Source organism: Hypanus sabinus, chromosome 3, assembly GCF_030144855.1.
Source record: "Hypanus sabinus isolate sHypSab1 chromosome 3, sHypSab1.hap1, whole genome shotgun sequence".
In the NCBI taxonomy this organism is placed as follows: Eukaryota; Metazoa; Chordata; class Chondrichthyes; order Myliobatiformes; family Dasyatidae; genus Hypanus; species Hypanus sabinus.
Genome location: NC_082708.1, coordinates 98752731 through 98824819, shown reverse-complemented (window position 1 = coordinate 98824819; position 72089 = coordinate 98752731). Strand labels below are relative to the sequence as shown.

The following is a 72089-nucleotide window of genomic DNA, read 5'->3' as shown; positions in this document are numbered from 1 at the left end:
CTTAAGGTAAGCTCCAAGTTACACCCAGATTTTGGACTCTCAAGTCTTCCTGTGAATTAGTTTAATGTTTTAAAGTGACAAAACATAATACCTATCGATGCAGGTGTTTTCAAACAGGCCAGCTTGAAGAAATGTCTGAACAACTACCACCAGCACTGATGCTGTCTTCACCGCGACTCCTCCATTACCCTATCTTACTGCCACCTTGACAGGGATAGGCTTCCTCTTGTCCACACCCATCACCTCATGAGCTTTTGTATCCAATACATAATTCTCTGCTACTGCCGCCATCTTCAACAGGATACTACCACCAATCGTATCTTTACCTCGACCCTACTCTCCGCTTTCCACTGGGATTGCTCCCTCCATGATTCTTCTGTTCATTCGTCTCTCCCTCCTGGCACATATCCCTGCAAGCAACCGAAATGCCCATTCTCCTCATCCCTTACCCAACCCTTCCACCTCACCTGCAACTCTGATGGGGGGTCATCTGTTGTACCCAGTGCTCCCAGTGCGGTCTCTTTATTTTGGTGAGAGCCGACATAAATTGGGAGACCGCTTTGCCATCTCCTCCGCTCCATCCACCAAAACTGGAATTTCTGCATGGCCAACCATTTTAATTCCTAATCCCATTCCAGTTCCAACATGCCACAATGAGACCACACTCGGGATGGAGAGGCCGCATGTTGTGTTTAATCTTGGGAGCATCAAACCTGATGGGATGAACATTGAATTCTCCTTCTGGAAATTTTCCCCACTCTATCCCTTCCCTCTTCTTGTATTTCCCACTCTGATCTCCTTTCTCTTCTCCCCCCCCCCCCCCGCCTATCACTTCTCTGTGGTGCCTTTCAGTCTTCCCTTCTTCCATGGTGTACTCTTCTCTCCTAACAGATTCCTTCTTCTCCAGCCTTTTACCTTTTTCATCCACCTGGCTTCACCTTCGGTATCACATTTTAACTAGTCCTTCCTCTCCTCCCCCCTCTCCACCTTTTTGGTTTGGCTTCTTCCCCCTTCCTTCCCAGTCTTGAAGAAGGGCTTCATCCCAAACGTCAACTGTTTATCCCTTTCCTTCGGGGTTGCCTGATTTGCTAAGTTCCTCCAGCATTTTGTGAGTGTTACCACCAGCATATTGCCTGTTGAACCAGAGGAGCCAACATACTTGGCCACTGTTATACCACCATCAAGAGTGCTTACTGTGTCATCCCACACTCACACTTTGGAAAATTGATCACCTGGCTGTACCTTTACTCCCAGGGTGTAGTCAGAGTCTAAAGACCATTGTGGGGAGAGTCAAGAAGATATGGTCAAGGGAGGCAGAGGAGTACTTACAGGTCTTTTTTGAGTCCTTGGACTGGACAATATTCAGGGATTCATCTTCAAGTCTAAGTAAATACGCCACAGTTGTCACTGACTACATCAAGACCTGTGTGGATGAGTGTGTGCCTTTGCAACCATAACGGACATCCCAAACCAAAAGCCATGGATGAACCAGGAGCTTCATATTCTACTGAGGGCCAGATCTGTGGCATTCAAAATCCAGATACAACTTACAAAAGGCAATTCTGTTTTTGATGTTAGGGATGGAATCAGATGCATCTTGGCTCTAACAGGACTTGCAGACTATTACTTCCTACAAAGTGAAATCATGCTGCCTCACCTCCAGATGAGCTCAATGCATTGAAAGGGAGAGTAAAGCTACGTCTGTGCAAATCCCTGCAGCATCCGGTGACCATCTGATCTCTGTCTTGGAAGCCAATGTCAGAACATCTTTCAAGAGGGTGTACCTTTGCAAGGCATCAGGCCCTGAAGCCGTATCTGTTAGAGCTCTAAATTCCCAAGTTAACCAACTTGTGGGAGTGTTCACAGCCAGCTTCAATCTCTCACTGCTACAGTCAGAGGTTCCCACCTGCTTCAAAGGGGCAACAGTCACACTAGTTGCCAAGATGGGCCAGGTGAGCTGCCTCAATGACTATCACCCATTGGAACTCACATTTACTGTGATGAAGTGCACTGAGAGGTTGGTTATAGACAGTATTATCTCTTACCTAAGGGAGGATCTGGTCCCAATTTGCCTATCACCACAATAGGTCTACAGCAGATGAAATCTCGCTGCATCTCCACTTGGCCTTGGATCACCTGAACAATTGTAATATCTACATCAGGCTGCTGTTTATTGCCTATATTTCAGCATTCAACACAATCATATACCTCCCCCCATTCTAAACAATGAGCTCCCAAAACCTGGGCCTCTGTACCTCCTTCTGCAAATGGCTCCTTGACTTCTACACCAGGTTCCACAGTCTGTGTGGATCAGAAACAACATCTCCTTCTCACTGTCATCGCTCAGGGATGCATGCTTAGCCCACTCCTCTACACCCATAACTGTGTAGTTAGGCACAGCTCAAACACCAACAATAAATATTCAGAGCACACAGCTATTGTTGGTAGAATTTCAGATGGTGATGAGGAGGTGTACATAAATGAGATAGATCAGCTGGTGGTGTCACAGCAATTACCTTGCACCCAACATCAGTAAGACCAAGGAATTGATTGTGCACATAAAGAAGGGGAAGTCGAGGGAACACCCTCCAGTCCTCATCGAGAGATCAGCAGTGGAAAGGATGAGCAGTTTCAACTTCATGAGTGTCAACATCTCTGAGGATCTATCCTGGGCCCAACATAGCAAAGAAATTACGAAGAAGGCACGACAGTGGCTATATTTCATTAGGAGTTTGATTAGACTTGTTATGTCATGAAATGCAGTAGCAAGTTTCTGCAGAGGTGCTGTGGAGAGCATCACAGTTTGGTATGGATGGACCACTGCACAGGATCAGATAAAGTTGTAAGTTCAGCGAGTTCCATCATCCAGATTGTGCCCGCTTCTCATTGCTACCATCAGGGAGGAGGTACAGGGACATGTAGACACACACTCAACATTTCAGGAACAGCTTTTTTCCCACTGTCATTTCTGAAAGGTCAATGAACCCTTGAAAACACTACCTTTGTACTTTTCCCTCTGTTACTTCACACACTTCTTATTATAATTTATGATTTTTACAGATTTTTTATTGTAGGGTAATGCTGTAGCAAAACAACAAATTTCATGACATATGTCAATGATATTAAACCTGATTCTGATTCTGATTCTATTTTTTATCAACAAAATTACTTCCATTACAGAGAGTATAGCGGCAGATACTGGTAACCTCCATAGCCAGCCTCATATAGAACGGCGACCATGTCAAAATGTACAAGTTTTCTTGATCATCTTGACCTTGTCTCTACCACAAGTAAGGACTCTTTTAATTATATTTTCAATTCTGTTAGAAACATTATTAACACATCCCTTGAAACTGGAGTTTTTTCAGATGCATTCAAAATTGTAGCTGTCACATCCCTAGTTAAAAAGCCAGTGCTCTTAAAATAAATGGTAAGATTGCATTTGGCTTCCTCACCATCAATTCAACCTGCAAATTAACATTTTGAGACTCCTGCATGGGGACTCCCAAGTCCCTTTGCACCTTGGATTTTTGAATTTTCTCACCATTTAGAAAATAGTCTATGTTGTTATTTCTTCTAACAAAGTGCATGATCACTGTATTCCATCCACCACCTCTTTGTCCTTTATCCTAATCAGTCTAAGTGCTTCTGCAGCCTCTCTAGTGTTGAGCTTCCTCAACACTACCTGAATAGCTGGTTCCAATTCCGACTCTTGAAACCACCCTTTGGTCCCAGACACCAATCATGCTTCTGATCGGGGTGAAATTCCAATGAAGCCTGGGAAGGCACCCTCATTAATATGAGCTTAACCAGCACTAAGCCATCAGAGACAAACAAATCCGTTGTTCTCGTCCATTAACAAAGTCTGGTTTCTTTCATTTAAACAGCACATCATGCCCATCACACAGTCTCATAAATCAATTAAACATTTTAATGATCACTCCTTGTTACCTCATAATATCCATGAAACATAACATTCCTTCGGGGTGTTACACTATACTTTAATATTTACAGATAAGCGATAAACCAGAATTCCAAATGAATCCAGCCATCAATATCGCTTGACAGACATTCTTAGTAATAGAACGACAGATTGCATATGCTACAAGTTCAGAAAGAGATAGGTTGTTATCCCACCTGATAGATCTTCAATTATTTCTCTACACATTCCATACGCTACATTCAACCTCTTAAATATCTGATCAGGTTAGATGCACATAGAACTCGTTCTTTTGCTTAAAACATTTAATATAATGTCAAAGAATACAGAACACTATCCCTTGGGTAATTAAAACTAATATTATCACAATTATTAGAATATGAGAAATTATGTGCATCCACTCAATAAAGATAAAACTGAATACATTTGGTTAGTCCCAAAGCCAGAAAAGATAAACTTATTGATAAACTTAGGATCTTGGCCACCTTTGTAAGATCAGAAGTAACACACCTGGGTGTTATCCGTGATTTAGATTTGAATTTTTTATAAACGACTATTAAGAAAGTGACCAAGGCAGCATTTCTACACTTACGAAATATTGCAAAGGAACATTCGTATCTGTCATGTAATAATGCTGAAAAACTAATTCACACCTTTATATTGAATAGATTACTGCAATGCACTTTTTTACAGCCTTCCAAAGCAATCCATTGACAAACTTCAACTCATTAAAAATGCCACTGCTAGACTTCAAACTAAAACCAGGATGAGAAATCATATCACTCCCATCCTAACTACTCTTCTTCGGCTTCCTGTGTCTTCTGGAATTGATTTTAAAGTTCTCTCACTTGCTTTTAAAGTTCTCAGTAGTCTGGGACTGAAGTACATCACAGAATCAGTTTTGTTTTATGATCCTGCTCAAGCTGTCAAGTCATCTGCCAATCTCTTAAATTTAAACAATCTTTTGCAAAGATCAGATCAGCTTTATTGAAGTACATTCCTGTCTGTAGAGCTTAATACCTAAAACTCAGATGATACTTTTAAATGCCAGCTCAAAACCTATTTATTTAGCCTTGCTTTCAACTAATATCTTTTTGTCTTTTACTTTCATGTTTGCACTTTGACCCTTTATGAAACACTTTGAAATATATTATTTGTATGAAAAGTGCTCCTTAAAAAAGTTATAATTATTATTGTATTTGTATTTTTTTCTCGGCTCAAGCTGGTAAAATTTGAGGAGCAGGCATAGTCAAGCACATGCAATTCTCAATTTCTGGTAACTTTTGGACTATTCTCGTGGTGTTTAGTATTGTGGCTTTCTGGATGCTTACATAAATATTGCTGGTAGACCTAATTGTTTAATCCTATTGTGTATTAGGATGATACTAGCTGTAGATATTACTATCGGGACAATGTGTACTCTGTTCATGTTCCATTGTCTTTCAATTTCCTCTTTTATTTTAGCATATTTTTGGTGTTTTTCACTAATTGGTTTCCATATGTTATGTGTGTTTGGGATGACTAAATCTATTAAGTAAGTTGTTCTTGCATTTTTATCTTGTAATATTATATCCAGATGGTTATTATGAATTGTCCTAACTGTGATAATGGATTGGTCATAATATAATTTGTAGGGCTCTGGTTCTAAAGTTAGATCAGGTTTGTATTTATAGTGAGGTATTGTGTCTTTTATGAGTACCGTATGTAATTCAAAGCAATATTTTGGTGAGTGATGCTTGCCACTTGATTGTGCCTGGGTAACAAATCAGATTAAGTTAAACTGCTACAGGATCTTATAATGTGTTGGATTGTGTCTAGTTTCCCTTGGCATTTTCTGAAATTATCATCTTGAATTTGTTGATTCTTTATTATGTATTCTTGATCATTTTTGTGTAAACCATCTGATCCTATATTGCCTCAGGAAACCCCCTGTTTCTGGGAATAAGTCACCAACTCTGAGCCAGGTATTCGATGCTTCCTTGTTGATATCTAATTTGCAGAGATCATGGGGATGTCTTCCATGGAGGGTCATTCTCTTCCAATGGTTAACTTTTTCTTTCATAGCAAGGATTCCCAACCTTTTTATGCCATGGACGAATGCCATTAAGCAAGGGGTCCATGGACCCCAGGTTGGGAGCCTCTGTTCTATATTGAAAGTTTCTTTAGTTTTTCTGGATTGTGCTTTCACTAAGTTTAATAGTGTGTACTGCATGTCAGAATTGCACATGCTCACGTGGAATGCTAAATCTTGTTTTCCTTAATGAAAATATATCCTTAGAAGTTTTATCTGATGGTTGTATAATTTTTTAATGTATGTTTTTCCTCTTCCACCTTTTTCCTAGGTAGTATTAATCTAAGCACATTTGAGTAAATATAATGTTTTCTAAAAATTGTCATTTCAGTTCTTATTTGTCCTTGTAAATATTGCAGATAGGTTTTGGACCAAAATAATATGTTAATACAGATATATCAAAAGTGTTTACTGCCTTTGTTATATTTTTACTATTGAGCTCTGTTTGAAAGTTTTGCTTAAACCTTGAAGTAAATTGTGTTGGTAATTTTTCCTTTATTGCACTATGATCTATTTTCTTTCCTTGTTGATATCCCAGATACTTATACACTTCATATTCATCCATTGGCTGTATTGTATCCTGCTGTTCTGCTTTGTGTTCTATTAGTTCTATTGCACCTTTCTTTATGTTTAATGTTCTGCACTTATCCAGTCCAGAGTTCATGGTTATATCTTTTGAATACAGCTCTACTATTTGAATTACTTACTTCAGCTTTACTGATGAAGCAGCATATAATTACAAATCACCCATGTATAAAAGGTGTGTTAAGGTATAACTCATTTTGATGTTTCTGATTTGATACTCAGGTAAGTTAGAGAGTGGTTCGAAGCTAGACAGAACCATAGTGGACTTAGAGAGTTGTCTTGAAAAATGCCTCCGTTTATTTTGATAAAGGTGATTGTTCTCTTTTGGTTGTTAGTTGATAGTCTGATTATAGTATGCCAGTCCTCCATCAGATGTTGTAAGGATTTCACAAGTATTGGGTGCAGTTGATATATATATATTAAGAACTTCTATAAGCTATGAGTGTGGGACAGAGTCAAATGCCTCTCAGTAGTGAACATAGCAGCATGAAAGATTTGTGCCTTTCCGCCGGGTTTAATTTAGAATTATGGAATCTGTTTACATCCTTTCATACACTTACAGCACCTTTCTGCTCTTCTGTAAGTATATTGTGGTTATACAAGTGAGTGGTGATTAGTTGTGAGATGCTTGATGTTACAATATTATATATAGTTTGTAAACAAATAATTGGATGATATTTTGATGTATCATTTGTGACTTCTGCTTTAGGAGGTAAAATATATGTTTTACCTTCTATCAAAAATTCAGGAACTTTTTCATGATTTTTAAGAAAGTTGTTGATATGCTTAAATAGGTACACATGAAGGCCATTAAATCTTTATACCAATAATTATGAATATTATAGCTGCCAGTACTTTTCCAGTTGTGAGTATTTTTTATAACCTCTTTCAGTATATGCATTGTAACTTTAGGTACTGGTATTTCTTCAATTGTGTGAGTGTGTGATCTTTGTCCTCTCTTATCCAGCTTGCTTCTTGATTGTGCATCATACTGTTTGACCAGATATTAAACCAAAATTTCATTATCTCTGTTTTCATTGGTAATTATGTGCTAGGGTTGGTGTCATTTTGGTCCATTGAATTTAGTTACAATGTTTTGTATAGACCTTTTTCTTTGTTTCTGAACTGATAGTTTTGTTTTCTTTGGTGCATTTCATGTATCTATTTAGTCTGGCTTTGTACACACCAAGCTTTTGTTTTGGTGTATATAAATTTTACAGTGCTTTATTTAGGCTGGTCATATCTTGCCTGAGCCTTATATTTCCTTTGTATTTTCTCAGCTTTTCTCTTAACTTTCCTGCTTGAGTTATCCATTTTATACTCCATTAGTTGGGCTATTTCTGCTGTTAAGTTTTCAATGTTATTTTTTAATCTTCTGCAATTTTGTTGTTCTCATTTCATTACTCAGTTTTGAGTTTCAATTAATGAGAGCTTCTATTTTGGAGCTACTGCACTGCATTGTTGCTAATGCTGCACAGAATTTTATTGTGTGTAGTTCTTCAAATGTTTCAAGTTTTCCTAAATGTTGTGGAAATATAATATTGTTGAGAGTATTAACAATTTTTGCAAATTTTGATGACTTCTTTGGTATGTAGGGTTTTTTTGTTAGGTCAATGCCCATATATTCTGTTAGTGTGGTGTTAAATTTAGGGTAATTTTGTCTGAAAGCTCAGCTTCATCATTAGCATTCTGCAGAGGCTCTGAATCTGTATTGTTGCTGTTACTGTCCAGTTGTGAAGTAGTTGAAATAATTGTATTTTGATCAGTGCTTTGGTGGGTTCCATCTTCATGATTTTCTTGTGTTGTATTGTTGTGGTCTTCAGGTTTATTTCTCTCTAGCTCTTGTGCAACCCCGTGTTTTATTTGGTTTAACATCTCAATAGGGATTAAGTTATTTTTTACTATCACATGATTTTGATTTGTTGTGCATGAAAGGATAGTGTGCTATAAACTGTTGATGAAGTTTGTATCTGTATTCTGTCATGTCAGTCTCAAGTTCCATTGCTCGATAATATACATGCATTAAGAATATGTTTACTTCTAACAACGATCTTGTGCGTGTCCTTCTTCGCTTAACTGCTTGAACGGTCTCCGTTATAAGTGGACTACTCCTCTTAGAAACACTTGCAGTAGTCACAGCTTGTGATGTTGATGGGTTACTTTGAGTGCTGACTGCATCTTTTCAGGGTTCCAGGTGCCTGCCAATTCAGCAGTGCACCACTAGTGGTTTGCTTACTGTCATGCCCTTTGCTAGCTCCAGGTATGCCCTGGCAATCCCCAAATAGTGGCCATATCACTCTATTCCATAGACACCTCTCCATTTCTAAAGCAAAAGGATACTGCTTTTTATGCCTTCAGCCTGGTTTTACTTTCAGCTGTCCCTGACATGGAGAACAGACGCTGACCAGAACACCACCCAATCTGAGTACAGACATGTGTGGATTTGTTTTTGGACCCGGCGGGAGGGGGGGGTGGTGCTAGGGTGTGAGGGTTGGGCGTGGTTGATTTTACACTGATGGTTATCCTCTCCCCGCACCTTATATCCTGGCATCCCAGACCATCCTGCAGAGACCAACACTGAGCCTTGGCTCCTCGCCTGTCCTCTGAGTCTGTGCGGCTGAGTGGTTCACCGTCCGATGAGTTCTCCAAACGGAGGCCAGTGCTGTTGTCTCATCCTGTCCGTGTTGTGCTGCCGCTGGCCACCCCCTGGTTCTGGTTGCTCAAACATTCATTATTATTGTTGTTGTTATTATTATCATCATCATTAATGTTTATCCCAGCTCAAGCTAGTCAAACCTGAGGTCTGGCCACAACCAAGCACGCTCATTTCTTAATTGCCAGGAACTTTCAGACTATTCTAGTGATGATTTGTATTGTGGCATTCTGAAGATTTACATACAAGGAGTGATTGATAAGTTCATGGCCTAAGGTAGAAGGAGTCAATTTTAGAAAACCTAGCACAATTATTTTTCAACATTGTCCCCTCCTACATTTACACACTTAGTCCAGTGGTCGCAGAGCATACGGATCTTGGACCTCCAGAAAATGTCCACAGATGGGTGATTGATAAGTTTGTGGCCTAAGGTAGAAGGAGATGAGTTGTACAGCTCTCGTTACATGCACATGCAGTCCAACTCTCTGAGTGATTATGCAGAAAGTTTGAAAATAATTCACCTCCTTCTACCTTAGGCCATGAACTTATCAATCACCCCGATGAGTTGTTAACTGATGAGTTATTAGAATCAGAATCAGAATCAGGTTTATTATCACCGGCATATGTTGTGAAATTTGTTAACTTAGCAGCAGCAGTTCAATACAAAACATAATGTAGATGAAAATAAATAAATTACAGTATACATATAATAAATAGGTTAAAAATTGTATGAAAACAGAATAACATATATATTAAAAAAATGAGGTAGTGTTCATAGATTCAATATCCATTTAGGAATCAGATGGCAGAGGGGAAGAAGCTGTTCCTGAATTGCTGAGTGTGTGCCTTCAGGCATCTGTACCTCCTACCTGATGGTGACAGTGAGAAAAGGGTATGCTCTGGGTTCTGGAGGTCCTTAATAAAGGACGCTGCCTTTCTGAGACACTACTGCTTGAAAATGTCATGGGTACTTTGTAGGCTAGTACCCAGGGTGGAGCCAACTAAATTTATGACCCTTGTCAGCTTCTTTCAGTCCTGTGCAGTAGTGTTCCCCACCCCCCCCCCCAAACCCTTCTTACCAGACAGTGATGCAACCTGTCAGAATGCTCTCCATGGTATATCTATAGAAGTTTTTGAGTGTTTTTGTTGACATACCAAATCTTTTCAAACTCCTAATGAAGTATAGATGCTGTCTCACCTTCTTTATAGCTGCATTGAAATGTTGAGACCAGGTTAGGTCCTCAGAGATCTTGACATCCAGGAACTTGAAGTTGCTCACTCTCACCACTTCTGATCCCTCTATGAGGATTGGCATGTGTTCCTTCATCTTACTCTTCCTGAAGTCCACAATCAGCTCGTTTGTCTTACTGACGTTGAGTGCAAGGTTGTTGCTGCAACACCACTCCACTAGTTAACATATTTCTACATTTATCATCTTGAATTTGTTGAACTTTTATCATGTATGTTTGATCATTTTTATTGCTAATAACCTGGTCCTGTATTGTAACTAGGATCATTTCTGTTTTTGGGAAGAAGTCTCCAACTCTGAGGCTTTGTGGACGAAGCTTCCTTGTTGAATTCTGGCCTGCTCAGACCATGGGCATATCTTCCATGGAGGGTCACATTCCTCCATTTGCTAACTTTTTCTTCAATAGTGATAGTGTCTTCATTTTTCTGGGTTGTGGCTCATTTGAGTTTGGTGGTCTACACTTCTTATCAGAATTGCAAATGATCAGGTGGAGTGCTGAATCTGTTTTCATTGATGTACATCCTTATTAGTTTTATCTAACTGTTGTGTAGATTTTTAAAATCTGTTATTCCTCTTCCCCATTCTGTCCTAGGTAGTTTAATCTATGCACATTTGAGTGCCATTTCAGTTCCTATTTTTCTTTTTAAATTTTCCAGATATCAGACCAAGATATTATGCCAAAATAATATGTTAATACAGATATAACAAAAGTGTGTATTGTCTTTGTTATATTTTTACTATTGAGCTCTTAGGCTTTGAAGTAAATTCTATCAAAAGTTTTCCTTTATCGCACTATCATTTATTTTCTTTGCTTGTTGATATCCCAGATGCTTCTGTTTCATGTTCATCCATTGTATTGTATCCTGCTGTTCTGTTTTGTGTTCTATTAGTTCTATTGCACCTTTCTTTATTGTTTAATGTTCTGCATTTATCTAGTCCAAAGTTCAAGTTTATAACTTTTGAAAATAGTTCTACTATTTGAATTAATTATTTGAGTTTTTCTGATGAAGCATATAATTTCAAATCATTCATATATAGAAGTTGTGTTAAGGTATAACTCATTTAATTTTTCTGATTTGATACCCAAGTAAATTAGACAATGGGTTTAAAGCTAGACAGCGCCATCATGGACTTAGAAATTTGCCTTAGAAAATGCCTCGGTTTATTTTGATAATCGTGGTTATTCTTTTTTGGAATCTATTATCAGTTGTTCTTTACATCCTTTCATATCTTTACGCCATCCTTTCTGCATGTCTAAGTATATTGTGGTTATCTCAGTGAGTGGTGATCAGTTGAGAGATGCATGTTGTTACAATTTTATATATAGTTTGTAAACAAGTAATAGGATGTTATTTTGATGGATCTGCTTTAGGTAAAAGATATATTGTACCATCTGTCAAAAAGTCAGGCACTTTTACAGGATTTTAAAGAAAATTTTTAATATGCATTATTATTATTTTTATTCAAAATATTCCTCAGGTCAGCCTGCATCAGTGAGAAGATAAATTGAGTTACTCCTTCAATCTGAAGTCCCTTCTTCAAAATTCAAACCACTAAGCAGTCTGTTTCCAGATGAAAGAGTGAAGAGCATGCTGGCTGGACTGAGACTCCATGAGAGTTGTAGCCTGTAGTCACGCCACACTCACCAGGTCTCCACGGGATCTTCCCTTTCCTAATCAACCCAAGGTCCGATCGTTTTAAGCACTGTGCTGGAAGCAGAATTGAGGCAGTGGTGTCCTGGCCCCAAAGCGTACCAATTCAACTGAAGTCGATGTTTGGATAGAGACTTAAGCTGAATCAGAGAGGTCAGTTACAGGCCGAATTGAAGCATGGGTCCAGGCCCCAGAGTATTTAGGGGTGATTGAACCCAGTGTTTGAATGTTGATTTACGCACCGGGCCAGATTGAAAAGTTTACTTCGTTGGGACTCACGGCAAGGGATGCGCCGGTTCAGATCTCTGCTCTACAACTCAGGTCTACGCTGAACTCTCTTTGCAGATTGTAATTCAGAACTCTATTTGTTAGCATGATGTGTTTCTTTACCCCTCTGCACGTCGGGTGTTCAAAGATAATTTTTTATGGGTTCTTTCTTTTTTTTATATGGGGTTTTTGTAGGCACGATGTTTTTTTCCTTGCACATTGGGTGTTTGATGGTCTTTTTTATATATGAGTGCTTTTGGGTTTCTTTGTTTTGTGGCTGCCTGTTAGGAAACAAACGTCAAGGTTGTATAACATATACATATTTTGATAATAAATGTACTTTGCACTCTGGCACACATATTCTCTAGATATTAAACACAAGAGATTCTGCAAATGCTGGAAATCCAGAGCAAAACACTGGAGAAACTCAGCAGGTCAGGCAGCATCTATGGAAATGAAGAAACAGTTGATATTTCGGGCTGCGACCTTTTGTCAAGATTGGGAAAAGGAAGGGGGAAGATGCCAGAGTAAAAAGGCAGGGGTAGGGAAAGGCAGACAAGCTAGAAGATAAAGTCAGATGGCTGGGGAGGGATGATGAAATAAGAACATGGGAAGCAACGGGTAGGAAATAAAGGGCTGGAGAAGAAGGAATCTGATAGGACAGGGGAGTGGACCATTGGAGAAAAAGAGGAGGAGGGGAACCAGGAGGAGGTGATGGGCAGGCAAGAAGAGGTAAGAGGCCAGAATGGGGAATAGAAGAAGAGAGGAAGGGGAGAGAAAAAAAATAACTGAAGGAGAAATCGATGTTCATGCCATCAGGTTGGATGGAATATAAGGTGTTGCTTCTCCACCCTGAGTGTGGTTTCATTGTTACGGAAGAGGAAGCTATAGACAAACATGTTGGCATGCTGCCTTCATATGAACAATGCTCAGGTGCAGAGCATGAATCTTCAACAACATGCAAACCTCAAGTACATTCACAAACTCTAGTCCCTGGCCCCAGTCTAGTTAGCTCTGATGCACCAATAACTCAGGCTGCCTTCTCTGGGGTCATCTATCTCATCACTCACTTCCAACTCCGATCAATTCAATGCATCCAAATGTGGTATATTCATATGCTTGTCAATGAGTATATTAGCAAAGTGGCTCTAGAAATCTCATCCCTGTGACTGGAAAACCATTTCCAATGCCTTGAAGTTGAAAAATTTCCTATTGCAAGTTAGCTGTCATCACCTCATAACATATCTGAGACAAAATATCTGTAGCACTTGTGAGGCAATATTCAATATAGTTATAGATGTGTCAATAAGATAGCCAATCACCCTTTGTATGAAAATTTTATCTATCAGGTCCCCTTTAGACTTTTTCCCTCTCATCAGATTTAGCTTGTCCTACCCTGTGGAAAAGACTGTGACTTTATTTTACCTAAGATTTTATATACCTCTATAAAATCATCCCTTAGCTTCTGAAACTCTGAGGGGGAGAAAACAGTCTATTTAGTCTCTCCTGATCTCAAGTCTTCCAGTCCCAGTAACATGGTTTAAGGGCAGGATGGTGATGAAACACTATTACACTGCCTGCGAATCAGGTTCAATTCCCACCACCGTCCGTAAGGAGTTTGTACGTTCTCCCTGTCATTGTGTGGGATTCCTCTGGATGCTCTGGTTTCCTCTCACGTTCCAAAGACATACAGGCTAGAAGGTTAATTGGTCATGGTGTGATTGGGTGGCATGGGTTCATTGACCTGTTACCATGCTATATCTTTAAATTATTATTTTTAATTAGCATTCTTTTAATATTTTCTACATCTTTTCCAGCTTAATAACATCCTTTGTACAATTGAATCACCAGAACTACAACAATATGGCCTCACCAATGGCTTGTTGAGCTATAATAGAACATTCCAATTCTTGTATGCAGTGCCCTGTCAGATAAAGTCAAACATAGCAGACTCCTTCTGCATCATTCTGTCTACCAATGTTGCCACTTTCAGAGAACTGTCCATTTGAATCCCTCGGTCTCTCAGTTACCCAACATTCTTTAGAGTCCTGCCATTTAATGTGCAAGTCCTACCCCGCTTTATCTTATCGAAATGCCCAACAAGCAGGCTTTAGAAAAGATTGCTCCTGCACAGAACAGATAGCTGCCTTAAGAACAATCAAAGAACAGTCAATCAAATGGAATACATCTCTCTACATCAACTTCATCGACCATGAGAAAGTCTTCAATAACTTAGACAGAAACACCCTATGGAAACTTAGGAAACATTATGGAATACCACAGAATTTTATCAATATCATCAGGAATTCCTACAACATGTCATGCAAAGTCATACATGCAGGAAAACTGTCAGACAGCTTCAGTGTCAACACTGGGGCAAAGCAGGGATGTTTGACAGCTCCTTTCCTGGTCCTGTTGACAATAGTCTGGATTATGAAACAGACAACAAGTGAAAAATGAAATGGAATCCAATAGACTATGTGGCAGTAACTCGATGATCTGGAGTTAACACAAAGTACACTGCAGATGCTGTGGTCAAATCAACACGTACAAACAAGCTGGATGAACTCAGCAGGTCGGGCAGCATCCATTGAAATGAGCAGTCAACATTTCAGGCCAAGACCCTTCGTTAGGATCTGGAGTTTGCAGGTGACATGGGACTAGCTCTAACATATCGATGCAAGAGAAATCAGCACACTTAACCACCAGCTTCACCCTACCGGATCTAAGACCAAATGTAAATAAAACAAAGGTGATGAAGATAAACTGCACCAGCAATAGACCCATAGTGATGAGAGATAAATCTGGAAGAAGTGACTTCCTTTGTCTGTCGTGGAAGCATTGTGCGTATACATGGTGGAAAGTAGAGCATGTCAAAGCCAGGATTAACAATGCCAGAGTAGTTTTCAACATCCTGAATAAAGTGTAGACACCCAGAGTCATGTCATGAAAAAACAAAACTAGGGTCCTAACACAGTGCTCCTATCTGGCTCTGAAACTTGGAAAACAACAGAAAAGACACTACAGAAACCATAGACTTTCATCAACCAGTGCCTGTGAAAGAATCTAATCATCAAATGGGTTGACAAAATAACAACCAGACCCTGTGGGAAAACACCAACCAGGAATCTACAGAGACAAATACTCGAAATGGAAGTGGATTGGTGCCTTGAGAAAGCCAACCCAACATCACCACCATTAAAATTGAACCCAAAAGGAAAGAGCAAAAAGGGAAGTCCAAAGAACACATGTTGAAGAGACATGGAGGCCGAACTTAGATGATGGACACTCCTAGTCCACTCTCGTGAAGGTGGCTCAGAACAGAGCTCAATGGAGATGGGAGGTCATTGATGGCTGATGCTCCAAGAGGAGCCAAGGGCTCAAGAAGAAGACATGGATAATATATTCATATTGACAATCTACTCTTTGTCCAGTTGCTGGCCCGTCTGAAGGAGGTTGGATTGATAAAATGGATAATATTTGCAACAGGAGTTGGCATTTAGATTCGCCCATTGAGAGCTTGTCCTATAGTTGAAGTCACAGTGTTAGGAAGGCTGTGATATTGCCAACATAGAAATTTTCTTGCTTCAATCGTTCTTCACCATTTTTAGGATTATTGACTTATTCAGTTTCCTGGCAGTCATATTAAAGCCCCCGCCAATTACATCAGAAACTTACCATTGGGCCCACAGAAATTCCAAACCAAAGTAATTGTTCAGAATAAACATTTGCTATTAAAACATGTTATATGTTCCAACTATTCAATAATTTTGAACTGACAACAACAATTTAAGTCAAGAGAACAATTAATATATTTATTTATGATTGTTTTATATTATCAAGTTCCTTCTATTGTTTTATGTCTGTATTAGATGCCAGCTCCTTGTATGGAGATAGGCCTTCCCCGACTTTGCTCATGAAGCATATATTAGGGAATGCCTCGTTGCAGTTCCTGGACACTGACCAACTTCTTCTCATGAGAGTGCAGCTGACATTGGGAGTTTACTCATTCCATAATCTGAACACAACACCATGACTTTTACCATTTGTTTTTAATCGGACCTTTTATTTTCATTGCTTAAGGAAGTATGCACCTAATTAAATCATCAGATTCAATTACCTGACTGTGGTTCCTCATAAAACATTCTTTAGTACACACATTTATTATCTTCATGCATTTCATTAAGCTTATGCTGAATAATGTCCCTCCCTCTAGATTTCCCCAGATGCTCCTGCCAACCATGTGTCATTCCACCCACAGTGCTTCATTCCAAAGTTCCTCTTTTCACACAGAACAAAAATTAAAAATATCCTCAGAAGTGCTGCGGTCTCCACACATGCAGTCACAGATTTCTGTCTCAGTTCATGCCCAAGAAACGGAGAAAAATGTTGACAAAATTATTCTACATGTTCTGGGTAATGAATTGTGTTTGGTTTCATTTACTGCTGGTAAGTTGCACGTATTATTTTCTTTTCATCATTTCTTGTCTTTCTTGTTTGCTCAAATGTTCTAGTTTCTGGAAATAGATGGATTAACATGTTGTTCAGATTCTGGAACCAGTGTTCAAATCTGCACTATTAAGTCTCCCATGTCTCTGATGGTTTCTTCTCCTTCTCTTAGCTTCTTCTCTTAGCGTTTTATCTACTCCACCATTAATTGTTCTGCTACAATTATGGGTCCATCCAGCTGTGAATTAATCCATATTACACAGGATGAGAAAGCTCTTTAATAAACATTAACAATCTATGTGATGACCATCTGTTTCGCTTTAGGACGAAACAACACTTTTATAACATTCCCTTGGGAGACTAAATAGTTGAGGTTAAAGTCTGTGAAAAGAACAGAGTCTCTGTTCTTCATTTTATACATTACCAAATAAATACTGAACTGTACCAGTATATGTTTAGAAACTGTTTAATCCTCATACTAATTTATTTTTATTCATTAAAGGATGGTAGACATTGCAGGCAATTATTATCTATCATTAATTAAACTTTACTGAAGATGGTCACCATCTTTCCCAGAAGTCTAAATTCAGCTGGTGAGGCCGGAGGGGGCGCAGGGTTGGTTATTTCAGAGGACATTGGTGATCTGGCTGGGCCTTTTCATGGGCAACATTGCTGGAGCTAGATTTGATTTCCAACTTTTTTAAGCTGTGAATTTAGATTGTCAAACTTCCCTGATGAGATTTGGACAATTATCTTAAGATCTTTTCTCCTGGGTTCTAGTACAGTAACAAACACATTTAATTCTTCTCACTTAGTATTCAACTGAAGGAATACACTTTTATATGCAGAAATGTGTACTTATAATTAAGGGCTTCTAGTGATAAATTATCAATCATTGAATTGGTTGCCAATACAAATGGATATTTCCAGCTGCTGTGCTAGAAGGTACCTTTCCAAATTAATGGTTCAGTAGAAGGAAAAAAAATTACTTTGGAGCCACAAGGATTGGCTCTGGGTGAAAAATGGAATCATATTCCATGTTGCACAATTCTGCTTCAGAATGTTCTACTTTCATAATTACAGTTTTTACTCTTTCTACACAAAGGATAAAATTCCACAGGAGTTGTTTTTAATGAATAAACTTGGCACAATTATTTGAGTATCCCTGTGTTAAGCAGGCCTGTTATAGTTTCAGGTATTTATATTACACTGAATATATACATTGATTTTCCATCAGTAAAGGAGGCAAGGTATGTTACGTATACTGTGGCATTTTCCAGAGAACATTAATGTAGAGAATACTAGAGTGGTTAAGAAGTTCCTTGTTAGTTTGCACTTTTTTGATCAGAAACAGACTTTACTGTAACTACTTCCCTTTTGCCACAATAGGGGGAAATTGTTATTTCATTTTTTTTAAATACACAGATATGATTATGACTTCCATTAGAAAGACGAGATAGAACATTGCGTGTATAAAGCAGATGATCACATCTCTCAGTAACTCCACTGGCTGTATTTTGTTGTTAGCATGGCCACACTGTTAGCAGTGTTCATATTGCTATTTGAATCTAATACCCAATTCAAGTAACTACACAAACATAATTAAATACCTAAATCCAGATTATAGAAACAGTTTTTATAATAATCTCTCTATAAAAATAGAAATTTCTGGAAGGACTCAGGAAGTCAAGCAGGCATCAATGGGGGGAGAGATGAAATTTAAGTTCGGGACCCTTTAATTCACATAAAATATGCTTGCTACAGTTCCTGGTCAAGATTCTGAATCAGTAAATTAATGACTCTTCAACATTATTGGTTAAGGAGATGCTCAGTTCTAGCCCTCTTCATATAGATGCCAGAAACCCTTTAGAGGGTGGCATGAGCTTGGACAGGAAATTCCACTACCAAAGCCCACTGAAAGCCAACGGCCAAGAGCAAGTCTTACAAGAGGCTGCTTCTGCTTGTTTACCATTGGCCACAAAACTCAACTCAAGGGGTCTCTTTGAATCTATAGGTGAAGGGTCTCAACCCAAAACACAAACCATGCATTTCCATCCACAGATGCTGCCTGACCTACCGAGTTCATCCAGCAGTTTATCTTTCACATTTTGAATCTATAGTTGATTTTCAACAACCACTTAAACATAACAGCATCTTGTGAATAACATTGGCATGAAGAATGTCTTCCTCATTAGTCCTTTGTTAATGTTTGAATGCACAAAATGAATAATGTCTATTCTGGTCAGTACAAAGTCACACTCTCAAATACACACTCAGCACTCTCACTCTCCTACACACCAACTATTTCCCCAACCCCACACACACACACACACACACACACACACACACACACACAAAATTGTGTGTCTTTTTGACTGTATTTTGAAAGATGGTGAATTTCAGGGCTTTTTTTTTTTGCTTTCAGTGATTTGGACAACCAAATTGTTGATAGCCATGTTTGAAACTTTCACTAAAAGTTTAAATCATTAATATACATACATACATACATAGATGATATAATTGCAATTATCTTTTAATCTGAGAAGTAAACTATATTTCATCAGGTTTACTTGTTGCACTTCATATGAAAATTCAGAAAGTATTTTGACATAATGCAACATGGAAGTGTTTAAAGAGCAAATTCCATAAACACTTTTTAAAACTGAAATTAGTAAGTTGAACTGATGCAACCATGGCAACATCAGCAAAACTCTTTACCACTAACTAGGTCTATAACAAATCTGACTCAATGCCACGTCAAGGCAGTCCTTCAGACTTTGCCTGTGGGAATAGCCATCTGTTTCCAGGCAGACGAGAACTTGAGTAAACTTTCACAGGGTAGATTGTTAAAACTCTGCTAGATGGACCTATAATTTTCTTTCCCCTATCATCTTCTCCTCTCCTCTCCTGAAGTTCTGACTCCTATTGGAGAAGTTTCATAGGCATTTTATCCAAACACCCCTTTACTGCAGCTGTGCCTCACTTTAAGATTTGGCAGGCAAATTAACCTGGTGATCCTGTTAGTCTGTTACAGCAATCAGAATCAGTAAACCTTCTCCATTCTTTCCCCCCCACCCCCTATCTATCTGAGTCTGGACAGGCTAAGCAAATGCAAGTAATCCTATTCACCTACAAAGGACAATGCACGTGCAAACTCAGTCATCAGCACTGCCAGATAAACTGCTTTAGTGATTCAAGAGAAAGCTGTCATTGGACATACAACACAGAACATCAAGCCTAGAACAAGCCGTTCAGCCTACAATGCTTGTGCCAACTAAATGATCCAATTTGTCTGCACAAGTGCCTGTCTAAATGCCTCTTGACTGTTTCTGTCAGATCTGGTGCCCCCACCTCTCTGACAGCGTGATCTATGTATCTAGCAAGCTCGATAAGCAAAACACTTGCCTCGTAAACCTCCTTTAAACTTTCTCTGTCTCACCTTAAAGCTGTGTCTTATGTACTTGGCATCTCTACCCTGGGAAAAAGGCTCTGACCATCGATTGTACCTGTGCCTCCTATTATATTATACACTTCCATCAGGTCACCCCTCAGCCTCCAGTGTTCCAGGAAAACACTACGTTTATGAAATACTCTCCCCATGATCTACCTCACTGTGGCCCTTGCACCTTACTAGCCTTCCTGCACTCGACTTCCTTGTAACTAGAACACGATATTCTGCATTTGGTTTTCCTCTGACAATCTCAACGTGTTTATGCACAGAGTGATCAGTCTGGAAAGCACACGGAAAAGAAGATTTTCACTGTGTTTCGGTACATGTGACAAGAATAAACAAATACCAGTTTAGACAACACCTTAGTGAACCTCTTCCATACACTCTCCAAAGCCTCCATGTCCTTCCTATGATGTGGCAACCAGGACTGCTCACAATACTCCAAATGTGGCCTAACAGAAGCTTTCTACTCATTGTCCCAAAGTATGAAGGCAAGTATGTCAAATGCCTTCCATACCACCCTACCTACATGTACTGTCTCCTTTAGGGAGCTATGGACTTGCACCAACGTGCATCAATGCTTCTTAGAGTCCTGCCATTCAAAGCGTGCTTCCCTATCCAGTATATGGCCTTAAGAGGGATAGGTGTGGCAGAGACTGGAAAGTGATGAGTGGAACCAGACTGGAGAGGGGTGGGGGCAGGGTGTGGTAGACAAAAATCATGCAGGCAAAAGAGAAAACACATACGAGGTCTCCATCAACTATGGCAGAGGAGAAGCCTCATTTCAGGATGGAGGAAGACATTTCAGAGAGATCTTGGGGTCCGAGTCCATAGGACACTCAAAGCAGCTGCTGGTTGACTTTGTGGTTAAAAAGCATACAGTGTCTTGGCCTTCATCAATCATGGGATTGAGTTTAGGAGCCGAGAGGTAATGTTGCAGCTATATAGGATCCTGGTCAGACCCCCACTTGGAGTACTGTGCTCAGTTCTGGTTGCCTCACTACAGGAAGGATGTGGAAACCATAGAAAGGGTGCAGAGGAGATTTACAAGGATGTTGACTGGATTGGGGAGCATGCCTTATGAGTATAGGTTGAGTGAACTCAGCCTTTTCTCCTTGAAGTGACAGATGATGAGAGGTGACCTGATAGAGGTGTACAAAATGATGAGAGGCATTGATCATGTGGATAGTCAGAGGCTTTTTCCCAGGGCTGAAATGGCTAGCACAATAGGACACAGGTTTAAGATGCTGGGGAGTAGGTACAGAGGAGATGTCAGGGGTAAGTTTTTTACACAGAGAGTGGTGAATGAGTGGAATGAGCTTCCGGCAATGGTGGTGGAGGCAGATATGATAGGGTCTTTTAAGAGGCTCCTGGACTGGTACATAGAACTTAGAAAAATAGAGAGCTATGGGTAACCCTAGGTAATTTCTCAAGTAAGGACATGTTCAGCACAGCTTTGTGGGCTGAAGGGCCTGTATTGTGCTGTAGGTTTTCTATGTTTCTATTTCAGAAGTTATAGTGTAAAAGGCCTCACCTTGAAAACAAATGCAGCAGAGTTAATAAACTTGGGGAAATGGGGCAGCGCCCTTACAGGAGGCAGGGTGTGAGCAGGTGTAGTTGTGGCATTTACAGTACAGAAGATGTCAATGGCATGTCTGTCTCCTGTGATGGAGTCAGAGAGGTCCAGAAAAGGAAAAGAAGTGTCAGATATAGTCCATGTGAGCCTGAAGATAGGGTGAAGGTGACAAAATTGATGAGGTTCTACACAGGCGCAGATTTCAAGGGGGTTAGGAAGATGCCTGACTAATCGTATTCAGCTTCATTCACTAAAGGTAGATGACAATTTATGTTGACAGAGGGCACACGACCACAAGGATGATGCCAAATATGTACTTGGACCATCCAACTGTTGTACAGTGAGATGAATGGCAAGTCATGGTACGCTGATCTCTGTCTCTTAGCCTCCAATTCTCCAAGAGTCTTTTCTGTTACTTTTCCAGTGGAGCTACTTGTTACATTGAGAGAGGTATCAAGTCTGTGAACATGATTTGAAATGCTCTATCAATGATCTCTGGGTCAAGTGCTGCAAACATTACAGCACAGAAACAGGCCCTTTGGCCCTTGCCAAACCATTTAAACTGCCCAGTCCCAATGCCCTCCATACACCTCCCATCCATGTACCTATCCAAACTTCTCTTATCCAAAATCAGCCTCACATCCACCACTTGCGAAGGCAGCTGCTTTCACACTACCCTGAGTGAAGAAGTACCCTCTTGTGTTCCCCTTAAGCATTTCACCTTTCACCCTTAACATATGACTTCTAGCTCTAATCCAACCCAACCTCAGTGGAAAAGCATGCTTGTATTTATCCTATCTATACTGATAATTTAGTATACCTCTATCAAATCTCTCCTCAATCTTCTATGTTCTGGGAAATAATGTTCTAACTGCAACATCGTTGTAAATTTTCTGTGCACTCATTCAATTTTATTTACATTCTTCCTGCAGATAGGTGACCAAATCTACACACAATACTCCAAGTTATGTCTCACCAACAATTTCAACATAACACCCCACTCCTGCACTCAATACTTTGATTTATGAAGGTCAATGTGTCAAAAGCTTCTTTTACAAACCTATCTAACTGTAAAGCTACTTTCAAGGAAATACGAATCTGTATTCCCAGATTCCTTTGTCTTCCACACTCCTAAATAACCTACCACTCACCATTTAGGACCTACCCTGGCTGCTCCTCCCAAAGTATAACACCTCCAGCTTGTCCGTATTAAATTCCCTCTACCATTCTGCAGCACATTTTTCCAGCAGGTCTAGATCCCGCTGCAAGCTTTGATAGACTTCCTCACTATCCACTACATCCCCAATCTTGGTGTCATCTGTAACTATTCCAGTTTACCCCCTTACCATTCTGATTGTTGATATAGATGACAAACAACATGGCACTCCACTAGTCACAGGCCTCCAGTCAGAGAGGCAAATATCTACTCCCACTCTCTGGCTTCTTCCACGAAGCCAATGTCTTATCCTATTTACTACATCTTGGATGCCAAGCTCTGCCAACCTTCTTGTCCAACCTCCAGTATAGGACCTTGTCAGAGGCCTTGCTAAAATCCATGTAGGAAACATCAAGTACCTTGCATTCATCAACTTTCCTGGAAACATCTTTGAAGAATAAATAGTTCACATTAGTTTGACATGACTTACTACACACAAAGCCATGCTGACTATCCCAAAGCAGTCTGTGTCTACCCAAATTCTTGTACATCTGGTTTGTTAGAATATGGTCCAAAAACTTTTCCAATGTTAACGATAGGCTCACTGGCCTATAATTTCCTGCTTATTTTTAGTGCCTTTCTTTAACAACAGAACAACATTAGATATCTTCCAAGCCTCCAGCACCTCACCCAGAGCTAAGGCCATTTTAAACATCTCTGCTAAGGTGGTGCACCATCAATAACTCTCTGAGACGTGAGGCGAGATATAGGCTTTTATTGGCTGGAAGAAAGAACAAGCGGCAATTGGCCACCACACTGCATCCTGGAGACTGAGGCCGGGGCGGTGTCTCCAATCGCTTTTATACCGGGGTCCGTGGGAGGAGCCACGGTCAGTGGGAGGAGCCACAGGAGCAGTCAGCGGGGGGGGGGGGGGGGGCGTGTCCAGACAGGTATATGTAGTTCACCACATAAGGCCCCTGCAGTTTCTGCAATAGCCCCCCAAAAAGTCCAAGGAACACCTTGTTGAGTTCTGGGGTTTTATCAACCATAATTTGTCTCAAGACAGTCAAGACCTCCTCTTCTATAATCTGTATAGAGTCTATGACCTCACTGCTGCTTTGCGCCCATTTACAAGTAAATACAGATTTTAAAAATTCATTTAAGTTCTCCCACAGCTCTTTAAACTCCATTTGTAGATTACCACTCTGATATTCCAGAGGACCAATTTTGTCCTTTGCTATCCTTTTGCTCTTAATATATCTGTAGAAGCCCTTAGGATTCTCCTTGACATTGCCTACTAGAGAAACCTCATGTATTCTTTTAGCCCTTCCAATTTCTATATTAAGTGTTCTCTTACATTTTAATGCTCAGTGAGTACCCCATTTGTTCCAACCCAAGGACCAGACCTATCCTTTTCACAAATACCTTGAAAATTAGACCATAAGACCATAATGCATAGGAGCAGAATTAGGCCATTTGGCCCATCGAGTCTGCACCACCATTCAATCATGGCTGATCCTTTTTGTAATCTCCTCCTCAACCCCAGTTCTAGCCTTCTCCCCGTAATCTTTGATGCCATGTCCAATCAAGCACCTATCAATCTCTGCCTTAAATACACCCAACAACCTGGCCTCCACAGCTGCTTGTGGCAACAAATTCCACAAATTCACCACCTTTTTGCTAAAGAAATTTCTCCATATATCTGTTTTGAAAGGGCACTCCTCTGTCCTGAGGCTATGCCCTCTTGTCCTAGATTCTCCTGCCATGGGAAACATCCTTTCCACATCTATTTTGCCTAGGTCTTTCAATATTCGAAAGGTTTCAATGAGACACCCCTTCATCCTTCTGAATTCCAGCAAGTACAGACTCAGACCCATCAAATGTTCCTCGTATGATAACCCTTTCATTGCTAATGAACCTCTTCTGGACCCTCTCAAAGGCCAGCACATCTTTTCTAAGATGAGGGGCCCAAAACTGTTCACAATACTCAATGTGAGGTCTCACCAGTGCCTTCTAAAGCCTCGGCATCACATTCTTGCTCTTGTATTCTAGACCCCTTGAAATGAATGCTAACATGACATTTGCCTTCCTCACCACCGACTTAACCTGTAAATTAACCTTCTGGGAGTACTGCAGAAAGACTCCCAAATACCTCTGTATCTCAGATTCCTGGATTTCTCCCCCTTTTGGAAAATGGTGCCCACATTTTCCCAAAGTGCTTGACCATGCATTTTCCAACATTGCATCACTGTCTGGTGTGGGGGGTGCTACTGCACAGGACTGAAAGAAGCTGCAGGAGGTTATAAATCTAGTCAGCTCCATCTTGAGCACTAGCCTACATAGTATCCAGGACACCTTCAGGGAGCGGTGTCTCAGAAAGGCAATGTCCATTATTAAGGACCTCCAGCTCCCTGGGCATGTCCTTTTCTCACTGCTACCATCAGGTAGAAGATACAGAAGCCTGAAGGCACACACTCAGCGATTCAGGAACAGCTTCTTCCTCTCTGCCATCCGATCCCTAAATGGACACTGAAGCTTTGGACACTACCTCACTTTTTTAATATACAGCATTTCTGTTTTTGCACAATTTTTTAAAAATCTATTCAATACACATAATTCTGTAATGCGTAATCTATTCAATATATTCAATAAATATACTTGTTTATTTATTATGTTTTATTTTATTCTCTCTCTCTCTCCCCTCCTCCTCCTCCTCCTCCTCCTCCTCTCTCTTCCCCCCCCCCCCCAGATTATGTATTACATTGAACCGCTGCTCCTAAATTAACAAATTTCACATCACAGAAGTCCTTCTGCATCCTACCTGGTTCCTCAACACTACTTCACTCTTCACCAATCTTTGTATCACCTGCAAATTGACAACAAAGCCATCATCTAAATCATTTATATACAGCATAAAAAGAAGTAGTCCCAACACTGACCCCTGCAGAATACCACTAGTCACTGGCAGCCAGCCAGAAAAGGATCCCTTTATTCCCATCTCTGTCTCCTACCTATCAGTCAATGTTCTGACCATGTTAGTAACTTTCTTGTAATACCATAGGCTTTTAATTTGGCAAACAGCCTCATGTGTGGCACCTTGTCAAGAGCCTTCTGAAAGTCCAAATATACAACATCTACTGCATCCCTTTTATCTATCCTACTTGTAATCTCCTCAAAGATATTCCAACAGGTTCATCAGGCAGGATTTTCCCTGAAGGAAACCATGCTGACTTTGTACTATCTTGTCCTGAATCACCAAGAACTCTATCACCTCATCCTTAACAATTGACCCCAACATCTTCCCAACCACTGAGGTCAGGCTAACTGCTGCCTTCCTTCTTTTTTAAAGAGTGGAGTGATATTTGCAATTTTCCAGTCCTCTGGCACCATGCCAGTCCAATGATTTTTGAAAGATCATTACCAATGCCACCACAATCTCTAACGCTAACTCTTTCAGAGCCCTAGGATGTAGTTCATCTGTTCCCAGTAACTTATGCGCCTTTAGGTCTTCCAGATTTTTGAGTATCTTCTCTCTTGTAACAGTAACTGCACTCACTTCTCTTCCTTCACACACTACAATATCTGACACACTGCTGGTGTCCTCCACCGTGAGAACAAATGCAAAATATTCATTTAGTTCATCAGCCATCTCCTTCTCCCCCATTATTATTTCTCCTGCCTCATTTTCTAGTGGTCCTATAGCCACTCTCATTTCTCTTTTATTTTTAACATACTTGAAAAAACTTTTACTATCCACTTTGAAATTATTTGCTAGCTTGCTTTCATACTTCATCTTTTCTCTTCTAATGATTTTTTTTAGTTGCTGTCTGTAGGTTTTTTAAAACTTCCCCATCCTCTATCTTCCCACTGATTTTTGCTTTGTTGTATGCCCTTTCTTTAGCTTTTACAACAGCTTTGACTTCCCTTGTCAGCCATGGTTGAACTATTTTACCATCTGAGTATTTCTTCATTTTTGGAATACACATGTCCTGCACCTTCCTCATTTTTCCCAGAAACTCACATCATTGCTGCTCTGCTGACATCCCTGCCAGCAGCTCCTTCCGGTTTACTTTGGTGAACTGCTCTCATACCTCTGTAATCTCCCTTACTCCATTATGTCATTATATTCACTAGATGCAAAGTTTTTCCATACATAAACATCTGTCACCTGTCCTGTTTCATTTCCTAATTGGAGATTGTGTATCGCACTCTCTCTGGCTGGGACTTCCATGTACTGATTAAGGAAACTTCTGTGAACATATTTGACAAATTCTTTCACATCCAGCCATTTTACTGTATAGGAGTAACAGTCAATATTTCAAAAGATAATATCTCCTATCACAACCTCATGTTTTTTGCAACAGTCTGCGATCTCTCTCCAAGTTTGCTCTAAATCCATGGACAGTTGGGTGGTCTATAATTAATTCAATTAATTATAGTTTGAGAGGGAGAAGCTAAAATCAGGTGTATCAGTATTACAGTGAAGTTATGGGGATTACAAAGGCATCAGAGAGGAGCTGGCCAAAGTCGATTGGAAAGCAACACTGGGAGAACAGCAATGGCTGGTGTTCCTGAGAGCAAATCAGAAGGCACAGGAAAGATACAGTGCATCCCAAAGATGAGAAAGTTTCCTAAAGGCAGGATGACACAACCATGGCTGACAGTGGTCAAAGCCCAAATAAAAGCAAAAGCGAGGGCATACAATAGAGCAAAAACTAGTGGGAAGTTAGAGGATTAGGCAACTAAAAAGCTATAAGGGGGAAGAGATGAAATATGAAGCCAACAATATCAAAGGGGATACCAAAAGTTTCTTCAGATATATAAAGGGTAAAGGAGAAGTGAGAGTAGATATTGGAACACTGGGAAATGAGGCTGGAGAGGTAATAATGGGGGAGAAGGAAATGACAGACAGAGTGAATAATTATTTTGCATCACCCTTCACTGTGGAAGATGCCAGCAGTACACAGGAAGTTGAAGAGTGTCAGGGGGTGGAAGTGAATTACCAGGGAGATAGGCCATGTGGACCAGATGGTGTTCTGAAAGTTGAAGAGAACTTCAGTGATGATAGGAGATCCCATAGTCAGAGGAACAGGGATAAGATTCGCTCGGTGCAATGGAGACACTCACACATGCTAGGGTCAGGAATGTCTCAGATTGGGTCCATGATATTCTTGAGGGGAACCGTGAGCAGCCAGAAGTCTTGGTACATATTGTCACCAATGTCATAGGTAGACAAGGTGAGGAGATTGTGAAGAGAGGTTTTAGGGGGCTAGGTAGAAGGCTGAAAACAAGACCTCCAGGGCAGTAATCTCTGGCTGGTGCCTGCACTACGTGCCAGTGAGAGTTTGGCAGGTGAATCCATGGCTGAGGAACTGGTGCAGGGGGCAGGGGTTCCAACTTATGGATCATTAAGATCTCTTCTGGGGAAGGGACAACCTGCACAAAAGGGACAGTTTACACATGAACCCAAGGTGGACCAATAGTCTTGTGGGCAGGTTTGCTAGAACTGTTCAGAAGGGTTTAAACTTATTCGATAGAGGGATGGGAACTGGACTGATAGTGCTGAAGATAAGGTTGTTGGTTTACATACAGGGACAGTGTGTAATGAGACGCTGAAGAAGGAAAAGATGATGATAGGGCAGAATTGCAGTCAACAGGATGTTGCAATGTAAAAGGCAGACAAAATCAAAAAGGTGAATACAGGACTGAATCCTCCAAGAGGACGACAACCTTGTCGTAGGGTTTGGAGGCTCGCGTGCCTCAATAGACTGGAAAGCTACGTTGGCTGGAGTCGGTGTATTATGCTTTGGATCTCGGTGGGGTCATCCATGCCAAACAGGTCAAAGGGTAAAGGCCAGACCAAGAGTGGTCCACCGGTCCTCCAGGTTCGGGATTCACCTTAGGGCTAACAACCCGGACTGGTAAAACAAAATTGTTATGGAAACAACAATGAAGAATCCTTCTACATCTGAGTGTGACAGTGTTCCTGAGTCTCGACCCTCGACTTGCATGACTGGCAATAGTGAAAACTGAGAAGCTACTGACACGATGGAGGAAGCCCTGAACACCACCAGAGATGGAGGGCCTTCATTGCTGTCCTAAACGCCAGTGGTGTAACAGGCAGCAAGTAAGTAAGTACAGGGGTGAAGGTGTTATATTTGAATGCACACAGTATACAGAATCAGGTCGATGAACTTGTAACACAGTTACAGATGGCAGGTATGATATTGTGGACATCACTGAATCATGGCTGAAATAAGATTATAGCTGGGAGTTTACCATCCAAAGATACACATTGTATTGGAAGGACAGGCAGGTAGGCAAAGGGATGGCATGGGTCTGTTGATAGAAAATCAAATCAAATCATTAGAAAAAGTGATATAGGATCAAAAGGTGTTGAATCATTGTGGGTAGAGCTAAGGAACATTAAGGATAAAAAGATAAAAAGACCCTGATGGAAATTATATACAGACTCTCAAAGAGTAGTCAGAATGTGGTCTACAAATTTCAGTGGGAGATAGAAAATGCTGGCCATGGAGATTTTGATATGCAGGGAGTTTGGGAAAACAGGTTGGTGCTAGATCCCAGGAGAGGGAGTATCGAGAATGCCTACAGAATGGCTTTTTAGAGCATCACATGGCTGAGCCCACTGGGGGATCAGCTATTCTGGATTGAATGTTGTGTGGTGAACCACAATTGATTTGAGAGCTTAAGTAAAAGAACCTTCAGGAGCAAGAGATCATAATATGATCGAATTCACCCTGAAATTTGAGGAGAAGCTAAAGTCAGAAGCATTACAGTGGAATGAAGGAAATTACAAAGGCATGAGAGAGGAGTCGGCTAAAATTAATTGAAAAAGAACACTCCAAACACAAGGAAATCTGCAGTTGCTGGAAATTCAAGCAACACACACAAAATGCTGGTGGAACGCAGCAGGCCAGGTAGCAACCATAGGAAGAGGTACAGTTGACGTTTCGGGCCAAGGCCCTTTGCCAGGACTAACTGAAAGAGGAGATAGTAAGAGATGTTACTATCTCTTCTTTCAGTTAGTCCTGATGAAGGGTCTCGGCCCAAAACGTCAACTGTACTTCTTCCTATAGATGCTGCCTGACCTGCTGTGTTCCACCAGCATTTTGTGTGTGTTGCTGGAAAAGAACACTGGCAGGGATGACAGCAGAGCAGTAATGGCTGGAATTTCTGGAAGCAATTCGAAAAGCACAGGATATATACGTACATCCCAAAGAAGACAAAGTGTTCTAAAGGCAAAATGACACAACTGTGGCTAACAAAAGAATTAAAAACCAACATAAAAGCCAAAGAGAGGACATATAATAAAACAAAAATTACTGGGAAGTTAGAAGATTGGGAAGCTTTTAAAAACCAACAGAAGCTAACTAAAAAAAGTCATAAAGAAGGAAAAAATAGAATAATCATCAGATAGAGTAAACAAGTCAATAATATTAAAAAGGATACTAAAAGTTTCTTCAGAGACATAAAGTGTAAAAGAGAGGTGAGAATGGATATTGGACCTTTGGAAAACGATGCTGGAGAAGTAGTAATGGGGAACAAGGAAATGGTGGACAAACTGAATAGTAGTTTGCAACAGTCTTCACTGTGGAAGACACTAACAGCATGGTGGAAGTTCCAAGTGTCAAGGGTCATGAAGTGCTTGGTTATCATTACTAAGGAGAAGGTTTTTGGGAAACTGAAAGGTCTGGAGGTAGATAAGTCAACTGGATAAGATGGTGTACACCCCAGGATTCTGAAAGAGGTAGCTGAAGGGATTGTAGAGGTATTAATAATGATCTGTCAAGAATCAATAGTTCCTGGAATGGTTTCAGAGTACTGGAAAATTGTAAATGTCACTCCAATCTTCAAGTATAGAGAGAGACAAAAGAAAGAGAATTATAGGTCAGTTAGCCTGACCTCAGTGGTTCAGTAAACTTTGGAGTCAATTGTTCAGGATGTAGTTTCAGATTACCTGGAGGCTCATGATAAATTAGGCAAAGTCAGCATGGTTTCCTTCAGGGAATATCTCGCCTGACAAATTTGTTAGAATTATTTGAGGAAATAATGAACAGGATAGACAAAGGATAACCAGTGTGGATGTTCTGTACTTGGAGTTTCAAGGTTCCACACATGAGGCTGCTTAATAAAGTACAGATAAAGCAGTGGCGGATTGGCAGGAGGCAAAGAGTGAGAATAAAGGGGGCTTTTCTGGTTGGCTACCATTGACTTGAGTTGTACTGTAGAATCAGTGTTGATCCCTTATCCAAAATCCTTGGGGCCAGTTGCGTTTTGGTATTCAGAATTTTTTGGATTTCAAAATCCCTCCTTATTGGTGCCAGGACCCCCCGCAGATACCAAAAAACACGTATGCTCAAGTCCCTTATTTAACCTGTCTCAGTGTGGGTGGACTTTAGGACCCAGCGGAGCTCCAGACCTACGAACATCCCCCCACCCCCATACTTTAAATCATCTCTAGATTACTTATAATACCTAATACAATGTAAATGCTATGTAAATAGTTGTTATAGGGAATACTGTATTATATTGTTTAGGGAATACTGACAAGAAAAAAACATTATTTCCAACAAAAACATTCAATAAAATATAAAAATATACAGCTTCAAACGAACCGAATCAAACACGTTGTAAATGACTTATTGGGATAAATGTAGAACATCACTGTCATTATAAAACTTCAGTACTGTAACTTGTCTTTCTGTTTCTTTAAATCATATACAGTGGTAGTTCCGACACCATATTCTTCAATAAAATGCTGCACAGGCACACCACGATCAAGCTTCTGCAATAACTCCACTTTCTGCTTTATTGATAATGATAAATGCTTCCTTCTCTTTTTTTCATTGTTACCCATAGGGGCATCTGCAGCTGTTTTTGACATTTTCACAGTGAAATTAAACACAAGGTCAACAGTGAACACAAAATATCAGCAAACAGCAAATGCACGTGTAACCAGTATGAGCGCTGAGCCACAACTGATGTCTGGCGGCCTCTGCCAGAGCTGCCACGTTACACCTGAGTGTTCAAAAACTTTGTTTCTTGGAGCTTTTTGGATTTCAAAATTTTGGATAAGGGATTGTGGAGCTGTAGCACATTTTTTCCTGTTGAATGGTGATGATTTGGATGATGGAATTGATGGCTTTGTGGCGGGGGTGTAGGTAGTCTTGAGCAAGCAGGGAGGCTGCACAAGGACTTAAATTAGGAATATGGACAAAGAAGTGGTAGATGGAATACTCTGGCAGAAGAACTAAAAGCATACACTTTCTTCTAAACAGGGAGAGAAATTCAAAAATCCAAAGTGCAAATGGACTTGAGAGTCCTCATGTAGATTCCCTAAAGGTCAATTTGCTGGTTGAGCCCGTGGTGAGGAAGGTACTGTAAAAGCAATGTTAGCATTGATTTCTAGATGACTAGAATATAAAAGCAAGGTTGTAAAGAAGCTTTATAAGGCACTGGTGAGGCCTTATTGTGAGTATTGTGAGCAGTTTTGGGTCCCTTATTGAAGAAAAGAGTACTGACATTGGAGAGGGTTGAAAGGAGGCTCCAGAAATTGAACGGCTCATCATATGAGGAGTGATCAATGACTCTGGGCCTTTACTTGCTGCAATTTAGAATAATGGTGGGGGGGAATCTCATTGAAATCTATAGTGGGGGAGTCTGTGACCAGAGGGAACAGCCTTGGAATAGAGGGACATCAATTTAGAATGGAGATGAGGAGGAATTTCTTTAGCCAGAACATGACAAATCTGTTAATTCATTGCCACAGGTGGCTGTGGGACCAAGTCATTGGGTGCACTTAAGGCGGAGGGTGATAAATTCTTAATTAGTCAGGGCATGAAAGGTTAATGGGGAGAAGGCAGGAGAATGGGATTGAGAGGGGAATGGATCAGCCATGATGAAATGGCGGAGCAGATTCAATGGCCTAATTCTTGTCCCATGTCTTCTGGTCTTATGGTTTAACCTTACATATACCTCATTTCTGCCCATAAAGACTCACTAGACAAGTACTCCAGTCTGTCCAGACTGAGCACTGCCGGGATATTTTCCCTAACTAGTAATGCCACCACTCCCCCTTTAATCCTTTCTGCTCTGTCACATCTAAAATAATGGAACCCCAGAACACTAAGCTGCCAGACCTCATACTGACATAACCATCTCACTAACGGCTACAACGTCATAATTCCAAGTGTTTATCCATGCCCTAACCTCATCCTCCTTTCCTATAATACTCCTTGCATTGAAAAATACACAGTTCAGACCATTAGTATTTATAATCCCTGGCCTTGTATGTAGGCAGATTGATGAAGGTAGAGCAGTGGATGTAGTGTATATGGATTTCAGTAAGGCATTTGTTAAGGTACCCCATGCAAGGCTTATTGAGAAAGTAAGGAGGCATGGGTTCCAAGGAGACATTGCTTTGTGGACCCAGAAGTGGCTTGCCCACAGAAGGCAAAGGGTGATTGTAGATGGTTTATATTCTGCATGGAGGACAGTGACCAGTGGTGTTCCATAGGGATCAGTTCTGGGACCCTTACTCTTTGTGATATTTATAAATGACCTGGATGAGGAAGTAGAAGGCTGGGTTAGTATGTTTCCTGATGATACAAAGGTTAGAGGTGTTGTGGATAGTCTAGAGTGTTGTCAGAGGTTACAGTGGGACATCAATAGGATGCAGAACTGGGCTGAGAAGTGGCTGATGGAGTTCAACACAGATAAGTGTAAAGTGGTTCATTTTGGTAGGTCAAATATGAAGACAGGATATAACATTAATAGTAAGACTCTTGGCAGAAGGATCAGAGATATCTTGGGTCTGTGTCCAAAGGACACTCAAAGCTGCTGCGCAGGCTGACAGTGTTGTTATGGAAGTGTTTGGTGTGTTGGCCTCCATCACCATGGGATTGAGTTCAAGAGCCATTAGATAATGTTACAGCTCTACAAGACCTTAGTTAGACCCCACTTGGAGTACTGTGTTCAGTTCTGGTCACCTCACTACAGGAAGGATATGGAAACCATAGAGTGCAGAGGAGATTTATAAGGGTGTATGCTATGAGAATAGGTTGAGTGAACTCTGCCTTTTCTCCTTGGAGTGACGGAGGATGCGAGGTGACCTGATAGAGGTGTGTAAGATGATGAGAGGCATTGATCATGTAGATAGTCAGAGGCTTTTTCCTAGGGCTGAAATGGCAGACACAAGGGGGCTTAGTTTTAAGGAGCTTGGAAGTAGGTACAGAGGTGATGTCAGGGGTAAGTTTTTCACACAGAGTGGTGTGTGTGTGGAATGCACTGCCAATGATGGTGGTGGAGGTGGATACAATGGGGTCTTTTATGAGATTTTTAGATAGGTACATGGAGCTTAGAAAAAGAGGGTTTACAGTAGGGAAATTCTAGGCAGTTTCTAGAGTAGGTTACATGGTCGGCACAACATTGTGGGCCAAAGGGCCTGTAATGTGCTGTAAATTTCTATGTTCTTAACAATATTTGTCTCCACAACCACTCTACTATCTGGTCTGAAGCTCCGGTTCCCATCCCCATACAACCATAGCTTAAATTTCGCCGTGTGGCAGTAGCAAACCTCCCCACAAGGATATTAGTTCCCCTCCTGTTCAGGTGTAATCTATTCCTTCTGTACAACTCTCACCTTCCCTGGAAGAGAGCCCAATGATCCAAAAATCTAATACCCTCTCTCCTGCACCATCTTCTAGACCACATGTTCAACTGTATGATCTTTCCATTTCTGGCTCACTAGCACCTGACAAGGGTAGCAATCCTGAGATCACAACCCTGGAAGTCCTGTCCTTTAACCTAACTCCTAAGTCCCTGAGCTCACTCTGGAGGAACAGTCACTCTTCCTACCCTTTACGGCAGTGGTCTGCAAACTACTGGAAAGGATTCTTAAGGATAGGATCTATGAGCATTTGGAGAAGTACAGTCTGCTCATGGATAGTCAACATGGCTTTGTGAAGGGAAGATCATGCCTCACAAGCCTGATTGAGTTTTTTGAAGAGGTAACAAAAGAAATTGATGAGGGTAGGGCAGTGGATATGGTCTACATGGACTTTAACAAAGCATTTGACAAGGTCCCTCATGAGAGACTCATCCAGAAAGTCATGAGGCATGCGATAAGTGGAACCTTGGCTGTTTGGATAAAAAAATGGCTTACAGGAAGAAAGCAGAGGGTAGTTGTGGAAGGAAAGCATTCTTCCTGGATGTCGGTGACTAGTGGAGTGCCGCAGGGATCTGTCCTGGGACCCCTGCTATTTGTGATTTTTATAAATGACCTGGATGTAGAGGCGGAAGGATGGGTGAGTAAATTTGCGGATGACATGAAGATTGGAGGGGTTGTGGATGGAGCTGTAGGTTGTCAAAGGTTACAAGAGGATATAGACAGGCTGCAGAGTTGGGCAGAAAAATGGCAGATGGAGTTCAATCCGGACAAGTGTGAGGTGATGCATTTTGGAACGACAAACCAGAAGACTGGTACAGGATTAATGGTCGGTTACTTAAGAGTGTAGTGTTCTCGCTCGGGTGTAACGGAATGCCGAACTAAACACTGAGATAAACCGTTGTCAATGAAGACAGGATCACAGTAAGATTAACCGTTTACTGTTCACTCTTCCACATTAACGTATGGTGAAAACTGTTGATAAAACAATACAAGATTTGTACAGCATTTGTTTCCTTCTTGATATTACATTTACATCGTAAATACTTGCAAAAGTTAAACTGCAACTACTACATTACATTAAAGTGCAGCATACAGTCAGAATCTACCTACACCATTGACTGCTTTAAATACACTTCAACACAAACTATCTGCAACTCTAACTAACGAAAACATAAACCTTATCGACCGTCGTAACTTTTAACAGAGTCGGCGTTAACATTTTAATTCAACATATCGATTATCTCATGACTTACGGCGTTGCTCTCACTATGTTCCTAGTGCGTAGAAAGACAACCTTTCTTGCGCTGGACTCGCACATGTGTGGCCCCCACCTTCCCATTTCTCCAAACCGGTATTTTCCCACAGGACGCGGCGAAACCAGATATGAAATCATCGCATGTCGCGATATATCACAGACAACAAATTTACTTTAAACAATCCTAACTTTAACTAAAATGCTAACAAACGAATTACTAAGCGAAAATATTATAAACTAAATAACTGCCATAAAGGCAACACAAAGAGTGTGGATGAACAAAGGGACCTTGGGGTTCAAATCCATACATCCCTCAAGGTCGCTGCACAGGTTGATAGGGTAGTTAAGAAGGCCTATGGGATGCTAGGCTTCATTAACAGGGGGTTTGAGTTCAAGAGTAGAGAGGTCATGTTGCAACTCTACAAATTTCTGGTGAGACCGCACAGAGTATTGTGTTCAATTCTGGTCAACTCATTATAGGAAGGATGTGGAAGCTTTGGAGAGGGTGCAGAGGAGATGTACCAGGATGTTGCCTGGTTTGGAGAACAAGTCATATGAAGCAAGGTTAGCAGAGCTGGGACTTTTCTCTTTGGAGCGTAGAAGAATGAAAGGGGACTTGATAGAGGTCTACAAGATTATGAGAGGTATAGATAGGGTGGATAGTCAGTACCTGTTTCCCAGGGCACCAAAAGCAAACACCAGAGGGCATATGTACAAAATTAAGGGAGGGATTTTAGGGGAGACATCAGGGGTTAGTTTTTTTACACAGAGGGTTGTGAGTGCCTGGAATGACTTGCCAGGGATGGTGGTGGAGGCTAAAACATTAGGGGTATTTAAGAGCCTCTTGGACAGGCACATGGATGTAAGAAAAATGAGGGTTACGGGGTAGTGTAGGTTTAGTACTTTTTTTTAAGGATTATATGGATCAGCACAACATGGAGGGCTGAAGGGCCTTACTGCACTGTAGAGTTCTATGGTTCTATGTCACTGTGCCATCTCTGGCTGCTCACTCTCCCACTTAAGAATGTTGTGGACTCGATCTGAAATGACCCTGGAGACCACAAACCATCCCTGAATCTTGTTCTCATCCACAGACCTTCTCTCTCATCTCCCAATCATGAATGCCCTATTACTTCAGCTCACCTCTTCCCCCACCTTCCCTACGGAGCCACGGAGACAGGATCAGTGCCAGAGACCTGGTCAGAATCAGATTTATCACCGGCATGTGATGTAAAATTTGGTAACTTTGCAGCAGCAGTTCAATGCAATACATAATCTAGCAGAAAGGAAAAAATAAAATAAAATAAAAATAATAATAAATAAACACATAAATCAATTACGTATATTGAATAGATTTTTTTTTAATGTGCAAAAACAGAAATACTGTACATTAAAAAAGTGAGGTAGTGTCCAAAGACTCAAAGTCCATTTAGAAATCGCATGGCAGAGGGGAAGAAGCTGTTCCTGAATCGCTGAGTGTGTGTCTTCAGACTTCTGTATCTCCTACCTGATGGTAGCAGTAAGAAAAGGACATGCCCTGAGTGCTGGAGGTCCTTAATAATGAATGCTGCCTTTCTGAGACACCACTCCTAAAGATGTCCTGGGTACTTTGCAGACTAGTGTCCAAGATGGAGCTGACTAGATTTACAACCTTCTGCAGCTTCTTTTGGTCCTGTGCAGTGGGCCCTCCATACCAGACAGTGATGCAGCCAGTCAGAATGCTCTCCACAGTACAACTATGGAAGTTTTTGAGTGTACTTGTTGACATGCCAAATCTCTTCAAACTCCTGATAAAGTGTCCTGCCCCAGCTTCAGCTGCAGCTTCTCCCAGTAGGTTATCCCCACCACCCCCCCCCACCCCCCAACAGTAGTATCCAAAGCTGTATACATATTATTAAAGGATACTGCCTCAGGGGTACACTGTACTGGCTGTCTATTCCCTTTCCCTCTCCTGACAATAATTCAGGACCTGCCTCCTGCAACTTAATCTCCTCCTCATTTTCTCATATGAGTTGAATGTCATCGAGCTGTAGCTCCAGTTCTTTAGCATGGTCTCTAAGGAGCTGCAGCTCAGTGCACTTTGTGAAGTTGTAATTATCAGGGAGGCTGGGGGTCTCCCAAAGTCCCCACACCTTAAACAAAGAACATAATGACTTCTGATTTTTCACGGGTGACAACCGCATGTCAGAAAACTGAAACCAAAGAAGGAAAGAAATTAAGACAATTGTTATCTCTAAAGAAAATATACCTTGCATACTAATAGGACAAACTGCTGTGAGACCTCTGCACCTGCATTTAGAGAACTTTAAAAGGGCTGGCGGCAAAAGCTCTAGACTCCACAACTCTAGTTGCGATCATCCCAGAATTCCTCGGATTTTGCAAAAGACCCAGCATGTTGGAAAATTGAAAGTGTAATTCGAGAAAGAAATGAGAGAGAAAACTACAGGCCACTTAGCTGAATATCTGTCAGTGAGAAAGAGATGGAAGAGGTAATGAAACCTTTAGAAAATTGTAATATCATGAGCCACTTTTAGTGGAATGTAACTTGTGTTTGACATATTTAGTAAAATTTGTGAGGATGTAACTAGCAGATGTGGTATATTTGGATGCTCATAGGTATCTACTGAAGCAACATGTGTCCATATAGCACTTTATTTTAGGCCCCTTGGCTGAGATAACAAGAGTGCAGCGTTAAAGGTACTATATTAGACTGGATCTATGACAGCAGACAAAAGGCAGAGAGTAAGGATGAAGAGATCGTTTTCAAGTTAACAAGTTGTAACTGATACATCTGCGTCCTGGGACTTCAACTACTTACAATCTATATTAATGATTTGAACATAGGAGCCAGGTGTATGGCATCAAAATTTGCTGATCATACAAAAATCAATCGGAAATTACGTTGTAATGAGGACATAGAGGATTCACAATTCAATGTAAAATTGGTTAAGAGAGGGGAGAAAATGATGGCAGTTGGAGAGTTTTGAAATTGTTCTCTTTGGGAGGAATGAAGAGAAAAGCAAAATATTATGGAACAGTCATTGACTAGAGATTCTCAGGAGTCAATAAGGTTGTTTCTTCAAGGAAGTTTTAAGCAGTTCCTTGAATCCTTTCCCCTGTTTGCTTGCTAATCTTATTCCATGGCAAAGCTCTATTTAAAGAACATGGTATCAGGCCTGTGAACAATGTCTGCACATTGCAGCTGACCTGAGAGTAACTATAGCCTGCATACTGCAGATGGAGGAAACGGATACTGCCAATCCTTCCACTGAACTTGGGGGCTACTGTTGGCGGTATTTTTCCAGAGATGCTGTTGTAGGCAATACAGGTTTCAGAAGCCCATAGGAAGAGAAACATCACTGCGGCCTGGGATCCAGCAGTTTGTACCAGGTCTTCCTCAATTGATAGTCATCGGTAAATTTAATCTCCGATGTCTGACTTCACCAAGATGTGACACCTGAGATGTGGGAAGTAGTTCTCATTTTTGAGGGACCATTGTGAACCTTTACTATTGGAAGGGAATGTAAGGGCAGGTAGGTAGATGTTACATTCAAGGCACATCTTTACAAGTGCTTTAATAAAAGCCTTTATAATGACTTGGAGGTTGATCACTGGCCTTGGGCGAACACAAATGTCTATATACTTCAGCAAACTACTGATGATTAAGTAATACTGGTTCCAGAATGCATTCACTTGAACAGCCTCTCCTGACATCTGAAGACCATTGCAGGAAATATGTGGGAGGCAAAATGTAACACTGCAGCAAGGAAAACAGGAAATTGTGGGAATCACACAGGCTCCTGAGACAATCACACCTCACTGGGACAATCACACAGGCTTGCTGGACACCTGTCTTCATTCAGAATGGAACATATTCACAAAGGAAATAACTCTCTTCCAGCTGCAAGCCTATGTCTCTCCTGTAGAGACAGGTCTTGAAATACTGAGAGATGGGTGACAGAGTTCTGCTAAACTGTCTGTCTAAATCGGTGACACAGCTGAGATCACCATCAGCGACCTGGAATGGTTGTAAGCTAAAAGTCACTGTGGTCTTGCCTTTCAAGTGCAAAGCATTCAGGTCACATGTCTGAGGTTGCATCTCAATGAAGACTAGGATTACTGACACTCTACCAGCCTCTCTCACTCTTGCTGCTGCAGAGGAAGGTGTCTGTTTGTGACGATCTCTCACTCTCTCCCTCTTTTCTGCTTCTACCAGAGAAACATCCCTGCATTCAAATGGTCTCTCTCTCCCTCCCACCCTCTCACTCAATGCTGCCGGAGGATGGTGCTGGGGTCCTGGGACAAAATTTAATTGACGGATGGGACTCACTTTATGTAGTTCACATTATGATGTTTTTCTAGCTTCTGGTCACTTTTTTGTTGTTATTTTGGGTGATTTTGATTGGGGCAGACTGGCTCTGTGCCCTGCAGCCAATGAACAACACAGCACCAGATTGAACTGAATCAAATATGCCTGGATTTCTTCGATGATTTGCGGTTTGGTGTTTTATATTCTGTGTTTATCATTCTTTTTTTGCCATTTGTGCGATTTGTTCATTTTGCATGTTGGGGTATGATATTTTTCTTTGAATGGGTTCCGTGGTTCTTTGTTTCATGACTGTCTGTGGAAAGACAAATCTCAGGGTTGTATAATACATAAATACTTTGATAATAAATGTACTTTGAATCTTAAGTCTTTGAAATAGGATTTTACCTACTTAGCAATACTGAAACAAGTAATTAATGCCAGTGCCAAGAAGTCACAAAATTAACCAAAATCCAGTGTGAATTTGAATGAGGGCTGTTCTGGTTCAGAAACAATTCTTGAAACAGGACCCACAGAATTCCCTGCAACACCTACTTAGCGTGGCTCCTGAAACATTGCGGTAGAATGATCACCGAAGGGAACATTTCACATGATAGCATACAACAACAATGCACACTGCAGCTGCCATGGAAGTAGTAAATGTTCGGTATACTCTACAGGGCAGACAGCATCTGTGAAGAGAGAAACAGAATTAAAGTTCAGATCTATGACCTGTCATCAGAACCAGACAAAGAATGGTGAAGGAGAGCCCATGGTTAAGAAAAAAAGATATCTTGAAAGCACTGGAATGGAAGTTGTCATTTCAAAGGTTTCAAAGATACATATAATGTCAGAGAAATGTATACAATATACATCCTGAAATGCTTTTTCTGCACAACTATCCCAAAAACAGAGGAGTGCCCCAAAGAATGAATGACAGTTAAATGTTAGAACCCCAAAGCCCCCAGCAGCTCCACACTCCCACACGTAAGTAGCAGCAAAGCAATAATCCCCACTCCCCCACCAGCAAAAAAAGCATCGGTGCCCCCACCGAGCACTCAAGCACGCAGCAAAGCATCAATAAACACAGACTTGCAGTACGCCAAAGACTACTCATTCACCTGGTTCTCTCTCTCCATAATAAGGGAAAAAGGGGTACCTCCATTTCACAGCGAGAGGGGAGACATAACAAACAATTGTTTTAGAAACAGATATGGCAAAGTTAAGGAAACTGGTAAAATGGAATAGCTTCCTAACAGAAGGTGGGCAAATAGTAGTGAGAGTCTGTTGGTTTTAATGAATATTGGTTTCTAGGCTCTCCCCATAAGGTGAAATCTCGAAATCAAGGACATAAACTTACTTGTATGTAATGTCTTGGTCTTTATGCTAATACAAATTAGAAGACATTGCAGAGATCTGCAGTAGCAAATTGGAAAAATCCTGTGCTGGCAATGTGAGAGTTAAAAATCGGTCACAGCTTCCTGCGTCTATTCTACTGGCAGTTTATTTTTTTCCTCCAAACCCCAGAATCTGCAGCCTCTAGTGTTTGAAACAGAGAGGCCTTGACAGTTACATATAGGGTATTGAAGAGAAGAGAATGCAAGCAAAAGAATGTCAGCTACCTCAGAAATGATAACTTCAATAAAGAAAGGTGAGCTGGGATATCAGAGAATAAGCTGCGTGAAGCATAAAAATGGACTGTAATAGTTTGAATAGAATATGCAAGAACAGCAATTGAAGGACAGCTAGAGAGGGAAGTTTTATAATGGAGAATTTTGAAATTGCAGAGAAACAAATACTTTATAAAGGTTCAAAGGTTCATTTATTACCAAAGTGTGTATGCAGTATTCTCCAGATGGCAACAAAACAATGAAAACCATGCAAATCAGATTCAAAGAGAAACAGCAAACCCACCCCACGCCCCACACAAAAACAGAGTGACAATACGATAATCAACCCCCCACACACACAAAAGACAACAAGAACATCAGTCCCCAAATCCCACTCCCCCCACATGAAACGCAACAAGAACATCAAAACGCCGTCCCCCCCCCCACACACACACAAAAATTAACAAAAATGCAACAAAAACACCTGTTTTGACAGAAAAAAGGCACAAGACCCATAAAAAGTCTGAGAAGAAGAAGTTTGGCTAGAATGAGGAACTATCGATAAAAGTATTAGTACCAGAGCCAATAAATAGCAAGATGTTAGAAACCTTTTCAAAGAGGGGGCCATAGAAATAGTGAGCATCTGATTATCATCTTCCACACTTCTACTGATCTGTGGGTGGGATGAGAGCAAATATGACCCCAGTATTTATGAAAACAAGGTGTGAGAACAGAGGGGATTATAGACCAGTTAGCATAATATCAGTAGCAGGGGAAATGCTGGGATCTAGAATGAAGGATATAATAATGGAACCTAATGAAAAGAATATAATCAATCACTATCTGACCATTCAGAAAATCCAAATGGTCGGCATCTGGCTCACCAGCTAATGTTGGTCATTATCCCTATAGTAAACTGGTAAATTGGGTTATGATTGTCACATGTACCAAGGTACAATGAATATCTTTGTTTTGCTTGACATCGATACAGAACATTTCATCCCATAAGTACATTGGGGTTGTACAAGGGAAAAGCAATAACAGTTACAGAGAAGGTCCAGTACAGGCAGACAATAAGATACAAAGCTATGTCAAGGTAGATTGTGAGGTCAAGAGCCTATCTTATCGTAAACTCAGTAGCCACTTTACTAGTTACCTCCTGTACCTCGTAAAGTGGCCGCTGAGTGTATGTTCATGTTCTTCTGCTGCTGTAGCCCATCCACTTCAAGGTTTGACATGTTGTGCATTCAGAGATGCTCTTCTGTACACCACTGTTGTACTGTGTGGTTATGTGAGTTACTGTCACAGTCTGGCCATTCTCCTCTGACCTCTCTCATTAATAGGATGTTTTTGCAACAGGACTGCAGCTTACTAAATGTTCTTTTTTAGAGAATTTTCTGCATGAAAATCACAAAAGATCAAATAGTTTCTGAAATGCTCAAACCATCTCATTTGATACCAACAATCATTCCATGGTCAAAAACACTTAGGTCACATTTCTTCTCATTATAGTGTTTCATTTGAACAACAACTGAACCTTTTCTTCTTCTTCTATTTCCAACAGTTTAGACCCATCAAGGCGTATTACCGCCCTCCGCAGGATGTACAATTAATTACAGAATTTCAAGAAACTCAAATTCTCAAATATAAACTAGCTACACGTAGAAACAGAATAATAAACTTTTCAATCTGATGGTGGTTCTCTTGGAGTCCAGACAAAGATTTAATAGAAAAACAAAATACATTTATGTCAGACAGCCTCTTGAACAATATCCTTCTTTCAATTTTATATAGATTACAACTCAGCAAAACATGCTGAACTGTCTCTGGACTACCACAGTCACATCATCCAGTTGGATGTTTTCCTATTATCTTTAAGTAATAGTTTAGCCCACAATGCCCCAGCCTAAGTCTTGTTAATTTCACCATATCTCTATGATATAAAGAGTAACAGTCTGAGACCTTTTTAACTAGAGGGTGACTAGAAAAGAAATGCCTTCCCTTTAATTCATTTTTCCAATCCTCTTGCCATTTCTTCTCAATGCCTTTTTTATCCTACTTCTCAATTCTGCTCTGCCTAGGGGTATAACAGAACCTCTTGACCATTCATGCATGCTTTTATGCATTGAGTTGTTGCCATGTGATTGGCTGATTAGATATTTGCATTAATGAGCAGGTGTACCTAATAAAATCCATTGAGTGTGCGAGAAGTCCATTCAATAACCTTTTAACTACAGGAAGGATATGTTGACTGACTTACCAGGGCAGCAAGAAGTGTGATCATTGAGAAGGAAGTTGGTTTTCTTGATGTGCTGAGCTCTGTCCACAACCTTCTGCAGATTCTTGTAGTCTTGGGTCGAGCAATTGATATACCAGATCATGATGCTGTTAATTCCGTGAGATGCTTTCTATGGTATATCTATAAAAACTGGTGAGGGTTAACAGGGATATGCCAAATTTTGTTAGCCTCCTATGACACTGGTGAACTTCCTTGGTCATGATGTCTATCTGGATGGACCGGGGGGGGAGGCTGTTGGCAATGTTTACTTCTAGGTGTAGTCTGGTATCTTCATCTGAAAAGGAATATACTAGATGAAGAGGCATGCACCAAAGATTAGGTAGACTGCTTTCCATAAGACATTGGAGCAGAATTAGGGCATTTGACCCACCAAGTCTCTCCTGTCATTTGATCATGGCCAATTTATTTACTCTCACAACTGCATTCTGCTACCTTCTCCCTGTAACCTATGACACCCTTACAAATCAAGAACCTATCAACTTCTGCTTTCAATATACTCAATGACCTGCCCCCCATAGCCATCAGGCAATAAATTCCAGAGATTCACCACTCCCTGGCTAAAGAAATTCCTCTCCATTTATGTTCTAAAGGAACATCCTTCTTTTCTGAGATGGTGCCCTCTGGTCCTGGACTTTCACATTATTGGAAACATACTCTCCACATCCACTTTATCTAAGACTTTTAATATCCTGTAAGTTTCAATGAGGAGCAATGCCTCAAAAAGGCAGCATCCATCATCAAGAACCCCCATCACCCAGCTCAAGCTCTCTTCTTTTCGCTACCATCAAGAAGGAGCTACATGAGCCTAAAGACACACACTCAACATTTCAGCAACAGCTTCTTCCCTTTTGTCATCAGATTTCTGAATGGACATTCAACTCATAAACGCTGCCTCACTATCTTTTTTCTCTCTTTTTGCACTAATTTAACTTAACATTTTTAATACAGTGCCTATAAAAAGTATTCAACCCATTTGGGTTTTCATGTCTTATTGTTTTACAACGTTGAATCACAATGGATTTAATTTGGTTTGTTTTGACACTGATCAACAGAAAAACCCTTTACTGGCAAAGTGAAACAGAGCTCTACAAAGCGATCTAAATTAATTACAAATATAAAACATAAAATTTTTGATTGCATAAATATTCACTCCCTTCAATATGACACACCAAATCATCACTGGTTCAGCCAATTGGTTTTAAAGGTCACATAATTAGTTAAATGGCGATCTGTTTTGGAGACCTGTGTGCAGTCAAGGTGTTTCAGTTGATTGGAATAAAAATACACCTGTGTCTGGAAAGTCCCACTGCTGGTGAGTCAGTATCCTAGCAAGAACTATGACATGAAGACAAAAGAGCATGCCAGGCAACTCTGTGAAAAGGTTATTGAAAAGCACAAGTCAGGAGATGGATACAAGAAAATTCCAAGTCACTGAATATCCCTTGGAGTGCAGTTAAGTCAATGATCGAGAAATGGAAAGAATATGGCACAGCTGTAAATGAGCAGGCCGTCCCCAAAAACTGAGTGACCGTGTAAAAGGGGACTAGCGTGGGAGGCCACCAAAAGTCCTATGACAACTCTAGAGGAGTTACAAGCTTCGTTGGCCAAGATGGGAGAGATTGCACATACAACAACTGTTGCCCGGGTGCTTCACAAGTCACAGCTTAATGGGAGAGTGGCAAAGAGAAAGCCACTGTTGAAAAAAAACTCACATAAAATCTTGGCTAGAGTTTGCCAGAAGCCATGTGGAGACTCTGAAGTCAGCTGGAAGAAGGTTCTGTGACCTGATGAAACCAAAATTGAGCTTTTTGGACATCAGACTAAACGCTATGTTTGGCATAAGCCAAACACCACATATCATCAAAAACACAAGGACCCTACCTTGAAACAGTGGTGGCTGCATCATGCTGTGGGGTGGCTTCACTGCAGCAGGCCCTGGAAGGCTTGTGAAGGTAGCGGGTAAAATGAATGCAGCAAAATGCACAGAAATCCTGGGGGGAAACCCAATGTAGTTTGCAAGAGAACTGCGACTTGGGAGAAGATTTGTTTTCCAACAAGATTAGAATATAGGCCAAGCATATATTCTTTATTCACCTCAAGCATAAAGCCAAAGCTATACAATTATGGCTTAAAAACAACGAAGTCCAGACCTCAATCCAATTGGGAATTTATGACTGGACTTGAAAAGGGCTGTTCACTCGTGATCCCCATGTAATCTGACAGAGCTTGACCAGTTTTGTAAAGAAGAATGGCAGAAAATTGCTGTGTCAAGATGTGCAAAGCTGATAGAGACCTATTCACACAGACTCTAGGCTGTAATTGCTGCCAAAGGTGCATCTACTAAATACTAACTTGAAGGAGGTGAATACTTATGCAATCAATTATTTTGTGTTTTATATTTCTAACTAATTTAAATCACTTTGTACATATCTGTTTTCACTTTTCTGTTCTAAAGGACATCCCTCTATTCTGAGGCTGTGCCTGTGGTCCTAGACTCTCCCACTTCAGGAAACATCCTCTCCACTTCCACTCTATCTAGATGTTTTGATATTTGATAGGTTTTAGTGAGACCCTTCCCATCTCCCAATCTTTTAAATCCAGTAAGTCACCAAACACTCATCATGTATTAATCCTTTCATTCCTGGGATATTTCTCATGAAAATCCTTTGGACCCTCTCCAATTCCAGCACATCCTTTCTTAAATCAAGCTCACAATACTCCAAGTGCAGTCTGACTAATGCTTCACTGGAACTTTGGTTTTATTTTCTAGTCAGAGCTCCAAGATACAGAGGAACCAGGATGCTCCAGTGCATGATTCGTAGAAGGCTGATATACTTGTACACTTGAGGTACCACAAGTAATTAGGACAGCTATTTACTCAAACATTCTCTGCCATTTACCAAGATCATGGTTGATCTCACCCTAACCTCACTTCTGCTTTTCCATCTTTCACTCCCTTGCTTATCAAGAATCTATCTATTTTTACTTTAAAAATATCCAAAGGCTGTGTTCCTATTGGTCGATTAAGACACCTGAGAAAAAATTAATCTCTGCCTCAAATGTGTGATTTTTTTTTTAGATAGTGACTCCTCATCCTAGATGATCAGAAAGAAACACCTCTTCACATCGCTTGGTCAAGACCCTCATGCTTCAATCAAATATCTTTCCAAATTCCAACATTCCTGTACACTCCATCAGCCAGATATTTCCATAATCCTTAATCTAACTATGTCCCATTGTAGCCTCCCCATGCCTTCATCACAGCTTAAGACAATTAACCTACTTCCAGTATTGGCCTCATAACTTCCTCTTGAATAGTTGAAGTGTATTAAACAAAGAGACAAATACTAAACCTGTTCTTGAGTTGTAGTTTCACCAATGTCCAATATAACTGAAGTATAATTTTATTTTTGTATCCAATTGTCCTGGCCATAAATAGTAATGCTCTGTTAATTGTTCTAATTTCTTGTTGTGTTGCAATTTTGGAAGTAAACTAGTCTTGTAAAAATCATGCACACTAGGACACCCAGGTCACTGTATCTTAGAGCTCTGCAAGCTGTTGTCAAGCACCTTTCGCCATGTCTTATAATGAACAACAAGTAACTCAGAGTGGATTGATCATAAACGCATTTATTTTACTTGCACTAAGGGAAGACTAGCACCACAGAACTGATGATAGTTTTAATAAAAACAGCAAAGTCTCTCTTTTATACACAAGTGTTATCTCGCCCCATCATTTCAGGGACAGGGCGCGTTCTGTTAATCTGCTGAATTAGTGTACTTGGCATAACTGAATCCACTTGTCTTTCTGCAGTTTCTCATATACTCAAAGCACAGCAGCATTACGTTGCATGAACATAATAGCAAAGCACTCTGGTACAATACAGATTCCATTTTACTACTCACATCTTTGGTCTTACTCACATCAAGGATCTTGATCAGGATGAGGTCGAAGTAGAGCGGGCCTGTGTGCTGGACAATGTGGAGATTAAGGAAGAAGAAATGCTGGATCTTCTTAAAAACATTAAGATTGATAAATCCCTAGGGCCAGATATGATACACCCCAGGTTGTTGTGGGAATTGAGAGACGAGATCGCAGGAGCATTAGCTATGATCTTTGAATCCTCTTTGGCTACAGGGGAAGTGCCGGAGGACTGGAGATTGACAAATGTAGTTCCCTTGTTTAAAAAAGGTAATAGGGAAAAACCTGGGAACTATGGACCAGTGAGTCTTATGTTGGTGGTCTGCAAACTACTGGAAAGGATTCTTAAGGATAGGATCTATGAGCATTTGGAGAAGTACAGTCTACTCATGGATAGTCAACATGGCTTTGTGAAGGGAAGATCATGCCTCATGAGCCTGATTGAGTTTTTTGAAGAGGTAACAAAAGAAATTGATGAGGGTAGGGCAGTGGATGTGGTCTATATGGACTTTAGCAAAGCATTTGACAAGGTCTCTCATGAGAGAATCATCCAGAAAGTCATGAATCACAGGATAAGTGGAACCTTGGCTGTTTGGATAGAAAATTGGCTTAAAGGAAGAAAGCAGAGGGTAGTTGTGGAAGGAAAGTATTCTGCCTGAAGGTCGGTGACTAGTGGAGTGCTGTAGGGATCTGTCCTGGGACCCCTGCTATTTGTGATGTTTATAAATGTCCTGGATGTAGAGGCGGAAGTATGGGTGAGTAAATTTGCGGATGACACGAAGATCGGAGGAGTTGTGGATGAAGCTGTAGGTTGTCAAAGATTACAAGAGGCTATAGACAGGATGCAGAGTTGGGCAGAAAAATGGCAGATGGAGTTCAATCTGGACAAGTGTGAGGTGATGCATTTTGGAAGGACAAACCAGAAGACTGAGTACAGGATTAATGGTCAGTTGCTTAGAAGTGTGGATGAACAAAGGGACCTTGGGGTTCAAATCCATACATCCCTCAAGCTCACTGTGCAGTTTGATAGGGTAGTTAAGAAGGCCTATGGGATGCTAGGCTTCATTAACAGGGGGATTGAGTTCAAGAGTAGAGAGGTCATGTTGCAATTCTACAGATCTCTGGTGAGACCACACAGAGTATTGTGTTCAATTCTGGTCACCTCTTTATAGGAAGGATGTGGAAGCCATGGACAGGGTGCAGAGGAGATTTACCAGGTTGTTGCCTGGATTGGAGAACAAGTCATATGAAGCAAGGTTAGCAGAGCTGGGACTTTTCTCTATGGAGCATAGAAGAATGAGAGGGGACTTGATAGAGATCTACAAGATTATGAGAGGCATAGATAGGGTGGATAGTCAGTACCTGTTTCCCAGGGCACCAATAGCAAACACCAGAGGGCATATGTACAAAATTAAGGGAGTGAAGTTTAGGGGAGACATCAGGGGTAAGTTTTTTCCACAGAGGGTTGTGAGTGCCTGGAATGACTTGCCAGGGATGGTAGTGGAGGCTAACACATTAGGGGTATTTAAGAGCCTCTTAGACAGGCACATGGATGAAGGAAAAATGGACGGTTATGGGGTAGTGTGGGTTTAGTACTTTTTTTAAGGATTATTTGGGTTGGCACAACATGGAGGGCTGAAGGGCCTGTACTGTGCTGTAGCGTTATATGGTTCTATCCATAACACTTCATATGCTCTAGTTCTCTTCAATGACTTTAAGCTCCCTGGCCCGATTGACTCATTGTCTCTATGGATGTCCAGTACCTATACACTTCTGTCACCTATCAGGAAGCCTTAAAGCTCTCCACTTCTTTCTGGACAACAGACGCAACCTGTTCTCCTCAACCACCATGCTCCTCCATCTGACAGAACTGGTCCTCACCCTCAACAATTTCTCCTTTGGCTCTCACACTACCTTCAAACTCAAGGTGTAGCCATGGGCATTTGCCTAGGTCCCAGCTATGCTTGCCTTTTCGTTGGCTACGTGGAACGTTCCCCAAATCTTCCTACACACGACATTGACGAATGCATTGGTGCTGCTTCCTGCACCCATGCTCAGTTTGTCAATTTCATCAACATTGCCTCCAACTTCCACCCTGCCCTCAAATTTACTTTTCCATTTCTGTCCCCTCTCTCACTATTCATGAACCCTCTGTCTTTGTCTCTGGAGACAGTCTAACTACTGATATCTTTTACAATCCCACTGACTCTCACACCGGCCTTGACTATACATCTTCCCACCCCATCACATAAAATTGCCATTCCCTTTTCTCAGTTCTTCCATCTCCACCGCACCTGCACTCAGGCTGAGGCTCTTTGTTCAGAACAACTGAGATGTCCTCCTTCTTCAAAGAAAGTGGCTTCCCTTCCTCCATCATCTACACTGGCCTCACCCCATCCTCCTGCCACCACAACAGGTACAGGGTTCACCTACAACCCCACAAACCTCCACATCCAGCACATAATTCTCCGTAACTTCCGCCATCTCCAGTAGTTTCCCACCACTTTCCTCTCCTGCCCCCTCCACCACCTTCCACTTTCTGCAGAGATCATTCCCTATGCGTCTCTCTTGTCTACTCGTCCCTTCTCGCTGATCTCCCTCCTGGCACTTATCCTTGCAAGTGGGATAAGTGCCACATCTGCCCCTACACCTCCTCCTTCACTATCATTCAGGGCCCCAAAAAGTCCTTCCAGGTGAGGCAACACTTCATCTGCGAGTCTGTAGAGGTCGTTTGCTATATCTGATGCTCCTTCTGTGGCCTCCCATATATCAGTAAGACCTATTAATTTTATACCGGGCTACAACGTTTTTTGAAAGGGTTGCTTCTTCAAAAGTTTTTATTTGATTATAATTGACCACCTGAAGCTGAATACAAGTATAATTTCAGACTCCTTGTATCACATAGGAATTAGAAAAACAAGAAATTAACTTTTATTAAAAATAACATGTTTAATTGCAAATCAGTGCTGATGCTTTGCAATAGCTCAACAAAGCTAAAATGTTTTATTGATGATTTTCATTTGTACTCAGTGTCTGAGGCTTCTTGCTTAAGTGTTCAACAATAATCAGCCAGCATTTATGAATTCCAATTGAACTGATACCATTTCTCAATGACCACAATGTCCTGGTGAAACTTTTCACCATTTTAGTCACTGACAACATCAAGATTTGCAGGGAAAAATTCCAAATGGGAATGCAGAAAAAGAATCTTTAGTGACATGTTGAGCTTCATGGTTTTGAAAGCTTGAAGCATGTTGTCAACCAGCTGCACCAAGTATGGTGCCCTGTAGTTGCCAAGAAAACTTTCAACAACATCCTTGAATGCCTTCCATGTGATTTTCTCTGATCTCAGTAGAAATTCTTTGAATTGCCTGTCAGTGATGGCCTGTTTGATTTGTGGACCAAGAAAAATGCCTTCCTTAATCTTGGCATCAGTTATTTTGGGAAATGTCTGCTCAAGTATAAAAGTCCTTCATGGAAATTTTTGTGTCACAGTATATAAACCTGAGATTCATTTTTCTGTGGGCATGCTCAGCAAATCTATAAAATAGTAACAGGATCAATGAAAGATGAAGTAGGGTGCAGAAGACAACAAACTGTGCGAATGTACATATGAATAATAAGAACATGAAATAACATGATAAAGAGTCTTTAAAGTGAGATCATTGGTGTAGGAACATCTCAATTCATGGGCAAGTGGAGTGTAGTCATCCCCTTTTATTCAAGAGCCTGATGGTCGAGGGGCAGTGACTGTTCTTGAACCGGGTGGCGTGAGTCCTGAGGCTCTTGTACTCAATGGCAGCAGGTGGCAATCTCTGATGCTGGATATTGCTTTCCTACGACATTGTTTCATGAAGATGTGCTCACTGGCAGGAAGGGCTTTATCCATGATGTACTGGGCCGAATCCATTACCTCGACATAAAGTGTTCAAAATTTGTGTCGTTTTCCATTCCTAGCTCGTGCATCATGGGATCTTCATCTGCCTCTAGACTCCATTTCTCTGGGGGGCTTCGGTAGTGGAAGACTATTATCATGCAGGTCTCATGGCTGAAGGGAGATTGGGGTATTCTATAGATTTCTTGTTTTTATTAATTGAATTAACAAATATAGGTGATTTTAAAAAATTGAGCATTATAGTGAGATTTCATATAGTCCTGATGAAGGGTCCCAGCCTGAGACATTGACTGTTTATTCCTTTCCATAGATGCTGCCTGGCCTGCTGAGTTCCTACAGCATTTTGTATGTTTTGTTCCAGCATTTTGGATTTCCAGTATCTGCAGATTTTCTCCTGTTTGTGAGATTTAATTGTAATTTTCATGACTAGCAGCCCAAAATCCATAGGATGGTCCTAAAAGTATTCAGGAAGCACATTTTTTGTTGTCTAGTTTTAGTAATAGTTTTATCTGACATACTGCCACTGTTAATCTTTTTGTTTCATCACTGTCATTCTCACATTAGTTGTTAGGGGCCGCTGTAGAGTCCATTTCATGTCCATGCTGTATTCCTCAGAGTTCCAATGGTGGCGCTGCACACGGAGTCCTGTCAATCTCCTGAGTTTGAATGGTGGGCGCCATACAGTCCCTGTGAGCAGTAATACCTTGGGCAGAGTTTCCGAAGTAGGTGTTTCCCAGAATGCAGCACCAGCAGTTGCATCACTAGTAGCCCCACTCAAGGTATCAGGGCAAGGACCGCCCAGTCAAGCTTGAGGCTGTGATTTAACTTTTTGTATTTTGCTTTGAAACTTCATACATTGCGTATCGGTTCAACGACTGCACCCTTTCAGTTAATGCAAAGATTTCTGCTTTAGTCTTTTCATTGTCTATATCATGATTTTTTTTTAGTTTATTGCATGTTTGGCATTCTTTCGAACAGAAAATAATTTATATGCCTCATTTACATTCAATTACTCACACATTTCTTGTTTCAATTGTTCAATTCATCTTTTCTACTCAGCCTGCTGACTGAGGGTGATAGCTGCAATGGAAATACATAAGGCCTTACATATAAGGTTCAAAAGTCCAATTTAAAGTCAGAGAAATGTATACAATATACATCCTGCAACACTTTTTCTTCTCAGTAAAGTGAGTATCATTGTCACTAGACAGTTTCCAAAGAATCCCAAATATTATGATGATTTCCTTCAACAAACATTTAGATACTGTAACTGCATTATTCTTAATACAAGGAAATGTTTCAACCCATCGTGAAAAAACGTTAATGATGACCAATAAATATTTATATCCTTCACACCAGCGTAACTCTATAAAATCCATCTGTAAATGGTCACACAGTCTGGGTTCCATCATCTAGTATCTTCTGCATATAATCTCCTACAGACTCACTCCTACCTGCGTCTCCATAATCTTAGACCAATTAGTCAATTTAGGAAAGGCAGCATGTCATGCATCAAACATAATTTTATAAAAATCTTCATTTGACATGGTGACAGGTTCTGGTATTCTTGAAAGCCTTGCAATTTAACCAAATAAAATTAAATCTTGGGGCCTAACCATGCCCTTATTAAGGTTTCCAAATCCATAATACGAGGATCATGACACAAAACAATAGTTTTAAGTTTCTGAAGAGCTTTTTCCAAACCTGTCTCTGGGTCAGGCAGTTTTTCTACCACAGCCTGTAATTCTCCTGCCATCCAAATCAATATACATCCCTTGGTTCCCCACCTGCCCTAGCCTTGAGGGGAACACCTCTGGAGGTGATCATAGTTGTTCCGGTTGTCCCTCCTGATCCTGTTGCTGACCAGTGGCTTCTGCACTGCTTTTTAACTTCATACTATGCCAAAGCTTAGAGGGATGTGGCTTCAGTCTTTAAAGATGCTGAGTGACAGAGAAGATTTATACCGCACAAGAGCCATTGAAAGCTTCGAGAAAACAAACAGCTCATGTACTTTTTTATACACAAGTGTTATCTACTTGCGCAAGTTCAAGGACAGGTTGCATTCTGTTAGTCTACTTAATTAATTAATTAAGTAATTAATTAAGTGTATTCAGCATTCTTCCAGTCACCATATCCACCTGTCTTTCTGCAGTTTGTCGTATACTCGAAGTCCATCAGCATAACATTGCACAAAGAGTATTAGCAAAGCACTCTGGTACAAAACAGGTTCTGTTCTGTTGTTGACAAAACTGCCATTTTGTTACTACAAGTAAAGTACATTTCCATATTGTTAGCATTCAGATCATATGCTTCTTTACTAATTTTGCTAACAAACTGGAAAATGTGAAATTGGCCATTATTATACTCCATTTGCCTGGTCTTTAACTGAAGCACATCCCTTTGCAACCTCCCTATGCTTTCATCACAAACCAGATCGTCTTCCACTGCAGATCAAGCTACTTACCAACTTTTTTTGTGGAATTATGGAAAGGATTTTCAGCCCACAAAGTTTTGCTGGCTGCTAACCCCAAACAGACAGGATTTGACCACAATGTGGTGCTCGGGCTGAATTAAGTTTTCAGATTCAGATGTGATCAGTATGCACCACACTGGTCAGAATGCACCACACCAGCCAGGTATGGAAAACTCAGCCCGTACTGCATCGCATGAGAAGAGAGGTCTTTGTGAACTCTTCACCCAAACTACGTCCCATTGTTTCCTCCGCATACCTTCCTGGTCAGATCAGAGATTCATCAATTCATGAAGCATGGAGACAAGTCATTCAGCCTATCATGCCCACACTGATCCAAAGTCATTCCACCTTCCAGGGTTTGTCCTGGAGCCTTCCATGTTGAGGCAATCTGTGACTCTTAAACGATGTGAGTGACTTTGCTTGCACCATTCTCACAGGCAGTTTATTCCAGATACTCACCTTTCTCTAAGTGAAAACAGATGCTCCTCTTCCTCATCCTAAATTTATCTCCTCTATTTTCATCCAACTGTGATAAGAGGAAATGATTCCTGCAGTCTTCCCTATCTAACCCTTGATAACTTTATATAACTCAATCATGTCCCGTAGTAACCACCCCACTCCAATGAAAACAGCTCAGCCTCTCTGGTCTCTCTTCATAACCAAAATGCTTCATCCCAGTCAACACTATGGTGAATCACCTCTGCACCCATCTGGCATTATCATATCCTTCCTATAGAGTGGTGAGCCAAAATGTAGAAAATGCTCCATCTGAGCCCCAACTAATACTTTATAAAGTGGAAGCATTACCTCTGTATTGTAATCACATGGTCTACTTGCGCTACTAACTTTATGGATCACTAGGCTCATATATCAAAGTCCCCTTTTCCTTAACACTCCAATACCTTATCATTCCTATTCTATGTCCTAGCTCAACAGTATTCCCAAAATGCGTCACATTGCATTTATATGGCTAAGGTCTATCTGCCATTTCTCCTGTAGCTCAAGAACCCAAGACTACCATCCAAACTCTTAGTAACTCTACCAATCTTCCTGTATCTGTAAGCTTATTGATCACACTTCTCTGATCCACATCTAAACCATTCACATACAGTACATTCTAAACAGCAAGAGGTCCCAGCACAAAGCCTTGGGGAACACCACTAGTCACAGATATTCAATTACAGGGACAACCCTCTACCTTCACCTTCTATCTCCTATGCCAAGCCAATTTTAGTTCCAACTTACCAACTTGCCTTTAATTCCTTGGCCCAAATGTTTAGTGAAGGGACCTTATCAAAATTCTTGTAAACCATATTTACTATACAATCCTGATCAAAACACTTTATCTTCCCATGAAAACATTCAAAAATATTGATCACATAAGATCTGCCAATGCCATACTTGCTGCTACTGGTGTTAGGCTTACATTCTGTAGTTGGTTGGCTTTAACCCAGTGCCATTCTTGAAAAGGGAAATACACTTTCTATTCTCCAGTCATCTGATAACTTATTTCAGACCAGCAAAGATTTAAAAACACCAACCAGAGGCCAAGAAATGTCTTTGCTTGCTCACACAGCAGCCTCAGATAAATCTTATCCAGCCCTGTAGATTTGTCCATTCTTAAGACGAAGAATACTTACACTAGAATTTCTCCTTCTCGTTGTAGAATCTTCCAACTACAGAGTCCACTCCCATTGTCAATACAAATGAAAAGGAATCATTTAGAACCTCACCATACATTACATCTGCATGCACACAGAGTCCCTGTTGACCCAAACAGTCCCTACTCATTACCTGATTATTCTTTTGCCCTTAATCCTGTTTGCCAATGATAGATCATGATCCATCTTTCTCTTCATTGTTAGGTTAGGCAAGAAAATAACTACAATTACTCCAGCTCAGTTCAGAACCATGACAGTGCTGGTCAGTTGGGGTATTGCTCAAGTACCATTTTTAATACCTGAGAAGATCTGTCTGGTAGAGGATTTGGGTGAGAGTGCACCTGGTGTACCACATACAGTACAATGTAGTGATTCTACATGTAATGGAAAAGCCTAGAAATCTGGGTGCTTAACCTTTGTTTTGCGTCAGAAGTTGATTTGCACATGTGTAACGCTCTCACTGGGGCTTGCATACAAACCTGACTCGGTAGCCAGCTCTGCTAACAGCCACCTGACTCAACGGTGAGAAGACCACCTTTCACAAGCAACTTGCGTAAAGATTCGGTATGATCTGGGGCTCAATCAAACAGGAATATTGGGAATTCTAATTAAAGAAACCTCAATTTGAGTGAATGGCATGTAAATACTGCCCATACATAATTATCGGTCACCGAGAACTAACAGATCATGCTCCACATAAAATTATAAAGTATATTTACCAATTTCAGCTTTATCAAACAGCTAATAGGAAAAAGAAATGAAAAAAGGGTGAAATATAGTTAAACCAGTCTGAATGTGCACATAAACACTGGAGCTCGTTTTGATCGTAGTTTTGTGTACCATTTTACTCACAGTGTTGAATTCTTATCACCAATCACAGTCCCTTCATGGACTCCTTCATCTTGCGAAGTACTCCTTGCATTAGGGTCTCCCCTTCAGATAGGATCCTCCAGGAGTCTTCCCAGATCCACTCCGCTCCATAACTTCCTCCAAAAGACCACAAACCTGACTACTGTCCATCAGAAATCTGTGTCCACCCAGCTCCCTCTAGAACCTTCTCTCCACCCCACCATCCCAATTGGACATCACGGTTCCTCCTCACAACATAGTAGAAGAAATCTTAAACAAGGCATTACGCAAGATTTCATCCCCCTAGGATAAACTGCACCAGGCACTTGCAACTGCCAGTTGACTCAAGAGCAACAGTTACTTTTCTGGTGTTATTTTACACATGATGACAAAATAGTTTCAGCATGGGGCACACATTAATAAAAAAATTTAAATAATATGAAACCTATGACATTCACCTTTAACTTCCAGGAGAAGTAAAGGATTCCTACTGGGGCACAGAAAGATTGTGTGTGCCAGAATTTCCAAAGATGGAAGTTTTTGTTATATCATTCCACCAATGGCAGATAGATGCGGGTTTACTGATGACACCAGTGTTGCTGGCTGAATTGGCACATAGGAAGGAGGGAGAATGAAGATCTGGTTGAATGGTACCACAACAACGACCTCTCACTCAACATCAGCAAAACTAATGAGCTGATTATTAACAACAGAAGGAAGATGGAGGTCTGAGAACTGGTCCTCTCTAAGGGATCAGATGTGGAGAGTGTCAGTAGGTTTAAATTCCTCAGTGTTAACAAATCACAAAATCTTCCCTGATACCAGCATGTAAATGCCATCACAAAGAAGACATGACATTGCATTTATGTTCTTAGAAATTTGCATAGGTTCAGCATGGCACCAAAATCTTTGACAACTGCAATAGATGTACAGTGGAGAGTGTCCTAAATATATCCTGGAATCCTGATATATCCTGGTTTGGAGACACCAATGACCAGAAGAGAAAAAAAAAGGTGAAGGTAGTGAATATAGCCCTGTGCATCTCAGGCACAGCCCTCTGCTGGAAAGCTACACTCATCACCATGCAGGCTATGGTCTTTTCTCTCTGTTGCCATCAGGGAAGAGGTACAGAAGCCTTGGGTACCACAGGATCGGGTTCAGGATCAGTAACCATCAAGCTCCTGAACCAAGATGAATATTTTCTCTGACCACAACTCTGAACTGATTCTGCAATCTACAGACTCACTTTCAATGTCTCTTTTACAAATCATGTTCTCAGTTTTACTTCTTTACTTGTACAGATGGCCTTCTTTTACACATTGGTTAGGTTTGTTTATGTATTTTTTTCATAGATTCTATTGTACTTCTTTACTTTTCCTGCAAGTGGCTACAAAAAATAAATCTCAAGGCAGTATATGAAAATGTATAGTATGTGCTTTGATAATAAAGTTGTTCTGTGTTTGCCTTTGTCTCTCTTCCTAGGAGGATGGTACAATCAGAACCTTTCAATATTTTAATAACAGAAGTAGATAGATATTGGTAAGTAAAGAGGTGGGTTCACAGCTTGGAAGAGTATCTAGAAAGAAAAGGTGAAGGACAGTGAAGAGGTGAAGAGGTTACTGAAGTCTCCAGAATAAAGAATAAGACAATGTTTAAAAAAAGATAAGAATATCACTTTCAGTGACAAGTTTGAAAAGGGTGGTGAATGCAGATTGAAAGTGTAATATTTGAATGCACATAATATTTAAAATAAGGTAGACAGGCTTGAAGCGAAGTTAGAAATGAGCAGGTATGATGTTGTAGGCACCACTGAGTCATGGTTACAAGATCTCTACTGGAAGCTAAGCATCCAAGGATACACGTTTAGGCAGATGGATCTGCTGGTAAAGTTGCCTATGTGGGTAGATTGGGAAAATCAGATTGGTACTGGTTATCAAGAGAGGAATTTGTGCTTATATGATGCTTTATTGAGCAGCTTGTGGCTGAACCCACAGGAAAGGCAGTTCTGGAATTGGTGCTATGCATTTGATTAGGGAGCTTAAAGTAAAGGAACCCTTAGGAGGCAGTGATCATAATATGATATGATTCACTCTGTAGTTTGAGATGGAGAAGCTAAAATTGCACATATTATTATTACAGTGGAGTAAAGAGAATTATAAAGGCACGTGAGTATATAGTATATATTTTGAATATGTAGTATGCTTTGATAGTAAAAACAAAATTTTATTGTGTGTATTTGTATTTTAAATTACATGAATTAATTCTAAGCATTACAAAAATTATCCTAGTAATGAAAGAGTTAGCAGATGAGGAGCATTTGATAGCCCTGTGCCTGTACTCACTGGAGATGAGAAGAATGAAGGGGGATCTTATTGAAACCTACTGAATGTTGGATAGAGTGGATATGAGAGGACGCTTCCAATAGATCAGAGGGCACAGCCTCAGACTAGAAGAACATCCCTTTATAACAGTGATGAAGAGGAATTCTTTTAGCTAGAGAATGGAATTCATTATCACAGACGGCTGTGGAGACCAATTCATTGAGTACATTCAAAGTGGAAGTTGAAAGGTTCTTGATTAGTAATGGTATCAAAGATTACAAGGAAAATGGGGTTGATATGGAAAATAAATCAGCCATGATCTAATGGCAGAGCAGACTCTGATTAGACCTAATAGCCTAATTCTGCTCCTTCGCCTTATAGTCTTATTGTCTTAAAAGATAATTGCAGGTACATGGAAAATCAGAAGCAAATTTACAAATAATGCATGATTTTATTAACTGATGGACCAGGATCTGAATGAGCCGCTCCAATTTGGTATCTTCATGTCATGGGTGAATTTACTTAGTGGCATAGCTTCAGAGGAGATTAAGGTATTTACTAAAATCCAAGTACAGTCAAGGATGAGATAAACTTCTCAAATTTAGGAGAATCAAAGAGTGGGCCAAGGCCAACATTGTTCCATGTTCTATACATGGACTTTGTGTAGGTAAGAGGGATTAGTTTTTGGGAGTTTTTTTATTTAATTTTTAGCCAGTTCAGCACAACATTGTGGCTGAATGGCCTGTTCCTGTGCTGTACTGTTCTACGTTCTATATTCTAATATTAGATCAGTCACAATCTTATTGAATCGCAAAGCAGGCATGAGGCCCATGTGGCTTATTCCCACTCCTACACTATACATGCACAGGTCCAAAGGCAGTTTAAATTGTTTCACAATGGACTAGATGGGCTGAGGGCCTGTTTCTGTGCTGTACTTCTCTATGACTCTAAAGGCATCATTCCAAATTACGCCACTATGTAAATTCACCCATGATATGAAAATACCAATTAAAAACAGGAGTAGCTTAATCAGATCCTGGTCCACCATTTACTGAAATCAAGCAAATTCTTTTTGTAGATTTGCTTCTGCTTTCCAATCTACCTGAAACTACCTTTTAAGACCATAATACCGTATGCGATTGAGACAAGGGTGTGAGTAATTTATTTTCTCTGTACTCCCACTCTAGGTACCTGTGACAGGACAGTTAACTGCTGATGATGGAGCACCAGAAGGTTCCAATCCACTTCGGGCATATTTAACGGTGGCTATTGTCCTGCTTGTGATGGTTTTGGTAGTGTGCCTTGCAGCTATCATTGGAGTAGCTCTCATCTATTTTAAACTGAGCCAGGTACTCACACTTAATAAAATAAAACAAGTTTTGTAATTTTTTTTAAAAATCACAAAATAAAGTTTGGCTTATAAGGGACATCATAAAGAGTACTGAGCCATTAAGTCTCTTAAGCCTGGCCTCTACTTCATTCAGTTATTTGATTATATTTATATCTCCCCACCTTTGCTCTGCATGCCTGGATGACCTAGCCTAATGAAACCCTATGCAGCTCAGTTCAGAAGCTCTGGTAGTTCACAGCCTTCGGAGAAAGGAATTCCAGATCCCACCAGCTGAACTGAAAATGTGATTTTTGACTTCACATGCTGTTTATGTTATACTGATATAATAGTGTACAAAAGGTCACTGAAAGTATGAATTTGCAAAAATCCCACTTAAGCTGTCATTGTGATTTATATTCAAACCAGCTGCTAGGTTTATGCAGTTGTTTTATGTTGGACCTGAAGTTGCAAACACATCTCCCATATGTTCATCTGAGAATCTCCCAAAAAATAGTGAATGATATTGATCACGTCTGCCATTTTCACTGCAAATACATAAAGGACATTAACTGTGAGGAATCTGAGTAACATAGATGGCCAGGACAAGAAGTGAAATGAAACATGCCAGTTTCACCCAAAATGTATGAAAATAAGGAGAGACCGTGATTGAATAGGAAAACACGTAGTGTCATTTTAAATTGTCTGCTAAAATAATTAGGTTTCAATAGGTATAGTTAATGTCAGAGAAATGTATACAATATACATCCTGAAATTCTTTTTCTTCGCAAACATCCATGATAACAGAGGAGTGCCCTAAAGAATGAATGAGCCCCCCACACATAAGCAGCAGCAAAGCGATGACCCCCCTCCCCCACCAGCAAAAAAGCATCTGCACCCCCCACCGAGCACTCAAGTGTGCAGCAAAGCATCAATAAAGACACAGACTTGCAGTACCCCAAAGACTACTTGTTCACCCGGTATTCAACATACCACAAGCTGTATCTCTCCCTAATAAGGGAAAAAGAGATGTCCCCACTTCACTATTATGTGTGTCTTCCACAAAATAGGTAACTTTTCTTTTGCTTAGTGTGTACTTTGCTCTAGTACAGAACACAAATTAATAGATCTTCTGTTTCAGATCCAGAAAATGCTGTCAGAAAAAGATGAAGAGACATATGCACAAATTGGCTCCAACCTACCTCATTTTACACATGTAAGAAAGGATCAGGACTTGACCAGTACCAGCGCAAACACAAAAGGAAACAATGCCATCATGGAAACAAGCAATGAACATGACAAGGAAAAGAGGCCAAGCAATTGTCGTTACCTCAAGCTTCCTGACAGGGTAGTTCAAGCCATTTCTCTGGAGTTCCCTAAAGAAGCAAAACATGACACAGAAGCAACAACACACTCCAAAGGGGCCAGAATGAATGGACAATTGACAGAGAATATCCCAAAATATTCCTCACCACCATCTTATGACAATTTTTCCAGGAATAGCTCTCCAGGAGAGCTGAATAATTCCCAGAGGAACATCCTTCAGCAGTCCAAAGAATCTCAAACATTCAGTCCTGCTGCAAGCAATGATTCCATCATTACTCAAACCAATCAGAAAGCTGCAAAGAAGACAAAGGTGCAGCCAGTAGCAGTGAGTCCAGAGTCCTCTTCTCTTGACTCAAATAATTATGCCATTTATGATGTTCCTCGGCCTTGCACTTGCTCCATGACGTGCCATGCTGTTCCGTGGCCTTCTCCGGCTTCAGATTTCCACCACAATCCTTTGAAGCGCTCCTTTAGTGAGATTGGCCCTTCGGCTTTCGAAGTACCCCTCGAAATAGTCCAGGATAACAAGTATGCAGTGCCTAGACCTGTGACTTTTCCAAGCCATGGAAACTATGAAACTGAATTTAAAGATATGACAAAATCATCATCCAAGGACTCGGGCGTGCTTTCCTGCGTAGACTCCCAATTGCTGGATTTCATACCTGAGGGGAATGAGCCCCATCTTGACTCAAAAAATAATCTGGAGAACAAGCAAAGACAAGCTGCTGATAAGGAATCCATTGAAAACAAAACTGTATTTATTTAAAATAATTGTTAACTAGGAATCCTAAGTGTGCATAAAATAAGCAATCTGCCTGTCAATTTCAAAAGAAAGGTTTATCATGTATACTTTCAAACAAAACTGATGGTAACATCCAGTGTTATTGATCATTTATTGTTGGCTATAAGTTTAGACTTCTAGTATAACTAAGTAAGGGTGCATTAGTTTACCAGCTTTTTATTTCAGTAAGAGCAGTCCCAGTCCATAGCAAGCAGAAATTTCTACATCAAGCAATTATGATGCAGGGGTACATCCTAGGATGTGCTGGGACCTGCCACCACTGATGTAACCTGGGATCGTTGGGTGTTTTGGGCATTTCAACCCTTGCCCAGGCGACCCAGCCTGGGTCAATCAGGTCCCGGCTTGTATCCCAGCAGCACTGATCTGCTCTTTCTCCATAGCCTTCTGGAGGCTCACTCAGCAGCCTCTGTGATGGTCCTGATCGCTTTTATTCTTTGCAGCCCCCATAATGCCAAGGAGAGACTAGGTTCTCCACAATGAGCAGCCAGCAAAACCTCAAATACAGGGGACACCTTAGAGAGAATTCCAACCTTTGGTCCAACAACCTACAAAAACATAACCACACTCTAGAGCACTGACTTAGATAGCGAAGTATTCTACTGGAGCAAAATAGCTGTATAGTATTTATTTCAGTTGCATTATTCATCATGCATACATCTCAATAATATGTAATCAGATGATCAGAATTACAATTCTGAGCACTACAATTTGGAAGGATGAAAAGACTTTGATAATTGTGCTGTGAACTTCTCCCAGAAGAGCTTGGAGCTGGGAGTTCTATGCTGAACAGAGAAGGTTAAGAAATTAAAAATGTTGCTCGTAAGTCTGAGGTGCTTTTATAGAGTGAACAATTTTGCTCTGGCAGAACAATCAGAGAGTAAAGGACCTAAGAGTAAGAGAATTAGGAAGAAAGGTCACCAGTGACACAATGAGAGCGAGAACGCTGGAAGCCTCTAAGCTTGCCATGCCAAGCAAATGCATGCAGTCAGTTAAACGTCTGATCCAGCAGGCGGGTAGCAGCATAACTTGGTGCTGTATGAGCCAATCACTGGGGAACCAGGAAATTTAAGACAATACTTATAATAGTAATTAGGTGCAGCTTCTTGGAGAATCTTGGGATCGGGAAGAGAACACCAAGGGCAAAGAGGTGTAAACGTCTTGGGACCGAGGTAGCATGACTCTTCTGGCCCTGGAATCTCTTCCTATAATCATCACGTATGGACAAACCACGGTAAAGTCATGCCATAAACTGCCCCAAAATAAATCTTTAAATAATCTAACAAAAGGGCACTGATGCAAAATGCCAACTCTGTTTGCCTCACTACAGATGTTGGCTGACCAGCTGAGAAACTTTAAATAAGTAAAACTGGTAAATTGATTTTTTATTGTCACAAGTAATGAGGTACAAAGAAAATCTGTTTTGCATGCCATCTGTACAGATCATTTCATTATAACAGTGCATTGAGGTGCTACAAGGGAAATCAGTAACCGGATACAGAATAAAGTATTAAATTTACAGAGGAAGTGCCGTGTAGGCAGCCAATAAAATGCAAGTTCTTAACAGTGTAGATTGAGCAGTCATGAGTCCATCTTACTGGCCCGAGGAGCTGTTCAAAAGTCATATAACAACAGAATAGAAACTGTTCCTGAACCTTGTGGTACATGCTTTCAGCCTTTTGTATCTTCAGCCTGGCATGAAGAGAATGCCTAGGGAGGGTAGGGTCTCTGTGATGTGTTGGACTGTGTCTAGAGCTCTCTGCAGATCCTTGTGGTCTCAGGCAAAGCAGTACTCATACCGAGTTGTGACATATCTGCATAGGATGCTTCATATGGTTTGTTTTGTTTTTATTTCAATGTTCCAGCATTTTCACTTTTCAATAACTGTGGTCTTACATGGCTGAAGCAACAAACTGAATTTAATCATGCTTAAATTCTCTGCCTATTGTCCTCCATAGTAATTCTAAGGGCCAATAACTTCACAATTCTTTTTACCAGGTCATCTTTAACAACATGCAGTGTAAATAAATGTCTGCTCTGCATTGTCAGATTGTGGTTTCAAACCCTCCTTTAGCATGTAAATGCATACTATGGACCACAAATTCAATGTCATCATTTTAGAGGTATTATTCCTGGGACAAGGAAATAGACCTGCCTGTTAAATATCAAAGATCCCCAAAATAAATTGCAGACCTTATCCCTTGAACCCTGATCAATATGTGTCTTTCAATTTACATCTTTAAATCTAGATTATCCTGCTATTTATTTTATTGCAGTTCATATGGCCTCAGTCTACAAAAATAATTTACATGCTTCTTTTTACTAATGCAACAATTACACTTCAGAAATACTTTATTGGCTGCAAACCATTCGGGATGCCCTGATGTTGTGAAGTGGTGCTTAGAGTTACAAGTTCTTTCTAACTTTAGATAGGTTCAAGATTCATTTTAATATTATTGTAAATGTAGAGCATTTCTTTCTTTCTTTCCTTCTGATTTATTAAAGAGATGTAAATTTGTTCTTTTTATATATTTTCACCACTAAACATATATATATATATATATCCTGATCCCATTTCAGAGGAAATACTTCTCCATCTGTTCCCCAAACTAAGTCCATTGTCAACCACCCTTTTGCCAAGTGATTCCTATTTCTGTTGTGTTCAAGCATATGTTGTGCTCCCTTCTCTAGATATATATGCTTTTAAATTTGTCCATGTAATATGTGCTTTGGTAGTTGTCCAATACATTGCAAATAGCTCTCTCTTTGTGTAAAATAATCCAAATTTTAAAAAATAAAGATTTTTAAAAATTTCTTGATCACTTCACTTTTTCTGCTTTCCACGGCAATTCCAAGATATGCAATTTGCCTTTTGCCACAATAGGGCTACAGAGGATGCGATGTTATTGGCTCTTCATGTGTCCTTGGATCACATGGACAATACTAATACTAATACTTACATCAAGTTGCTGTTTATTGACTACAGTTCAGCATTCCTGCAGGTTTGATCAAAAAGCCCCAAAATCTGGGCCTCTGTACTTCCCTCCGCAACTGGATCCTTGACTTCCTCACCGGAAGATCCCAGTCCGTGTGTAACCTTGATGATCAAAACTGGCACACCTCGGGGATGTGTGCTTAGCCCACTGCTCTACTCTCTCTACACCCATGCTGTGCGGCTACGCACAGCTCAGATGTCACCTAAATGCTGATGACACAACTATTGTTGACAGAATTTCAGATGGCGATGAGAAGGCGTACTGGTTGAGCAGTGTCACAACAGCGACCTCAGTACAGCCAAAGAATTGATTGCGGACTTCATGAAGGGTACGGCAAGGAGATCACACACCAGTCCTCATAGAGGGATCAGAATTGGAAAGGACGAGCAATTTCACCTCGCTGGGTGTCAGCATTTCCGAGGACCCATGCTGGGCCCAGCTTATCAAAGCAGTTACAAAGAAGGCACAACAGCTGCTGTGTTTCATTAGGAGTTTAAGATTTGGTTTGTCACCAAAGACACCTGCAAATTTCTGCAGATGTACCATGGAGACATTCTATCTGATTGCATCAGCATCTCATATGGGGTGGGAGGGGCTACTGCATAGGATGGAATTAAGCTGCAAAGAATCGTAAACTCAGTCAGCTCCATCATGGGCACCAGCCTTGCCAGCAACCAGAACAACTTCAAGGAGCGATGTGTCAAAAAGGCATCATCCACCATCAAGACCCCCATGACACAGGACATGCCCTCTTCTCATTGTTACCATCAGGGAGGAAGTACAGAAGCTGAAAGCACACACTCAACGATTCAGAAACACCTTCTTCTTCTCTGCCATCTGATTTCTGAATGGACATTGAACCCATGAACGTTACCTCACTACTTTGTTTCTCTTTTTGCTCTACTTATTTTAATTCAACTTTTTTTATGTATTGCATTGTACTGCTGCTGCATACCAACTAATTTCACGACATATGCCAGTGATATGAAACCTGAATCAGATTCTGAGGACATGTCACACCTCTTAAACTGTCATCAAACAAGAGATGAAATCATTTCTGGTGTCCAGCCAATTAAAATCAAATTAATTAGTGATCTTTGGAGCTTTTATTTGCATGAAATAAAATCTCTTTCAACTACTCATATTTATCCAGGTGCTTTTTTTTCCAATAATTGTTCCAAGGATTCCTATAATTCAATAGATCCAGCACTGTCAGACATGGGAGCGACGGCAGCCATCAAAAACGTGGACTCTCTCCTCAGGAGTCAGAGGAGGAGGTGTCAGGCTGGTGTGAAATATAACATACAGACAGATCATCCTCACCTTAGATGATAATTGGAGCTTGACCTAATAATTTGTGAAGGAAAATTAGGAAGTGGTTGAGGGAATCTTTAATTGTCAAATGAACTCACTGTGAATTGAGATTCTTCAATGTGTTTTAATATGGGTGTCCTGCATGGGAGTAATTTTTGGTAACTGAAATTACTTTATAGGAGCATTTAGAATGGTTTACATTCATAGAGCTATCTTATCAAAACTGTTAAAATCTTCTTCCGCTTTCGAATTCAGTAGTAATGGAGAATCACAAACGTCACTCCACTCTTTAGGTGCGGGGGGGGGTGGTGCAATGGACTGGAAATTATCGGCTAGTTAGCTTGACCAGTGGTTGGCAAGAATTTCGAGTCCATCATTCAGGATAACGATTTCTGGTACTTAGAGGCACACAATGAAATAGGCCGAAGTGTACATGGTTCCCTTAAGTGGAAATCATGCCCAGTAAATCTGCTGGAATTTTTGAGGCGACAACAGGCAAAATTGGCAAATACAAGCTAGTGAACGCTGTTTACTTGGAATTTCTGTTGACAAGATGCTGCACATTAGGCTGCTAATCAGAAGTCCATGGTATTACAGGAAATATACTAACTAGCATGGACAGAAGATTGGCTGACTGGCAGAGGGCAAAGAGTAGAAATGAATGGGGCCTTTTTGGAAGATGGAAGTGATGCTTTATGGCCAGGTTTGCAGATGATATGAAGACAGGTGGAGAGGCAGGTAGTTTTGAAGAAGCAGGGAGGCTACAGAAGGACTTAAACAGATAGGGAGAATGGGCAAAGAAGTGGCAGATGGAATACAGCGTATGGAAGTGTATGGTTACATACTTTCGTAGAAGGGACAAAAACACAGACTGTTTTCTAAATGGGGAGAAAATTCAGAAATCAGAGGTGCAAAGGGATTTGGGAGACCTTGTGCAGGATTCCCTAAAGGTTAATTTGTAGGATGAGCTGGCAGTGGGAAAGGCAAATGCAATGTTAGCATTCATTTTGAAAGGACTAGAATATAAAAGTAAGGATGTAATTCTGAGGCTTCATAAGACATTGGTCAGACTACGTTTGGAGTACTCTGAGCAGTTTTGGCCCCATGCTAATAAATGGTGTGCTAGCACTGGAAAAGGTCTGTAGGAAGGTTGTGAGAATCTTCTCAGGAATGAAAATGTTAACATATGAGGAGAGTCTTATGGCTCTGGGCCTATACTTGCTAAAGTTTAGAAGAATGTAGGGGGGTGGATTTCATTGGAATGCAGCAAATATTGTGGAGGATGTGTCCAGTGATTGAAGAGTTTAGCACCAGAGGTTACGGCCACAGAATAGAAGGTTCCTTTGGAACCTGTGGGATGAGGAGAAATTTCTCCAGCCAGAGGGATTCACCATCTGTGTAACTTCTTGCCACAGGTGGCTGGGTATATTTAAAGATGAGGTTGATAGGTAATTAATTAAGAAGGGCATCAAAGCTTATTGGCAAAAGGCAGTAGAATGGGGTTGAGAGAGAAAATAAATCAGCCATGATTAATGGGCAGAGCAGACTTATTGGGCCAGATACCTAATTCTGCTCCTTATGTTCTTGTGATCTTATAAACTGGAACCTACCTTTCCAGTCCATAAAAACCATCTTCACAAAACTCCAGCCCTACCCAAGCTCCAATCCCAGATCCTAGTTGTACCTTTGTGTTACCGAACAAGATGTAGCCTACTCACTCTAATCTCTAATGGTTGTTCCCAGCACTTTATTCATAACGTGCTGCAAGCTTGCGAGGTCACTGGATGGATTTCTGCTTCGGCAGCCAGCAACAATCTGCTATTCCACAGCGTTACTGAGAGATAGCGTCCTTGGAGGGTCATCCAGTGAGTCTGTATCATGATCAAGTTTATTATCATCTGACTGTACTAGAAGAAACAACACACACAGCACCTGCAGGAAAACAAAATATTCTCACAAATAAGTTACGGAAATATAATTCAAAATGCATATGAAGTGTGCAATGCAGGTTAGCAGCAAACACTCACTGTCCTAGTGATGGAAGATTGTTCATTAGTCACACAATCTGAGAGAAGAAGCCACTCCCAGTCAACACAGATATTAGAAACAAAAGAAATAAACCATTGCAGAGAAAATACTTCAGTCAGAGGGTTGTAAATCTGTGGAATTTATTGCCACAGGCAGCTGCAGATGTCAAGTCATTGGGTGCATTCAAGGCAGAGGTAGATAGGTTCTTGGTTAGCCAGGGCGTAAGGGTGTGGGGAGAAGGCAGGGGAGTGGGAAGAATTGGATCAGCCCATGATTGAATGGCAGAGCAGACTCGATGGTCCAAATGGCCTACTTCTGCTCCTATATCTTATGGTCTAAAAGATCAGTGTGACTCTGGAGGGTCCTTATGATGGACACCCAGTGGTGAGTGGGACCTTATGAAGCAAGTGTGTAAAGAAATTGCTCATTGTTAACAGATTAATAGGGATGTATTAACAGAATAATAGTGATGAATTTGTATAACACTTTTCAAACACTAGGTAGTTCAAAGTGCTTTACATAGAACAAGGTATAAACATCAAACTTCAAATTTCAGGCAACAAATAGGAGAATAAAATCACATAAAATATACATATGATAAGTTATAGTGCAGGACATTCTAATCAAAGCTACAGCAAAAATAAAAGTTTTAAGCCTTAATTTAAGAGCTTGAACTTGGGACAGACTGCAGATCCTCTGAAAGGTTATTCCAGATATGTGGAGCAGAGTGACTAAAAGCTGTTTCACCATGTTTAGCTTTGACCCTGGGGACAGTAAGCAGACCTGCCCCCAGACAACCTGAGACTCGGGAAGGTTCATAATGCAGCAAGAGATTGGAGACGTATTTTGGCCCGAGACCATTCAGTGTTTTATAACCAGTGGTAATATTTTAAAGTCAATCCTCTGACGGACAGGAAGCCAGTGGAGTGATCGGAGAACTGGAGTGATATGTTGGTCTTTCTTGGCCTTAGTGAGGACTCTAGCAGCAGAGTTCTGAATGAGCTGCAGATTTTTTTTTAACAGAGACCTGTGAAAACATCACTATATTAGCTGAGCCTCCTAAAAAATAAATGCACAGATTAGTTTTTCTAGATCTTACTGAGAAATAAGCCCTTTAACTCTCATTATTTTTAAGATGGTAACAGGCTGACTTTGTAATTGTCTTCATATAGTGGTTAAAGTTTAAGTCAGAGTCCATCACAACACCAAGGTTTCGGGCTTGGTTTGTAGTCTGTAACAACAGGGATTCTAAGTCAGCACTGACTTTTAATCATTCTTTTTTGGCACCAAAAACAATTATTTCAATTTTATCTTTGTTTAACTGCAGGAAATTTTGGCTCATCCATTCAGAGATTTGTTCAATATAGTTTTTTAGTGATTGTATGGTACCATAGTTATGATGACATTATTATATAAATCTGAGTGTCATCTGCATAATTATGGTCAGATATTTTGTTGACATGAGCTAGATGATATATGTTAAATATATACATTTAACAGAAGAGGCCCTAGACCCTTGAGGCACTCCACATGTTATTTTGTTCAGTCAGATATACATCTACCAATCGATACAAAATAGACCCTATCCTATAAATATGATTGAAACCACTTTAGCACTGTACTGTAGCGGTGTGCTACACGCAGCACTGAAATAACGACATGGAGTTGGTGAGCTGCAGTTGCAAAAAGAGATTTATTCAAACTTCGCGGCCTCGCTTTAAAGCCTTCCTGATCCCGCCCTCCCCGGGCAGGAATGCTGTAAGGGGTGCGTATTCGCAGTCCCGTCCCACGCGCGGGCTTTTCCCCTTGCTGGTGAAGGAGGCTTGGCGCCCTCTTTGGGACCAGCCTCAATGCTGGTGCACACCGCTTTGTGAGCCATTTTGAGTGTGCAGGGAAGTGGGTCGCCACATAACCATCCCCCCCCAGAACCGGTGATACACTCCCCAATGCCCACAGTCTGGATCAGCCTCTGTTTGGGAGGTCTGCCTCTATGCCGCGGTGCCGGAATCTCGACCGGCTGCATCAAGTCCACATGGGCTGGTTTGAGTCGGTCCACCGTGAAAACCTCCTCTTTCCCCCCAATGTCCAGCACGAATGTGGACCCATTGTTTCTGATCACTGTAAACGGCCCCTCATAGGGCCGCAGTAACGGTGCCCGATGTCTGCCCCATCATACAAAAACAAATTTACAGTTCTGCAGGTCTTTGGGTACGCAGGTCGGGTTCTGCCCATGCTGCGAAGTGGGTATGGGGGCCGGTTACCGAACCTCTAGCGTAGTCTGCCCAGGACTGCTGCGGGTTCTTCCTCTTGCCCCCTTGGGGCTGGTATGAACTCCCCTGGGATGACCAGGGGTGCACCATACATCAACTCGGCCGACGAGGCGTGCAGACCCTCTTTGGGTGCCATGCGGATTCCGAGCAGGACCCAGGGAAGCTCATCCACCCAGTTAGGCCCTTTGAGGTGGGCCATGAGAGCCGACTTCAGGTGACGATGGAAACGCTCTACCAGTCCGTTCGACTGTGGGTGGTAAGCAATTGTGTGATGCAGCTGTGTCCCCAAAAGGCTGGCCATAGCTGACCACAGGCTGGAGGTGAACTGGGAGCTTCTGTCGGAGGTGATGTGGGCCGGTACACCAAAGCGAGATACCCAGGTTGCAATCAGTGCCCGGGCACAAGATTCGGAGGTGGTGTCGGTGAGCGGGATCGCCTCTGGCCATCTTGTGAATCGGTCCACGATAGTCAGGAGGTGACGCGCTCCTCGCAACACTGGCAGGGGGCCCACGATATCCACATGAATGTGGTCGAAACGCCAGCGGGTGGGGTGGAACTGCTGTAGCAGGGCTTTGGTGTGCCGCTGCACCTTGGCTGTTTCGCAGTGCATGCACGTTTTGGCCCATTCACTGACCTGCTTGCAGAGTCCGTGCCAAACGAACCTGGTGGCCACCATCCGGATAGTTGTCCTGATGGA

The 72089-nt window shown here is 40.9% G+C and overlaps 1 protein-coding gene across 1 annotated transcript; it reads left to right on the top strand.

Moving 5' to 3' along the window:
* Nucleotides 1–16747: 16747 nt before the first annotated feature.
* On the top strand, nucleotides 16748–65584 carry LOC132390799 (uncharacterized). The gene is made up of 3 exons (XM_059963346.1): nucleotides 16748–16866; nucleotides 60520–60681; nucleotides 61801–65584. The coding sequence occupies exons 1-3, from the start codon at nucleotides 16783–16785 to the stop codon at nucleotides 62749–62751; spliced, it is 1197 nt and encodes a 398-aa protein (XP_059819329.1). The 5' UTR covers nucleotides 16748–16782; the 3' UTR covers nucleotides 62752–65584.
* The last annotated feature ends 6505 nt before the right edge of the window (nucleotides 65585–72089 follow it).

Excerpts from the sequence above, each read along its gene's own strand:
- LOC132390799 (XM_059963346.1), top strand. The coding sequence starts at position 16,783 with ATGCCCAAGAAACGGAGAAAAATGTTGACAAAATTATTCTACATGTTC. Across the intron at positions 16,867-60,519 it reads TTTGGTTTCATTTACTGCTG|GTACCTGTGACAGGACAGTT; the intron begins GTAAGTTGCACG and ends CTCCCACTCTAG. Across the intron at positions 60,682-61,800 it reads TCTATTTTAAACTGAGCCAG|ATCCAGAAAATGCTGTCAGA; the intron begins GTACTCACACTT and ends CTTCTGTTTCAG.